The sequence below is a fragment of the Lissotriton vulgaris genome, unplaced genomic scaffold (assembly GCF_964263255.1).
Source record: "Lissotriton vulgaris unplaced genomic scaffold, aLisVul1.2 SCAFFOLD_500, whole genome shotgun sequence".
NCBI lineage: Eukaryota > Metazoa > Chordata > Amphibia > Caudata > Salamandridae > Lissotriton > Lissotriton vulgaris.
The window spans coordinates 873,378-945,466 of record NW_028241798.1 but is presented as its reverse complement, the minus strand read 5'-3'; positions in this window follow the sequence as shown (position 1 = coordinate 945,466).

Genomic DNA, 72,089 nt, shown 5'->3' with positions numbered 1-72,089 from the left:
CACAGACGAAGCCCCAGGAAGGCAGCAATCGATGCCCCAGGGACCCAGGGTAAGACGAATCTGTATGTCACGGTGTCAGAAGGCAGCACCTAGATAGTCCAGAGGATTTTATCGGATTATTGGCTTGGCCGGCAGAGTACACTCCGAGTGCTTCCATCTTGCAGCAGGCTAAGCGACACCCCCAATTAAGCAATTAACTAAAGACCATTCACCCATAATGTCACTGTGTATCTGCTGATGAAAGAAAGAGTTGGCAAAGATAAAGAAGCAAGTGGAGTACCAGTCCGTCGGGACATGATGAAAAGCAAGTGGGGAGAAACCCATGGAGATGACAGAGGTGAAGTCACTAACAGTAAATACATACCACAGAAAATTTGAGAAATTCTATTTGTCATCCAAAAATTGAGATTCTAAGTCTGTTCATTATTATCATCAGGAATAGAATACAAATTCCTGAAATAATCGATCTAATGAAAAAAGAAAAAACACAAAACTAGGGGTCGATTACGATGTTGGCCGGAAAGCCCCAGACTGCTGGTCAGAGGCTTTTGCACCACGGTCGAAGGCTTTTCGATCGACACAGTTGGTTTGTGGTCTGACCACCCAATTACGATGTTGATGGTCAGAGTGTGAAATGGCCGGTCATTCCCATGTGGTTCTGACCATCTCTAGGAGTCTTCTGACTGGTCCGAACTGCACTGTAATCCCATATGGTCAGCGTTTCTGCCGTTGGGGTTATGATGTTGGTTTCCCACAGCCTTTCCATGCCGGCCTTCCTGACATGGAAAGGCTGACGGAAAGCGACTTGCCCACGCAGCGTACGGTTGGTGGCAAAAGGGGTACCCCAGGATGTCCCCCTTCAAACCCAGGTGCTGTGTGGCAGGCACCATGGGGTGCATTCCACAGGGTGCAGAATGTTGCACACATCCCCATTTCTTAATGGGAGCCTGTATTATGGCCAGTTACTGGCAGTAACACAAGCTCCCATAGGGAAATGTGAGAATCTGACTGAACAGTGTTTGGTCGCATGGTAATCAGGCTGTCCATACCGCCTACCGGAGGTCAGTCGGTCCCGAGACTGAGAACAAGACGGTGACGTTCGGAGGCAACTCCGACTGACATCGCAAAAAACCCCTACATGTAGTTATAAATCACGAATCCTCTCACTGTACTAAAGTCGAGGTTCAGGAGTAGATATATGGTAAAGAGTGGAGGTATACACCTAAATGAATTCATCCAAATACTTAGCAAATAGGACAAACATGAGTAGATAATCATGAGATGCCCGATGTTGCTCCATAGTGAAATACATCGGACCTTTACATGCTACAGTCCCGACAGATGTATAAGAAAAAAGGGGACAAATCCACCCCTCGTCCAGCACCTGTGGGTATAGAAAGAGAGAATTATCTCTACTGGTCACAGGAAGGCCAAAAGTGACAAGAATAAGATAGTCAATAATAATGCATACAAATAACTGTAGTTGAAATCTCAATAGCGTGTCGCAAGCAGAGAAAATCTAGCAACGGGGAATGCTGTAATCTCTGTTACTCCGTGCTTATGTGGGGGTGACAGCCAGTATGTGCCGAGATATGGTACATGTACCAAATTCCCCCTATGGTACTGACATCATTACTCTCCAGACAGAAACGTCACATAAAAAGCTGAAGACACAAAGCCAATCAGCAGTGATTAACAGACAAGGAGTGATATTTAAAATGGCTTTGAACGGTCAGGTTCATATTAAAGTGGAAATCACTAAGAGAAGGTACCCTGTAAGCAGGTATGCATGAGAGGGTATCACCCTAGAGATTGGAACAAAATCCACTCTTTGAATGTCTGTAGTGGGAACAGCAGACAGGGAATGATATTTAAAAATGTCTTAAAATGGTATGTTTGTGTTAAAGTATGAATCAAACGTAGATATTGCCCTGTTCCCCTATACGGTTGTGCGCAAGTGGAGAAAATACTTTGTGATAGAACTAAATTACATTCATCTTATTTGAGGCGATAAACTATCCCAAATTGTTTCCGGGTACTTTTAAACTCCCAAGATATTTACTATGACGTAAAGGTCAAATGTAATAGGGATGAACCAAAGCCCAAGACAGGACTCGGCCATGGAGATAGTGTTTGCTGTCTTTAAGCAGTGCAGAAATGCACTATAATTCTGTCAATGAGATTGATCAGAGTAAAAAGGATAACTAGAAAGTGCAAAATAAATGCTAAGATTGCATCCGCGAATCCGGCTACCTTGAGTTAGGATCAATAAATATTCATCATAACACGAAGTTACAGTGGTAGCATCTATGATAGGTGAGACACATGCTGAGGTGAGATGGAAGCAATCATACAATCTGGTCCCCATATACACAAAATCGAAGTCTTGCTGGTATGGGTGATGATATAAGTGACAAAAGTCCCCTGAGGTAAAAGGAAAAGAAAGCAAGGCAAGATGAGAGAGAGAAAACAAGTGTAGTGTAACTCATCATCAGTGTTGTGTCCACTATCTATGCAGCATAAGCGACATATCCATGCGTCTTAAAACCAGTTCCTGATTCCCTCTTCTCTAGTCTGGTTGGATGTGGTCAATACTAACCCTGGGCGTAGTACTTCGCTACGCCCACGGAGTGGTCGTAGTGTTGCCTACTTCGCCATTTGCGAAGTAGGTGTAGCAGGCAACACTACGCCCACCCCGTGGGCGTAGAGAAGTTGCCCGCCACCCGCCTCCCTCCCGCCCTTCCTAAATACTTAAATTACATTTTAGAAATGATTACAAACCACTTACCTTGTCCGCCGCGTCCCCAGGGCTCCCGCTCGTCATTGCGCGATTCGCGCCGCCGTCTTGGATAGTAATGCGCATGCGCGGCCGCCCGCGCATGCGCATTTCTTGGGGCGATCCTCCCGCCATCCTTGCTGCAAATACCCTCCGCCATATTAACATGGCTGGGGGGTCCGCGACGGTCAGAAAGACCGTCCGCCGCTTTTCCGCCCCGGTCGCCTCTCAACTGGGGCGGAAAAGGGTTTATATGGTGGCGGTGTCTATCAGACACCGCCAGCCATATTACAATGGGCATATAAAAATTCCTTTCCGTGGCGGCATTGGGCATGCAGAGTCTGCTTTGGGGGCCCGTGGGGTAGGAGGTGCACATGGGGGGTACCTATGGTACCCCCTTGCATTTCAAGGTACAACGTGGCAGGCTCCGCGCGGTGCTTGTCACGTTGTGCATTGAAATGCACTACATGTATTTTTAGCATTGTGGCGCCGCCACTGTGGCGGGCGCATCCTAATATCAACTACGGGACCCTCACCCTTATGGCAGGGGGGTCCCTTTCATCGGTAGGATGACGGGCGGACAAATTCCGCCCGTCATCCTAATGGGGGCCTTCGTTTTTCATATGATGTGGTGTTTAATGCCGTATTCCTGGCTCTATTATGACTGAACCGTTTGGTTTCTTCTTTCTCAGTGGGCATATATTATATTTTTGACAGTTATAGAACCAGTGTGCTGCAGGTGGTAGCCATGTTTTCTTTTTTGTAGTCATTGTGTGGCCAGGGCAAAGCCAATTTCTTATGATTTTACCTATTCGATGGGCCACTTTGGGGGATTTGGTTTTGTTTTGGTTATGTTTTCCTTGAGTCCAGGGGCCTCAGTCAACAAGCCCCAGTGGTTCCTTGAGATTTTATGCAATTTGTCACTGTGTGATGTATACTGTGTGACAAAGTAAACAAGTGTACTTGCATCTATTCTCCTTTTCCCATTAGGTGTATTTGGCTCATGTATCTTGTCTGGTAATCCATCCAATTCTTGTTTTACCTTGGTTAAGGTACCCTCATCGTACCCTCTATTATTACACCTCTGTTATATGTTGGAGATGTTGGCTGAAATGGTGTCATGTAAAACTGGTCCAGTCTTTGCCCTAAGTAGAGCAGAGATCAACATGAATCAGGGCAGCATAGCAAAGCAGAGAAGCAGTTTTTCACAGCAGCAGTTAGGCAGCCCGGGCTACAGACTATCAGTAGGGGAAAATCAGCCCTTTGTGTGGTAACCAGGACACTGCTTATTCAGGTTTAAATGTCAGCTTCCCCTTTGTCTTTATGCCCCGGAAGAGCTATCAGCATGCCGATGAATGCAGATGAGTTTTTCTTTTTCTCTTTTTCTCTGTCACATCCACCTTTGCTGTGTTTGTGACTTGTTAGAGGGAGGCAAAGAGGGGTGGGTAACCCAATAGACCCTTGTGGGCTTGGGCAGATAATGTATCACAAAAAAAATTGCCAGCAAGGGATTTGTTTCACAATATTATTTGCAGCAAAAAGGATTTCTAGTAAACAGAGTTGTAGATCCTAACTATGTACATCAGTGGCTGTAATATATTCTGTGGTCAAACCATTTTAGACCATGCAGAAGTCAACTCTGTAAAGCTACCACACTAGCTAAACAGCAGAAAGAAAGAAAGAAATGCACCACAAAAATGCTTAAATATCCAAATTATTATTATTTATAGAAAATTGTCAGGGTTGGTTCATCAGTTTACAGATTAAAACATAGAATATTCCAATGTACAAAGAAAATATCAATTGATCCAATAGTACAAAAGAATAACGTCCTAGCTATTACATATAGTACAGTGACTACTGCTGAATTTGCAGTGAGAAACTGGATGCAGCATGTCAATAAAAGCAGAAGTGGACGTGAAGGTCGACGTTTTGGTCTTGTTTGGGTTAATTAAAAGACCATCATCAGGACAGATTAATAGATATGAGCCGATGACCCTTGTCCAGGTTTGGAGTCTGCTGATAAAGACAGTCTCATAAATTTGATTTGTTGCAAGTTATATCTGCATAATTTCACTTGAGGATTAGACCTCTTCTCCTTCGGATAGTTCTTGTGTTCGCAAAGATACACAGAAAAGACTTTGTTTGTTCCCTTGTTCGAGTCAAAGACTGGACGTGCTTAAGCCGAGTTCGGGGATTGCGATTGCCTCCCCGAAAATTTATGAGACTGTCTTTATCAGCAGACTCCAAACCTGGACAAGGGTCATCGGCTCATATCTATTAATCTGTCCTGATGATGGTCTTTTAATTAATCCAAACAAGACCAAAACGTCGACCTTCACGTCCACTCCTGCTATCATTGACACGCTGCATCCAGTTTCTCACTGCAAATATAGCAGTAGTAACTGTACTATATGTAATAGCTGGGACGTTATTCTTCTGTTTAGCTAGTGTGGTAGCTTTACAGAGTTGACTTCTGCATGGTCTAAAATGGTTTGACCACATAACTCTATTTACTAGAGATCCTTTTTGCTGTAAATAATATCGTGAAACAAATCCCTTGCTGGTAATTTTTTTTGTGGTTAGAGGGAGTACAACCCCAGACATGCATTGGCGACAGGGTGCAAGGCGCACAGAGCAGTAATAGCAGACAAATATCCACTTTTTAAAAGTGGCATTTCTAAAACAGTAAATCAAACTTTACCAGTAAACAGGATTTATAATTGGGATGTGGTCTGCTGCGCAGCAGAATGTCTGCTCTTTGAGTGCGCTCCGATGGCCGGGATTTATTCCTACATAAATCCTGCATCATGGATGGTTGCTGAACTGCCCTGCCCTTCCTACCTGTGGCTGAACACCTGCAGACCCTGGTGTTGGTCATCCAGTGGTCCGTTTGTGCCCCGGAGCCGAGATACACGCGCTGAGGCAAAGACGCCGGCAGATTGTGAGCTTCTGGATGGGCTGCCGATGGGTAGCCCCGATAATTTAGTCAGCGGCTGCTGGCGGGCCGCAGGCCGGTAACTAACGGAGGTGTGGCTGCACACGCCTTGGCGACAGAGCTTGGGCTTGTGGCACAGTAATCCGGTGACGAGCTGCGGAGGGCTGCCGAGTGCCTGGGTTTACATGACTGTGCGAGGGGGCCGCACATGAGGTGGGAGAGTGTGGTGCCCTACACACAGGATCCCATCGGCCATTTGAGGTCGAATCAGAGTACTGTTGGAGGCTGCTGGTGACACTGGTGAGGTTGGCAATCCTGCTGTTGGACCGCTCTGGGCGCTGAATTAACGGCTGCGCTGGCTGTGTATCAGCCGCGAGTGCTGGGCATTGGACAAAGTGCTGTGTAGACTGTGAGCTGCCCCTTACTGAGTGGCCGCCATGTTGTGTTCGCACGTGGCGGCGCAACACTGCCTTTTGGTGCCGTCGCCTGTTTTTGTGGTGCTCGTGAGAGGAACTTTGCCTGCTGAAGAAGCCAGGGGGAGTTTTCTGCCGTGCTGGCCATGCTTAGATGCTCTGCTGCTGTGCTTTGGGGGTGTGGAGGGTCGCCCGCAGTGCCTTGGATGAGACCCCTTAAGTTTGGGAGAGCACCACATGGCATATGTGCCTACCTACATTGCCACGCTGCCACTGTGGGGGTCACTGCCAATATTGGAGATCGTGAGTGGGGGTCTGTTCTACTTTGTGTGTGACACCTGAGGGACGCTGAGAACATTATAATTGACTATCTGCCTCTACTGCTGCATTGCCGCATGCTGAAATGTGCTGTTAGTTCCACTCACTACTTAGTGTCTAAAGAGTGGTAGGGAACATCAGTGAGCGGCTCTGATTCGGTCCGTTTGTGAACTGCGAGATCACAAACACGGGGCTGCTGAGGGGTGCAAGGCGTAGCAGCCTCTATATCGCAGAGGAGCGGTATATTGGTGGCGCAGAAGGACACAGTGTCACATTCACACGCAGTTTGGATGGTGCAACACCAGACAGAGCCACCTTCTTGCACTTCCAGCGCCTCTGTAACCATGCAATTTCTCCGTGGCTTACCTGCCTGAAACCCAACCCTGCCAGAAACGTAATCACCGTTTAAGCTGCCCGTTTAAACTGGGACTATCCGGTTCCTCCGCGGGTGAGTTATTTAGCCAGCGCCCAATTTTTGATTCCTGTTTTCAGAACTAATTGATTACTTATAGACCCTCCTGTCCCTTTGCAGATAACGACTGTTCCCTACCCCCTGCCACCGGCCGGCACCAACTGTGTGCGCCTCGCCCAATGCGGTAAGCTTGTAGATTGCTTGGTAGGCGATCGCGACTCCTCACTTCTCACTGATAACCTAGTTACTTCTTTAGTACCGAGTACGTGCCGGTCTTTCTTCGCCGAAGTAGATGTCCCTGTGCGTCACATGCATGTTATGCACGCCTTAGGACACGCACCCATCACTACTGCCGGATCTCGCTAAAACTCTGGTGTTTAGCACACGGCCTGGGCACCAACTAGGCACACGGCAGTATGAAGGTCATTATTCTCTGTCAGGCACAATAAAAAACACGGACGTTGAATGAATGCATTCGATTTAAAGCAAAGTTTTTAAATTCTTTTACTTCACTTCTCGTGCACAAAGCCTTGTTATAGGCCCTTAAGGCAACACTGAATGTCACTTATGTTTAAATTACAAATGTAAGTGTGTAGCGATAACTAAAATGTGTCCTCTCTTGGACAAACTTCCTTATTTTTCTCCCCCCTTTCCTTTAGGCTATCATGGCTAGGAATGATTAGGCTTTACTCAGTCCTGATGATGATCCCTGTAACTATGTAATGGGATCGAAACGCCGTTGACAACTTCTACACCATATACTCTGTTGTTACTATATTTTAAGTAATGGTGTAAATGTGAATTCTGTTATTGCTATATGCACAGAAAACAATAGCTTTTGCCTAAAAACCTTTCTCTACCTTCTAACCACTCCGCTAACCATGACAATTTGTAAACGTCTGGGCACAGGCTTGTGCCCATCTCCAAGAAATTGTTGAAGGTATCTCCTAATATTGTGGTTCTAAATTAAATATTAGACCTCTGCTCAGCTGGGCAAGTCAATTTACAATATAGTTTCCATTGTGTCTATATTTACCTATTGACTATATCCCTCCTTGCATAGGACCGCTGTTCTCTTTACTCATACGTCATACGGAGTCAGAGCCTGAGGCACAGATGGACAGCCAGCTTGAAACACATATTGGAAGATCAAGGTGAGGATCTGAGGACCCTTATGTTAGAAATGCGTCCTAACCTACGCAACATAGACATGAAACTAGATGCCCTGACTTTGCAGCTGGACTCAGTTAAATCATAGATGACGGTACATGAGACACGCCTAGATGCACTGGAGAACCGCCATACCGAATTTCACAAACTTCAGTTGGAGACGAAGGAGCAGCTGCTACATATGGATAAACTGTTTGAGATTATCCAAGCTAAGAATGATGATTTGGAGGCAAGGTCACGCCGCAACAATCTTTGCATTACTGGGATTCCGGAGACGACCACCATTTCTAAAATGGAGACCTTCATCACGGATTTGCTCCACAAACTTTATGATCCCCACTTATTCTCAGTATTTGTGGTAAAGAGAGCCCATCGTTCATTGGGACAGAAGCCCCCTGTTGGTGCGTCACCCAGGCCCATCATAGCAAAGTTCTTGAATAAACAGGATAGGGACCTTGTCCTTCGGTTAGCCAGGGAGCCAGGGAGAAAGGTCAACTCTTACACAAGGGTAACACTATCTGGTTTTATCCTGACTTCACCCCGGCTGTGCAGGCGGCGCGGTGGGAACTCCTGCCGGCCAAACGCATCCTTTGCCAGGCACAGATGCTATATTCCCTGCTGTACCCAGCCGAGTTGAAAGTATCCTTTGACGGAACTGCCCAATTTTATACAGATTGCATTGAAATTTGCTAAACATGATGGGGGCAAGAAAAACAAAGGCCTCTGTGAGGCCGAGAAGTCTACAGGAGGCCACCTCAGTGAGTGCCTGATATGGGTATCGTATTGATTTATAGCCTGCTAATCTGAGAAGATGGGGCGGGGCTCAAAGTAGTGTTGTTTAAGCTGTTACTGTGGGTCCTGGTGTTCTCGAATGCGAACTTCTTCTTTAGAGTGGTATGCCGGGGTCTTAGGCATATAGCACTGTCCGTAGTACTCCTGGCCACCTTGTGTGAACGAGGTAGTTTGCCGGTGCCACTGGGCCCCTATGGGAAGAGTCCCTGTTTTGCTGTGTATACCTTTGTGGTTTTCTTTCTTTAAGGTGGGTATTCTGCAACCTGATTGGGGGGTTGGAGTGGGAGGTGGGTGGCGGGTAGGGTTGGTTTTATTGTTCATTGACAGTATTGATGTGACTTGGTGGCTTGACTGTGCAGGCAATGATTGGAAGAAGCCCCATTGTTGCTGCCAGCGTGGGCTCTGTTGGTGCACATTACACACACTCACGCTAGTACACTAAATTGCCTCACTTGGAACATTTGAGGGCTCAATGACAGTAGAAAATCCAGACTAGTACATGCTTGCTTATGCCAACATGATATAGATGTCTGCCTATTGCAGGAGACGCACCTAAATATTATGCCATCGCATAAGCTCCGACATGGCAGGTGGGGAAATGTTTACTCTTCTACCTATTCCAATTATGCACGTAGGGTAGCTGTGCTGGTCAAGCGAGGGTTGGACAGGAGAGAGTGCTCGGTGCATGTGGATCCTGAGGGAAGATACGTCCTTATACAAGGGATTTTGTGTGGCATCTCCATGGTTATTGTGGCTGTTTATGGCCCTAATGTAGATTCCCCAGAGTTTTTTAGAGATGTTTGGATGAAGGTCAGGTCGGCAGGCTGCAGTACCATACTGTGGGGAGGCGATTTTAATGCTATACTTGATGATGACTTGGACAGGCGGGGAGCTGCCCGAGCCTTGCACCCTGCAGCTAGCGCTGCCCTGAGGGCTATAATTTCTGATGGAGACTTGCTAGATATATGGCGTAGTAGACACCCCTTGGTCAGGTGGGTACCTGCATCTCTGATCATCACAGTGCCTGGTCCCGCTTGGATGTTTGGCTAGTGTCCCTACATGTAGTGTACTTGCCGCGCTCCCTGTCGGATCACCCTCCATGCTTGTTGAAGTTGTTGATTCCTGGCGCCTCCCACCGCAAGCCCTACTTGATGAAGCCTTTAAAGAGGAGATACGGACGGATATCACTGAGTATTTCACTTTGAACACAGGTTCAGTTGCCACTGAGGCTTCACTCTAGGAGGCATTTAAGGATGTCATTAGAGGTCAGTGCATCGCCAGAAAGGCGGAGTGTTGAAGGCTATTAGGGGCACAATCGCTTCCCTGGAGTCTCACATAAGGGATCTTGAGGAGCGGTTTTATTCAACTGGTGACCCTGACACTGTCGCCCTCCTGAAAGCCAAGCTGCTGGAAGTTTCTGAAGAGGCACAGCGGAAGGTTAAGTTCCTTGGGAAGTATGCAGAGGCAAGGTGGTACAGGGATGGGGATAGGCCAAGCCGCACATTGGCTGGTATGATTAGATTGCCCAAGTCCACCACGTTCATTCATGAAATACACACTGCACCAGATACCACTGTCAGGGGTCAGGTAGAAATTCGAAATGCGTTCTTCTCATTTCATTCCCACCTCTACACTGCAACCCAGGAAACATTCCCCAAGGGGCTACATTCCTTTCTTGACTCGATTGCATTGGTTTGGTTCAATAACACCCATAGAAAGTATATGGATCTCCCATTCACTGCCGAAGATGTCGTCCAGGTTATAAAAGGCTTGCTGCTTGATAAGTCCCCCGGCCTTTACGGATTGACCACATATTTTTTCAAAACATATGCTGAGGAATTGGCGCCTAGGCTACTGGTGGTATATGAGGAGGCTCTGGAGGAAGGGGTACTGCCTAAGTCCATTAGGGAAGCTATAATTAATACGTTGTTAAAGCCCATGAAGCCAGAAATGGAGGTGTAGTCATATAGACAATTATCAATGATAAATGTGGATGTTAAAATCCTGGCTAAGATGACTGCAAATTGGTTACAGCCACTGCTCCCTATGGTTGCACTCAGGGGTTAACCCCGGGGAGGTTGACTTGTCATAATTTACGTACCATCGTCTCAGCTCTGCATTATCTGCACCCAGAGGTACATGCAACAGTGTTTTTTTTAGATGCCAACAAGGCATTCGACACACTCGAATGGCCTTACTTGTTTTCCATATTGGGCCGTATGGGGTTTGGCCCGCTCTTCATCGCATATGACTATTATATGCCTCGCCCAGCACTCGGATCAGAGTGAACGGATTACTGTCTGATCCCTTCCCTGTATCGCACGGTACAAGGCAGGGCTGTCCCCTTTCCCCGCTACTTTTCGCGGTAGTGATGGAGCCCCTGGCTGCCTGTATCAGGCAACACCACATGGCACGTGATATAGAGTACAGCTCCAGGAGCCTACTCATATAATTGTATGCAGACTATGTTACTCTTTATCTTGTTAACCCGGAGGAGAACCTAGACCCACTTTTGAGGGAGTTTATTCATTTTGGCGGTCTGGCTGGAATTTTTGTAAATTGGGCAAAGTCAGTGATTTTTCCCCTGACATATGGCACACCGCGCGTAACTTCTGAATTTCCTCTGAAGTTGGAGACGGAGGTGGTCAAGTACTTGGGCATATGGATCAGTCGGGATACACAGGAGGTTTGGAATCTGAATTATGGGCGAGCTGTCAGGTGGTTGGGGGAGAAGGTTAAGATATGGTCTAGGCTGCCGTTGTCGCTGGCTAGGAGGATAGCATTGGCTAAAATGGTTGTTCTGTATTTATTTGGAAATGTTCCGATCCCACTCACGCTGCACTTTATTAACACTCTCAGGTCGCATCTCATCTCCCTGGCATGGGCGGGTGGGCAGGCTAGGGCATCCTGGGACATGTTGACGTTCCTGTTGCGTCAGGAAGGATTAGGTGCTCTGAACATGCACCTTTATACGTTTTGCGCCCAGGCCCAATTCTTGCACTTTGGGTCCACCTGACGCCCTTCCAACCCCATGTGACGGTAGAGCTCGATGCAGTTGCGTCTGACCCACTTAAAGTGGCTATTTATAAACCATCACGGAGCCCTCGTGGTGACATTGACACCGCCGGAACGTTGCGATGGGCATGGGATGAGCTGCGCAAACCAGCGGGTATCCCGGTGTTGTATGCCCCCTCAATCCCGCTGGCACAGAACCCAATGATTCCCTGTATCGGGGACGGGGTCGGTAAGACACTAGAACAGAAGATGCACCTTCAAACCTTTGCTGATTTATTTCCAGAAAACAGATTTAGACCCGCTCCAGAAGCGGATCAGGGACAGGCGGTACCCTTCTCCGAGCTATTCCTGTATCATAGGCTGCGTGTGGCATGCCGGGCACTTTACGAGGACTTCCCGGCGGCCCCCATTGGAAAACCTGTTGAGATCTCCATCTCCCCGTAAACTTGTCACACGTCTCTACATGCACATGCAAAACACTGCTCCATTGGTAAAGCCTAAATCCCTTCAGTACTGGAACGAAGTTCCTTACACCCCAATAACCGAAGCACAGTGGGACTTCTGCTGTGGACAACTTAAAGAGCTCTCTCCCAATTACAGGCTTCGATTGATTCACTTTAAATATCTGCACAGATTTTATAGAACACCTATAGGCCTGTATCGTATGGGACATAGAGAAGACTATAGTTGTTGCCGTTGCAAATATTCTCCTACTTCGTTTCTACACGTGGCATGGGATTGTCCAATAATTGCGGAATATTGGACCAGGATTTTTACCTCAGTTAGCCAAATTGTTGGAGTGTCGGATGCCCCATCTCCCATCCTAGGTCTGTTAAGACATGTTAAAGATACCCCGCCTAAGCTGCACAAGTTACACACACTGTTTCTATTATTTGCTAAGCGCCAAATTGCCGTACATTGGGGTATGAGGAGGGCACCATCGCCTAAGGGGTGGATTGCTGATGTCACCTATGGCCACACACAGTTAAATACATTCTGGGAGCTTATGCTCCCACTTACCAGCTGAAACATTTGGGAATCGTTCCTGACCTGGGTTCAGAGGCAGAGCGACTTTGCTGGGGCAGAGCAAACAGACGACATGCAGATTGCCGAATAGATATGAAGTGTTACTGGGTCTAGCATGTTCTGTGGCGGATCCCCGCTTCTTAATTCCTTGGAAACTGTGGTGGTAATTGCATGTGACTGATAAGATCTGGACAAACCCTGGACAAACCCCGTCAGAGAGCATTTGGGTTTATGTGGTTAATGTTCTCATGAGCCGTAGGTGCAAGTGCGACTTGACCAGCTATTGAACTATGAATCAATGCATGGACTGTGACCGGACTACATACCGTATTGATGTATCAAAAAACTGGCCTGTTGTGTTGTTGAAGTGTTTTGTATCTATAACAAAATGTCAATAAAAATACATTTTAAAAAACGGATTTATAATTACCATCCCAAAGATATGAAACATGATGCAGCATCTTCTTTATAATTAGGAATTACACTTTAATAGTGTATTAAGTAATGTATCCAGCATTGGTCTTAATGAAAATAATCAAGTAAGAGGAAACATGGCGGCCAGCTAGCTAGCCGGTCGCGGGTCGCTCGTCCTCCGGCCTCCATTATGAGACTATTATGAGACTTTGGTATTAACAATTTTTGTTGCTAAAATCCCCGGAAGCTTCTTAGAAACTCCGGTGCTTACTTATAGTACATTTGTTACCGCTTTTTTTGCCCTCTCTGTTTCAGGCGGTCGGCGGGACGGCTTGACGGCTTGTGAACTTCGAGCTCGCCGGAGCCCTGAGCTAGCGTGGCGGGCCGAGTCTCCCCAGTCTCTCTAGCTGTTTATCAGAGCGTTCCACTATGGGGAAGAGCCACCACAGCATTGCACCAGCTGGTGGACCTCACGGCTTGCCATGACCTCTTGCAGGGGAGTCTGGAGGAAGCAAGGCGGTGGAGAGGTGACGTTGGAGCCGGGACCTGCTCCTCAAGTAAGAGGTGGGTGGGGAACCACTGTTCATGACTATGTGTCAGCCTTTAGATGTACAATGACTTACACTTTCCACTTTTTAGGGCGGTGGGGGCACTCACTGAGCATCATAGTGCTCGGCACCGTCGCAATCAACTGTTTAGCCCCTGCTCAGTCCTTGTATCGAGTCGTAGAAGGGTAGCTTTAATGGTGTACTTTGCTCAGAAATAAAGTCCCTCGATACCGCCAGACATCACCCACAGTTGGATATTGACAATGAGTTCAGAGATATTCTAGGGAAAAGTTATTTGGCACTGTGCCCTGTCACATGCTCTGATAAATTAATTAAGATAAATAAGATAAGGAATGAGAGCGCCCATTTATTTATTTATTTTATTTTACAGATTTGTAAAGCGCATGGCTGCCCGTAAGCGTCCCAGCCCTATGGAGCTAGTGATACAGCAATCTGGACAGCTTGAAAATAGAGGGGGTCAGCCCACCGAGGGGGGCTTGTCCAAGGCAAACAGACCAGAGGTGTCTCAAGGCAAGAGATATAAATTAAGATCACATACCCTTTTAGAAGGGGAGTCCTTTACAGAACAACACAAACAAGCTTGTCAAGTCGTAGACACTTCAGTAACAACAGTAACAAACCATAAGCTAAGGAAGCTGCTCAATAAACCTGGGAAATCTACTCCAGTGAAGAGTAGGAAGAAAAATAATGATCAGGACTCAGCCAAAGTGATTCCTTCACTTTGGTCATACTTCATGGTTAATACTTAGGGTACTGGGAAATCTGTAAATCAGGCTGTGCCAGTGCCAGGTGAGACCCAGGAGTTAAATACTGAAATTCCTCTCTCTAATCGATTTTCCCCATTAGGTGAGACTACCATGACTTCTATGGCAGAGGGTGGCAACCAAATCAAACTAGATGAGCCAGGTGATACGCCCCCGGTCCTAGCAGCGCAAAGCCCAGACTCACTATATGGGATGTTAAGGCAGCTATCGGTGGAGATTGGGGTTTGTTTCTGAACTTCTGCAACTAATCAGAAGAAGATTCAAGATACCTGTACTAGTTTAGAGGAAAACTTGTTGGCACTGACGCATCAGATAGAGGCCCTTGAGTGGGAGAACTGGGTCTAGAGGTTAAAGACAATTCCCAAGAAGTGTGTAGGCTGAAAGAAAAAGAGCGGGACCTAACAGAGAGGTTGGAGAGGCTTGAAAATATCTCAAGGAGGAACAGCATTAAGATATTAGACCGGAAAGAAGGTATGGAAGGGGATAAATTAAAGGTTTGTGTTATGGATATCTTGATTAAAGCCTTTCCCCAGATCGCAACCGCTCATATCTGGGAAACTGGAATCCAGATAATTCACAGGGACCCCTTTAAGTTGAATTCTGCCCGAAAAAAGCCTAGAAAATGTTTGGTTCACATTCAATCCTATCTTCTAAAGTAGCAACTACTGGGGGGGGGCCTTAAAATTAAATCTATCCAGGTCCAAGAAGTCTCCTTCAGAATATGGTGTGATATTTTCCGGGCCACAGAAGATAGAAGGTGGGAACTGGGTAAGAGAATGGATGCATTAAGGGACCAGGGAGCTCTAAATGCAGCTGCGATTTTCCCCTTTCTAAAGGTTGTCTGAGCCCATAAGATGTACAATTTCAGGTTTCCAGAGGAAGTAGATAGTTTCCTGGCACAAACTAAATTTAGCATACAGTTTTAAGTTTAAAGAGGGATTTGGCACTTATTACTACTGGTCTTTTTTTTTGGAGTCTGGAGGGCTTTGGCTCGAAAGGCAATAGCTTATTGACAATGGATAGTCAAGAAGGGTTGACGCGGGTGGGTTGGGGGTGAGGTTGTGAGAGGTTGTAGTGGTTTTCACGTTTGTTAGTGGGGAGGACTGGTATTTTTTTTAAAAAGGCGTAACAACAATCCCATGTGACATAATAACCTCTAGTAGTTACAGCAGTGGGTGGAGTCAGGACAATGATGAGGGATAGACTTGTACGGGGAGGGAAGCAATGTATTGTATTCCTAAGTTGGAATGTAAATGGGTTAAGGGTTAAAGGAAGACAGTGTTTGATTCTTCAGTACATAAAAAATAGCTCAGCTAGGATCTTTATGCTTCAGGAGACCTATCTTTTACAATCAGAATGTAAGGCACTATTTGGAAAACAAAGATGGGTGGAAAAGGTTATATAAGACCAAAGAGGGGGACTGAGGTCTAGTTTAAAGAGGTCCAGCGCACAGGCCCAGAAGACTGTAATAACAAAACAAAAGAACAAAGTTCCTCTGATTGAGTGCGATAAAGGGGGTACTGAACACTGTCTGGTAGTGAAATCCAGAAAGGATCACCAATGTGTGTGTGAAGGAGAAGGAGTTCTCCTTGTTGGAACTAGGGCTCTCACACACCTAGCAAGCTAGGTGTCATGCTTCATCATTTGAGCCTGCCCCTCGTCAAGTCGGCGCTGCAATACCTGACGGGCACCCGAAACCGGGGCTCTTTATCGGGGATCTTTTGTCTCATCTTTTGTGCTGGGTGCAGTGGGGGTGAGAGGCCAAGAGAGTGTAGAAGGGGTAATGGAGTTAAAATAGGTCAGTAAGTCCTAAACAAACATTATTATAGAGGTAAACTGCCTAATTAAAATAGTGACGAGAGGACCCAAACCTAGTCATTAGGTGTCTAATGGTAGGGGTTCTACTCTCCTGTGATCGACATCTTTCGGGTCTCAGAAGTCAATAATGATCAGGACACTTCTTCAGGATCGAATAGTATGCTATCTACACAAAAGTGAGGGGTAAGTGTGTGGCTACCTACCCTGTCTTCTTGTCGTAGTAGACCTGTGAATGGGAATAAAAACAAGTGGTACAAAAGGTATAATTAAGTAACACATTGGTGATACCCATCTAACTGTTTGGTGGATAACAGATCTCTAATTCATGGATATTACATCTTTAGTGTTCAGTTATTTATCAAGGCAATAAGGTATAACACCAGTTTTAGTGAAGTAGCCCTATGCAAAATTATCACTTATTTAACCATTGTTTGTGAAATCCCTATGTATTAGAGGTGATTCACTAGAAAATGTATTCATTGTGACAAAACAAATGATTAAATCAAAATGAAAGTTTGAGAAAAAAAAGGTACCCAATGTAATGGGTATAGTGGGACTCACCTAAACTATCCTCACAAAACGTGTGCTATAGCGGACGGCGATTAGAAGGACACCGATTGGGTCCTATTAAAGTAAGATGGAAAATTGTGGAAAACAACATAGTCAAGTAATGAGTTATGTTAAGGTGGCAAAGAGGCTCGAATGATCGGCAATAGCAGAATGCAACCATCCTGATACTGATGAGGCAAAGTGTAGGAAGAGCGGTGCCATGGCTGCGAGCACGGTGAAGCACAACACCCCAGCACGCATTCCCAGGACACCTCCAAGTGGTTAGAGGGTCCACGGGATGTAGTGCACTGGAGCTGCGCGTTCAGCCTGCGCACGAACCATCTAACCCGGGCCATGCCAGTCAGCAAAGCCACAATAACGGAGGCCAACAGTATGCACTTACCTGAAATCGGAAGGTGCCTTCAAGTAAACTCTCCAGCGTGCATTGCACGGACTTCAGATACACCTACCCCGCCGACGACCCCAGGATGGTAACGGGAGGAATGGTGGTTGGGGTATTAGTAGGACGTGATTCGCGGGCTGGGTGTCACTTGTGTGGGTCTGTCCAAGAAGTCGAGGAAGGCCCAACCAAGGGGTGTATGCCTTGTAATGCGGCGGCCATATTTTACTGTGTAAGTTTGTTAAAAGACGTGAAGAGTCCTGTATGTCAGGGAGGATATCCTGTTAATTTAAAGTGCTGATGGTAACTACATGTTAAGCTAAGTTATTTCTTACTGTTTATAACGTATCGAATCGATCACCACCATAGGGACGTCCAGTAGTCATGTATGATTAAAGTGGAAATCCAGTTAATTCAAAACGTGGATGATGACTACACGCAAAACTAAGTAAATTCCATGATAGTGTCTAAAATGGTTAGAATCGATCACCATCAACTGGACACCCACAGTAATAGAAATAGTCATGATTAGTCGAACAAGTCAAATACGTGGTGCCTGTATAGTCATCTATTGTAATGTAGTATTTTCCAGAAGGGATGTTGTGTGGTATTGGGTTCTCCAGGCCTACCTACTCCGCAGAATACCCTCTGGACCATAAGAACTGTTGGCACGGAAACTAGAAAATGCAAAAGACAAGTTTATTAAGACCCCATGGGGTGGTGGTACATTCCTACAGCACCCTTCGGTAATGCAAGAAGTATCACCCCAAACATCGGTGCAAGTCCTTCTTTTATACAGTTTTACAGTAATAAAAATATAGGCGGTACACAGTTACAGAGTTTTAGGTACATATATGGTCATTTTTGGAACACAGCCAACTCGTGGGAGGAGCTATAACACCACTGGTCAGTTTGGCGGAACATTCCTAAGTGATGACTGGTCAATCTAAACTGCGCATGTGTGAGCTAAAAATAGCCTGTTGCTGAGCAAACTCGAGTGGTCAGTTGTACTGAAGAAGGACAAAGAGCATGCTGACCACGAGGCAACGCATTCTCTAAAATGGCCGCCGATATAGACAAAATGGCGTCCAATAACTATAGTCAAGATAAGAGGAAATACGTGTAGCAAAGCTTAACGCTAACCCGATCACCGTCAAATTACGACAGACGACCCTTTTAGCGTTTAGCTGAAGCTACCTCATAATGGACGTAATCGGAGCACTCATCTTCAATATCAATAGACATGATTTGTGCTACTTCTTTATGAATCATTTGATCATGTTTAGCAAATGCTCGTTTGGATGGAATACAAGCAGAAAGGCACATGGAACATAATACAGGGCCACACTGGATACAGAGGCATAAAAAGAATAATATCCCAATTATTACACATAGAATCGTCAGCAACTTCCAACCCCAGGTACTAAGTATTGACCAAAACAACCCCAAAAATGTCCATGTACCATTATCAGGATGTATCTCAGCAGCAATTTTATGTAATTTGGATATTGCATCGTACACAGAAGGAGAATTATCTGGCACATATACACAACAACTACTTCCGATAATGCGGCATGCTCCTCCACGATCAGCTAATACTACATCTAATACCATTCTGTTCTGGAGCGTTACAATTCTAGTTATCTGAAGCTCCTCAGTTAAGTTTCCTAAAGCAAAAGCGGTGTCATTAGCAACAGCTTCTACAACACGAGTTAATCGTCTTATTTTTCGACTATTTAGAGCAGCCCCAACGAAAGAAAACAGGCCCAAATTAAAATCGACATATTGTTGCAACGCAGTGTCCGTTTGGTCTATGTCCTCAAGGACTAACGCTCTCTTTACCCTATTCAATATGAAATCGTGATAAAGGATGTAATTGTTATGATACATAGGTGGGGCAATAAACACAGGGGGTAATACAAAAGATATATAACATGTTCCTAACTATCCTATAGGAAGACGATGATAGCCTTTATTTCCACATATAAAATACGTATTTCGGGAGGCCACAAATGAAATGCCATTTGGAGTATCAAAGGTAAGAGTAGTCTTACATTCACTTCTGTCAACTGGGATAATACCTTTATTACGAACACAGAGATCAGCTTTGGTATCAATAACAGTAATCACATGTGAACTAGACATATTGACACTCCGTTGATTATTATAAACTCGTGGTGCTGACACGTTGTCAGGGCGGTACTCCTCCCATTCAAACTTAGTTCCTTCAGCTTGCGGATAACCATCTCGATCATGGTAGCATATCTTGTTGAGTCGAAAGAGCAGCCCCCCTTTCGTTGGCCATCGCAAAGTGAATAGAAGTGTGTGTACCAGGCATTACAGGAACCATTATGGGAAAACAGGAGTGGGATAAGCGGTGTGCCTCCTTTCTTTTGATGTCCTGGCAACATCCCACATACCCAGCAGTTCGAAGTGTTAGTCATATTATGGGTGTGATGCAGAATCTGAATAAAACTATTGTTCAAATAAGTCTGTCGGTGCCGTTCTTCATGATAGGGCAGAGTAAAATGGAAATGTTCAGATGGAATCGGGGTAGTTGTTAGTAAATGTTCTCGTACTTGCACCACAAGTTCTACTACCCAAGCTATCTCAGCTATCACAACAATTGTCAGAACAAATAGTACTGCACCAAGAATTCTCTTATCTCGTACTGCAGAAGATGCCATTGTTCAAAGTTCAAAATGTCTCAAAAACACAACTAAAAAATAAAAATATGAGTGCTGAGCTCCGAGGTAGCCGTTGGTTTCTTCTCCGGGATTCAAGACGGGTTTCGCTACACTTGGCAAAACATATCCCCCCCCTTGATACTCCCGGCTTCCGTTTCACAAACCCCAGAGCGGTAACTTAACCAGTCTCGCACAAAAAAAAACTTCTTATCGTGGTCGTAGGTTGTATCTTTCTTTTCCAGAAACAGTGTGGTCTGGGAAGGCTCCCTCCGATTCGGCCGACGTTACAGCTGGGCTCTTCTCCTCGTCCTAGATGTCTTGATAATCAGACAGCACAGTTGGGCTCACCAGATCCGGAGAGACACGGCGGCAGTGAGTGGAGTGCACCCACCACTTCCTGTTAGTGACTCGCACAGCCGTACGAGTTGCAAGCAATACCTGTTCAGGACCACGCCACCTCGGTTCCAGGCTGCTTGTTCTCTCGAAAGAGTGGATAATCACATGGTCGCCAGGACGAAGATTGTGAGCCTCTCCAATGGAATTGTCGGGGAGCGCTTCTCGAACCTGTTGATGAATGGAAAGTAAATCATTTGTTAATCGTGCCAAATAATCGTTCATCATTATACAAGGCACATCATGTAACAATCGAGGCTTAGGAACTCCCCATATATTCATAGGCCTTCCAAACACCACTTCATAAGGTGTGAGGCCAGTTCGGGAATGGCGTACTGATCTGATAGATAGCAATGCCAGAGGCAGAGCGTCCGGCCATTTCAAAGACGTAGATGCCACAATCTTTGCTAGCTTTAATTTCAGAGTAGCGTTATATCGTTCAACAAGACCTGCTGACTGAGGATGGAACACAGCATGAAATTTCTGCTGAATTCTCAATCCCTTCATCACATATTCCACAATTTTCTCAACAAAATGAGGACCATTGTCGCTCCACAAAAATTTACAAACGCCGTATCGAGGGAAGTACTCTTCGAGCAAAACCTTAGCTGTTGTCAACGCTGTATTATCCTTCGTGGGGAAGGCCTCAATCCATTTACTGAAAGCACATACCACCACTAAGACATACTTAAGGTTATCACAACGCTCAAGCTGGATATAATCCATTTGCAGTACTTCAAACGGTGCAGTAGGTGGAACAAACCCTCCTTTCGGAGTATGAGTCCCTTTTGCAGGATTGTGCTGTAAACATATCAGACAGGCCTTATTGGCAATTTCAGGATGCTCCCAAACTCGTGTTAGCAATCGAGTAATTGCAAGAGCTCCAACATGTGCCAATCCATGTGTCATTTGGACCATCGCTTGCAAGTAAGCTGCAGGCAATTTCCATCTTTCCATATCTTTACTTCGCCAACAACCCTCATCATCCAGCACTCCCTCTGCTGCCCAAGTTGCAAGTTCTGCTTCAGACGCTGATTTCTGAATGTCTAGTATCTCTTCTCTAGCATCATGCCATCGCTCAGCCTGTGATTTCACCACATACATTGGCGTGTCATTTCGTAACATAGCCGTTTGCCTTGCTATACTGTCTGCAAAAGCGTTACCTTGTCCCACTTTGTCAGTGACTTTTTTGTGTGCACTGCATTTGATTATTGCCACTTTCTTTGGACAAAGTAACGCATTCAAGAGATCACGCACTAGTTCTCCATGCATGATGTGTACTCCATGCGAAGTCAAAAACCCGCGTTCTCTCCAAAGTAGGCCAAAGTCCTGCGCTACTCCGAAGGCGTACCGGCTGTCTGTGTAGATGTTCACACATAGGCCAGCACTCAATTCGCAGGCTCTTGTCAAAGCTATTAACTCCGCTGCTTGAGCCGATTTCTGTGGTATTCGTGCTGTTTTTACCACTGTCTTAAGTGTCGTGATCGCATATGCTGCAGAAGTTGTACCATCTGGCAGCCTTAAACACGATCCATCAACCCACAGTTCCCCATCCACATCTGGAAGTGGCGTATCCTGTAAGTCGACACGACCCTTTGTTTGTTCTTCGGTCAGGAAAACACAATCATGGTGTTCTTCCTCCTGGCCCTCAGCAACCGGATATGGCAATAAAGTGGCAGGATTCAGGGTAGCACATCTCTTTAATGTGATGTGGGGTGCCAACAGTGTAAGCTCATATCCTGTTAAACGTGCACTCGTGAGATACTGGGTCTTCGTTTGATTTAGCCAAGCATCTACCGCATGGGGAACTAACACCAACAGTTTGTGCGACAAAACTATTCCCTCACTCTGCCGTATAGCTACTTCTGTTGCTGCAACTGCTCGGAAACACCCAGGTAAACCTCGTGCCACAGGATCAAGTATCGCCGAAAAGTATGCACAGGGCCTCTGCTTATCCCCGTGTGTCTGCACTAACACCGACAATGCACAGCCATCTTTCTCGTGCACATACAACGTGAACATCTTTGTGTAATCTGGCGTACCTAACACTGGTGCAGAACAAAGGGCTTGTCTCAATTGTTCAAAAGCATTCTGACATTCATCTGTCCATTCAAGAGGCATTGGTGTAGTTTTGGACAATTATGCTAACAAGGGTTTTATAATGTGTGAAAACCCCATTATTCACTGTCTACAAAAGGATGTTAAACCTATAAAGGCATGCACATCTCTCTGAGTACGGGGGACTGGTGTATCTAAAATTGCTTGAATTCGATCAGATGTTAATGCACGCCCCTCCTTAGACAAAAGATGACCGAGGTAGGTCACCTTTGGTCTACAATATTGTAGTTTTTTCCTAGAAACTTTGATTATTCTGAGCAAGAAAGGAGAGCAAAGCAAGAGTACTCTCCTCACACTGCGCATATGTGCCTGCAGCCAGTAAAAGATCATCCACGTACTGGATAAGAGCTACTCCAGATTGCAGATCAAAAGAATCAAGCTGTCTCTTTAAAGCCTGGCTATAAATGCTAGGACTTTCTGTATAGCCTTGAGGAACACAACAAAATCTATACGATTTATTATTTAACGTGAAGCCAAATAGATATCTGCTGTCGGGATGGATGGGAATGGAAAAGAAGGCATTTTTAAGGTCAATTACAGGAAACGTGGTAGCAGTGGGGGGGACCAAAGTAAGCAAGGTGGTGATATCAGACACCACCGGGTACTGGGGCACTACAATTATTTCTCTCAAGTCAATAATAAATCGATAGACTTTATCATCAGTGTCTTTCTTTAGAATCGGAAGAATCGGGCTGTTACAAACATTGTAGGGAACTTCCTCCACAACTCCTGCAATAATTAAATCCTGAACAATGTGCGTCAGGGCAATTTCACCTTCTCTAGATATCTTATACTGGGGCACACGTGGCAAAGACACTCCCTCCTTAACAGTTATTCGAATAGGCGGAATGAGCATCTGTCCCACATCTGTGTCTGATGTAGCCCATAACGTGTGTGGGAGAGAGGCTAATGCTTCAATTTCCTGCATAGTACATAGTCTTCCTACATCCGGGTAATTGTCATTCAAAATAACCCGCACTCCTTCAGGAGCGCAGCGTATTGTTGCTCGAAATTATTTAAGCAAATCTATGCCCATAATATTGTCTGGGGTATGTGGCGACAATAAGAATGGACATAGACCAAAGAATCTGTCAATGCAAAATGTAAGAGGTTGTGATAGTGGGCTTGGAGAGGGTGTGCCATCAAACCCTATGCATGTAATAGTTTCGCCAGACAGGGGAGCCCTTGGAACCAAGTTTTTAGACCGAGCACTGCGAGTAGCTCCTGTATCAACCAAAAACTGATCAGTAGAACCCAAAACGCCCGCTGATACATATGGACCTCTTTGATCTACTGGCACTTCAACCGATTCCACACCCCATCCTACGCAATCCTACGCGTGCACATAATCCTGAGACTCCACATTCTCACCCTCCGATATCTGGAACTGATTCCGTCGATCGAAAGTATTACGATCATCCTGACCACGACCCCTCGCCTCAAACCTACCACGATCACTTCCTCCACCTCTCGCCCCTGAATAACTATTCCGTGTCCTTCCACCTCCTTGACCGCGCTGATTACGTTGCTCACAAAGCACCGGAAATCTTCTGCCCAATGCCCAAACTCTTTACAGTATGCACATTGATCCTCAGCAATGTCAGTACGACCATAAGACGCACCATACCTCCTCGCCTGCCTCTATCATTCCCCCTTGGCTGCGTAGCACGAACCTGAGCCAACATAACCTTCGTCTTTAACTCCTTCGCTTTCTTATCGGTACTTTCTTTGGCCTCTAATATCTGCCACTCATAATACTGAGCCATAGTTAACAAGGACGCAGGGGTCGCCGTGGTCCAGGAACTTTCACTAGTCTTCAATCGTTTTGCAATCTCCGGGAGGAGATTAGCCACATACTTATCAACAAACAAATGCCTACCCGTATCATCCGTTAATAATTGCCCACTGTAATCATGAAACGCTTCTTCGAAACGTGAAAAGAAGTCAGATACTGACTCATCCTGTTTCTGTTTGCAAGAGGCTAACATAGTCCAATCAATCTTTTTAGGGGGAACAAGCGTTTTCAATTTATTCAAAATAGCTGTTGGGAGGTCTAGAATTAACTGGCAAGGCTCAAATACATTTACAAGCAGGCTCCCTATCTAAATCAGCTTGAGCTATAGCTTTCCAATCCGCTCCTAAAATCGCTTGGTCATCAAACTTACGAATCGCTCTCCACATATCAGGTGGCAATATTAACCCAAAAAAAAGATCGATATCAACTAGTGTCATAACACATGAAGAAATAGCCCCCTCCACTCCTTCATAGAAAGCTGACGGATTTTTGCGGGGATCAGGTAAAACATTTTTCAATGCCATAACATCTGCCCTGTTCCAAGGCGTATACACCCAATTATATATAAAATACCATTTTGCATCCCCGGACGATTTATCATCACTGGTACCTAGCCCTTTGGGGGGGACATACAAGGGTGCGGCTTCACGCATAGGCATAACATGAACTTTAGAACTCTTATCTGCTCCAAAGATAGAACACTCTTTGGATTGCTCCGTCGAACCCGGCGCAGACACGTCTGATGCTTTTTGTGCTTCCCGCAATCTGACGCCTCATCCCGTAGCTGGACCAACCGCTGGAAAAACCCATCCGCATCTATAATAACAAACAAACCTTTACGCATATTCTCACGATGAACTGATATATCCTTAGGCTCTAGATCAATCGAATGTTTCCTAAATCGTTCTACAACTTCATCTCCGAAAGCACTTAAAAAATACAACTGTTCTCGCTCTGACCACTTATTGCTTTCAATGTTAAGCTCTGACATCGTTATTTTATTCAAATTAAGTTTGCGAGCAAAACTGCGCAACTCCGTAGCTTCACTAGCAGTTAACCTCTTACTCTTACTCCCTCGACCATCGTCGTCAGAATCCTCGTCCGGGGCCGTAGGGGAAAACGTACGGAGGCGGGCACCGATCTAGTAATGAAAAATCATCAACTTCATTAGTAAGGACAGGGTAAAGCGGACGCCGAATAGGAAATTGACCGCTCGTTTGCAAATTACGTTCCCGTGCCTCCCTCTCTTTCTTTTCCTGCAACTCCTTCTCCTCCAGCTGTAAAGCCTTATCTCGAGCAGCCTTGCGCTGCTCTTTTTCCGCCAAGGCTATTTCACGTTTCATTCGTTCACGCACTGCTTTCTCCCACATTCGTACACAATCAAACATATTTTGTCTAGATCTGCGCTGAAACAAACATTGCTCCACAAACTAAACCTTTGGTAAATCAAACGACCCATGCAGTGGCCATTGCAACTCGGGATCAGATTTGGTGTATTTATTCCATAATTTGCTGTACAATATAGGGGGAAGGCCAAATTTTATATACATCTCTCGATTGGGAGTCCCCTCTGGGGGAGCCGGCTGAGATTCATTTAATCGATAAGTGGTACCATTTCCAAGACAGCACATTCCTCGAAATGTGCTTAAAACAGGCATGTTCAAAAAGTAGCACGGAAACGTGATACCACAAAAATGGCACTTACTATACTTCACACAAATGTGCCGTTCAAACACAAACAAATTTAGAGAAATATCTCCACATGCCTGCCGATGTGAAGTGCACTGCACATATAGTTCAAATCATAGAATCAAATGTTAGCTAACTCAAAACATATTCATAGAACCATAGTAAGCGTCCGTAGACTATCTTACCAATCACAAGCTTACCAAAATCTCAGATATCCAGGTTCCAACTGCCAAGGTCTGTAATCAAATCAGCCAAATCGGCACTGTACGACAACTCGAACAAGCAGGATCTCAGTCAAAGACCGGCGCCACCTGGAAGATCAGATCGGAAGGAAAGGAAGAAAACACCGTGGGTGCCAAGACTCGGGTCACTCAGAGGCAGCGTACACATCCATGGCGAGTTTCCAATCCTTCGTCACAACCTCTCCTTCGGGCATCCGAGTCGCCGATGAGTCCCTTCGTGGTCGCCAATTTGTGGTATTGGGTTCTCCAGGCCTACATACTCCGCAGAATACCCTCTGCACCATAAGAACTGTTGGCACGGAAACTAGAAAATGCAAAAGACAAGTTTATTAAGACCCCATGGGGTGGTGGTACATTCCTACAGCACCCTTCGGTAATGCAAGAAGTATCACCCCGAACATCGGTGCAAGTCCTTCTTTTATACAGTTTTACAGTAATAAAAATATAGGCGGTACACAGTTACAGAGTTTTAGGTACATATATGGTCATTTTTGGAACACAGCCAACTCGTGGGAGGAGCTATAACACCACTGGTCAGTTTGGCGGAACATTCCTAAGTGATGACTGGTCAATCTAAACTGCGCATGTGTGAGCTAAAAATAGCCTGTTGCTGAGCAAACTCGAGTGGTCAGTTGTACAGAAGAAGGACAAAGAGCATGCTGACCACGAGGCAACGCATTCTCTAAAATGGCCGCCGATACAGACAAAACGGCGTCCAATAACTATAGTCAAGATAAGAGGAAATACGTGTAGCAAAGCTTAACGCTAACCCGATCACCGTCAAATTACGACAGTTGGGTATAGATTGTCACAATGATGTTATCCAGGTGTAGAGGTGGCAGTTAATTGGTGAAGCAATATCCAGTTTGACTCTGGAACACAGTTTATTCATAGGTTAGTGGACCTACAATTGGTGTAGTGAAGTTTGTTGTTGGAACTAAATTACCACCCTGGGTCTTATTAGGTCTAGAGGCACAACAATACCATGTTCATTATTTTGGACTCAACTTCATATGCTGGTGGGTTGATCTATAACTAGTGTAGTGAACCCCATGGGATGTCATCATTCAAGTTAGTCAAATGAGTGGACAATCTGTGTATCCATCTCTGTTAAATCCTCAACAATGCAGTATGGGAGATTGTTTGGAAGGATTTCAGTATTGTCCAGCTCAGGTCATCCGAGTTATGTGCATTCTCTTTGTAATGGGTGTACATCCTAGTGATTGCTCTCTGACAACGTATAGGAATGCTCACTGATGCTAGCCTTTATTGGTCGCATAGTCATGCCTATGTATTTCATTGCACATGGGCATACAAGCATGTAGATGCATTGTTTAGTGTTGCAGTTGGTGTCTGTCTTCTTTTTCCACTTAAAGTTAGGTTGCAGTATTATTTCTTTGGTGGCAGTCGTTAGAGGGCATATTACACAGGACCCGCAGGGGTAATGTTCCGTCACTGGTGGGAGACTCCCTAGGGTCTTCTGGGTGTCAGGGTTAACTTTTTTAGGTCTAGTGTGCACCAGGGCATTTTCTAAATTGCGAGTTCACTTGTATGCAAACCTAGGCCTAGGTAGTTGTAAGTCCCCTGTGTTTAGAATAGGCCAATGTTTCAGACTTATCTTTTTAGCCCGTGCCAAGTGTGGGGTGAAGGATGTTATGCTTGTGAGGTTGTCAGTGGGTGGTTTAGGGTGGGTTATGAGCAGAGATTCCCTAGGGTTATTCCTGGCCCTCTTCATGGAGTCCCTGATTTGTCTGTCTGGGTATCCTCTGGCTCTGAGGTTGGAAGCCAAAGTGTCTGCTACTATTTTGTAATTGTCAATTCTTGTACAATTACGCCTTATTTGTAATAATTGGCCCATTGGTAAGTTGTTTCTTAAAGTCTAAGGGTGATAGCTAGTGTATAGAAGAAGACTGTTTCGGTCAGTGGGTTTTTTGTATAGAGAGGTGTGATTATGCCCTGTCCTCAATGTTATGTTTATGTCCAAGAAAGGGGTGGATGTATCAGAAATCGTGTGGGAAAATTTAAGGAATTCATTCAGTCCATTAATCCAGCCCACAAATGCATCACAGTCAGTTCGTGTCCCATGCCAAAAAATCAAAATATCATCGATAAAGCGTTTCCACAGCAATACGTTACTGTGGTATGGGTTATTAATGTCAAATATAAGGTGCTGTTCAAAATAAGCCATGTAAATACAGGCTAGGCTCGGAGCAAAGGTGCTCCCCATAGATGTACCCTGAATGATGGAGAGACTGTTGTTTGTATTTAAAAAAAGCTCTCTGTCAGAGCCAGGGTCGCACATTCCATTATAAATGAACCTGGAGTTGAGGATGACCAATCAAGGGAGCTCAGAGCTGATTCAACAACTTCTAATGTGGCCCTCTGTGGAATATTAGTATAGTGGGCCTCCACGTCAAGTGTGATGAGGAGGTCAATTTCTTGTATGTTGGTAATCCCATCTATGATCTGTAAGATGTTGGTGGTGTCTCTCACAAATGATGGAGTATCTCTGACCACCGGTTGTAGGAAGTGGTCACATAAGATCGAAAGGGGTTCCAAAACAGAACCTATTCTTGACACGATAGGGCGACCCGGGACTGGTGTCACTCCCTTGTGTATTTTCGGCAGGGTGTAGAAGTAAGGGACCCTTGGTTCTTTAGCAATCAGGAAATCTGCCTCTTTACGACTGATCCAGCCATCAGATTCAGCCTGCTAGACTAATGAGGAAATCTTGGCGGCCAACCGGGATGTGGGATCAGTAGAGATTGTATCTTCCATTGGTGAGTTGGCGAGTGTGTTTAGAATCATAATTAGTGGTCAATTGAATAACTGTTGCACCACCCTTATCAGCCTGTTTTATAGTGATGGTTGGGTCATCCGCTAAGGTACTGATTGTGTCTTTCCCTGAATTAGATAGGTTGTGGAAGTATTTCACAGTGTGTTTTGAACCGGTCAATTTTAGGCGTAGGTACAAAGCCAAGACCCTTCTGCAGGACTGATTTCTCAGATTCAGAGTGGGTGCAGTGTGAAAGGTTGACCACTAGGTTTTCCTGCCTTGGGTCTTGCTCCTGGTGTACATTCCGGTTGTCAGATCCTGTCATTGGACCTGTTTTTTTGTATTTCTTCTGCTGCGCCCTCTTCCTCTGCCCCAACCTCTGCCTGAAAAGGGTGGGTTGCCACTGTTGTTGAAATACTGAGGCGGGCCGTGTTGGTATTGAAGAGATTGCCAGAAGGATGGGGGGGGGCATTGTACTGTGGTGTGTCAGAACGCTCATACCCCGAATGTCCACAGTCACGCATAACAGGTCACAGAAGAGAAGCCCTCGACAAGGAAGAGATTCTTGGTCTGCTTTAACGCGATTTCGGCTCTCTAACATGGCCGCCGAAGTCGCGCGGAGTTTAGCGGTCTAGTCTTTCCCTTTCTTGGCCACAGCAACTCAGGTGAGACGCTCGCTCTATTCGAGCTGCGCACTTCACCGAGGAATTTGGCAAAAGCGGAGCGTGAAGGAGTGTGAGAAGTGAATTCGAAGGCAAACGATTTTTGAACTCAAAGGTTTTCTCTGAATACTTACCATAGATAAATGATTCTGGAGGTTCAGTCGCAAGGCACTTAAGACCGCATTAGAATTCTTGAAGTTGAAGAGTGAGGTGACAGCTCATATAGACACCGCTACTCGGAGAAGTGACGAACGGTGTACATTCGGTCACGAGCACCAGTGAAAGAAGAAGACTTCGAGAAAATAAGATAAGTGTTGTTAAAAGACGTGTAAAATTCAAATGAGAGACAATATATGTCAATAAGGACACTGAGAAATATATACTTACCAAGGTTTAAGCAGTAATAGCTCTAGTTCAAAAGGAAGAAAGAAGACTTAATTAGTTCCAAGACTTCAGAAAAGATTTAGGAGAGAAAGATAACACAAGGTTAATCATTACAACGACTTCATTGAGAAAACATAAGTAAGTAGCTAGTATAAATACTCTAATTAGTTAAGGATAAGAGTAGGCGAAGACATTAACTCAATTTTGTTTAATTATACAGGAATAGGTTAGAAACGAGTGAGAGAAGGTGTAGAATTACATTAAAGTCTTAACCAGCTACGCAGAAGAGAAGCTAGTTCCTGAAAAGCAATAGGTAGGTTAGTAATAATAATAATTAGAGTAAATAGGGAGTAGGGAACGGTGATGAGGACGGGTGCCTGAATTCATTACCGCTGCCACCCCGAGACGAAATAACGGCGAGCAAAGGTCCTGCACACAAAAGAAACAGGAACAAGCGGCAGAATCCGGCGTGCGAAGGCACAGAGCACAAGTTGGCAGACACGAACCAAGGCAAAAGAAGCAGGAAAAGGGAGTAACCAGCAGCAGACGGAGTGAGGGCAGGAGCAGAGCAGAGGAGCCGAAGATGGCCGCACTCTACTGAGGAGACGAGAGCTCAACTACACCGCTGCAAGAGTAAGGAGAGGGGCAGCGGGGAGAAAACAGAACGCAGAGCAGGACGGGAAGAGCACCCATACAAGAACCGGTGCAGGATAAAAAGCCGATCAAAGGTCAGGAAGATCAATCGATCGATCCGATCTAAACCGAAACTGTGAATTCGGAAAAACAAGCAGCCATTTTTCACACTGCCGGCTCCCGTTCCCCCCCCCCCTCCGCAAAACGGATGCGCCTGTGAGAGCTACAGGTAGCGCGAAACACGATCAGAGGAAACAAAAGAGCGAAGGTGAAGTGATAAAGGAGATCAGAGGGAACCGGCAGCGGAGAGCCCAGGAGGGCGGCACATGACTGGTGCGACGAGGGGCTCTCAACAACGCCACGGCTAAAAGTAAGGAGGGGGCAGCGGGAAAGCAAACTGCGCTACTAACACAGAGCAGCAGGGGCGGAATGAAAAGGCTGACTAAAAGCCAATAACACCAGCGATCAAGAAAAACAGACAGAAGCAGCCTCCCTGCACATTGCCCCTCCTCCCACCCCACCAACTAACGGAGTATACAGAACAGAAGCGGCCATTTGCGCTCAGCTGCACCACTCCTCCGCGTCACAAGCTCCGCAGATCACTGCCAGCAACACAATCAGTGTCGACAGGAGGCGAAAGAGGTAAACACGTCCAAAAGAAACGCGCCAGGCAGCAAGCAAGAGCAGCGTAAGGGGAGAGCCGAAACCAAAACCAAAACAAGCAGGAGCGGCCATCTTGCACCTCGCCTCACCCCACCCCGTCTCATAACAGCAAGTATTGCAGCGACGAAGGAACACAAAGCAAAGCGCACAAAGCCAAACAGAGTAAAGCCGGAGCCACATAGCAGGGTGACTGGCTACGGAGAGAGACAACAGAGGGTAACGCCAGCCACCATAACAAATAAGCCCAGACACAGGCTAAACACCGTGAGAACATAAGACCCTCAATATAACGTGCAGGTGCGCTACAAGCGTGGACTGTGCCCAGGAATGAGGGCACCTCAATTTGGGCAAACTAAGCAAGCGGGAAGGTGAAAGGGGTCAACCAAGCACGCAAGTCTGCCCACAAAAGCGATCAAAAAGACCTACAACTAGAGAGGAGGCCATCACAGCCAAAACCACAGCAGCCCACACAAACGCTCACCCATAAGCAGCACTGGCGGGAGCCAAGACCAGAACAAGGACAATTAGAGAGCCCTGCAGGTTCCGACTGGAAGGACTAGGCTCAACACAACAAATAGTCGACAGGCTCCATACATATCTAGCCAGAAGAGGGGTCGCAACGATGGCAGAGCACAACGGCAAATACACCAACGACAGTGAACAATGTATATCCTTTTGAAATTGCTGAGTAACCACCACGAATGCTCATAGTACCTGAGTAGATAAGGAGGAGGAGCTTTCAATATGTGATCCCGAGGGTCTAGCGGGACCAAGCCAGAGACTACTCTCGGGGGAGGGGGACATCACTGTTGCACGCCTATAGTACACAGCACGGGGGAGGGGAGAGGTAGAGAGGGGGGGCAGGGGAGAGGTCCTTCAAGAAGGGTGGCCGCTACTACTGCTATAGCCTTCTGTGTCTATCTTCTTTTTTCTTCCTTCTTTTCTATCCCTGATTTTCTGTCCTCGCACTACATCCGTCTCGGAGACAGAGCCAACAGCCCATTGACCTGGCCAAAGCATGGCGGTCAGAGATCTAGATCGCAAACACCAGTGGTAAACCAGCAAGGGAGATTCACATACAGCCGACAGATGGGACACACCATACAAACAGGCGATAGATACGCAACCTCATGACAACACCAACACCTGCACCTAGTCAGCTGAACTCGGACATCAAGGTGGTGTAGCTAAATGTCAAAGGCCTCAATCACCCTGTCAAGCGCTGAAAGACACTAGACTACCTAGCAAAACTAAAGGCCAATGTCTATGTCCTCCAGGAGACTAAACTCTCAGAGGAGGACCCAACGCACCTCAGAGCAAGCTGGATAAGCAGCACCTTCTGCTCCCCAGCAAAAAAAAAAAAAAAGAGGAGTCGTCACACTGATACACAAGAAAAGTAACCTAGTCCTACACGAAACTGATGATGAGGGGACGAGACCATACACATAGCCAACGTCTATGGTCCTAACGCAGAAAATAAGGAATTCTGGAACAGTATAGAGAGCAGACTAGACAAACTCGCCGACGATGACCTGGTACTGCTGGCTGGAGACAGGAATGAGGTGCTAGACCAGGCCACCGACAGACACCCGGCTAGGCAGAGTCATAGAGCCCAAGAGCAGAGCACCCTATCAAACCTATGCACAAAGCCCAACCTTAAAGATCTCTGGTGACTACAACACCCGGATGCAAGAGAATACACATTCTACTCGCACCCCCACAATTCATACAGTAGAATAGACTACATATTCATGTCAGCCTCACACACACACCTCATCGACTACACAGAGATAGCGCCTATAACAATCTCAGACCACACACACATCAGTCTCTCCCTCAGCAGCAGACACAATGAGCAACCTAGCCGCAGCTGGAGGCCAAACAATGACAATCTGCAGCACCCCGCACATGTCACAGAGATTGAGGAGGCGATTAAGGAGTACCTGACCTTCAATGATAATGCAGAAATAGATAAAGGCGTCCTGTGGGACGCCCTCAAAGCCACCATTAGAGGGAAACTCCTAAACATCAAGGCCAAGATGAATAGGGAAAGAAACAAAAAAATTAAAGACCTCGAGATTGAGATCGCGGACCTGGAGAAAGGCCACTGTGCCAATCTGGCGGACGCCAACACACTGAATGCCCTGACTAAGATGAAATACGAGCTAAACAGAATCCTAAGTGAAAGGGCAGGCACGTGGATAAATAAATACAAAGCAATCAACCTGTGCACGGCCAACAAGGCAGGGAGGGCACTAGCGTCCTACCTAAAAGCAAAACAAAGGCAGCACTCCATATCCGCAATCACTGACTCCGCAAAAAAGACCCACACAGCCAACAAAGAAATATTGAAAACTTTCAAAGATTTCTACGGCGAACTGTACAAAGCAGACAAAAACCTACTAGAGGACGGGGGGGCTGACATGCTAAACAAGCTAGAACTACCCACTCTGACAGAACACCAAAGATCACTGCTAGATTCAAATATAACAGGGGCGGAGATTGAAAGAGCAGTTGAATCGCTTAAGGTAAACAAAGCACCCGGGCCAGACGGGTATACAGGGAACTTCTACAAGCTCTACCTACAACTGCTGAAGCCCACCTGGGTAGAGGTGTTCACGCACTGTGTACAAAAGGGGCGAATGACAGAAACTATGGCGGAGGCGAAAATCATAGTGATAGCGAAAGAAGGGAAAGATCCACAATTCTCACAAAACTACAGACCAATCTCGCTGATCAATGTCGACTGCAAAATCTATGCAAAAATATTAGCAAACAGACTGAACAGCTATCTCCCTCACCTTATCCACAACTCACAAGTAGGCTACATCAAGAACAGACTCTACCAAGTTAACACAAGACTTATCTGCCACCTGATCAACCACACATCTACCAGTGCAGACCCAGCGGTCATGATAGCATTAGACACCGAGAAGGCCTTTGACAGAGTGTCCTGGTCGTACTTGGAACAGTGCATGCAGAAGTTTGGGCTAGGAGCGATCTATAGGGGCATGGTGATGGCCCTATACAACAAACCCAAAGCGAGAGTGGTAGTCAATGGGGGATCATCAGAGCCAATAACACTGGAAAGGGAAACGAGACAAGGTTGCCCCCTATCTCCAGCCCTCTTCCTACTGGCAATAGAGCCACTCCTCAGCATGATCAGGAGCAACCCCGACATCGCAGGGGTAGACACACATGGAAAGATGGTGAAACTGGCAGCATATGCTGACGACGTCTTGATCATAACCAAAAAAAACACAGAATCGATAGCGGCACTAATGAAAACCATTGAGGAGTATGCAAAAGTCTCGGGTTACAGACTCAACAGAGACAAGTCGGAATGCAAACCTATGAACGTCCGCACAACAAGTGCGGTCCTGGGCCATTCGAGGCTGACCTGGCAAAAGAAGCTCCTTAAATACCTCGGACTCCATTTCGGCAAAGACCTCAGGGACACCCTAGAACACAACAAGACAATCACCCTAAAAAAGATTAAGGATAAACTGACCGTCTGGTCACCTAAATACATAAGCTGGTGGGGTAGGGTAGAAACTATCAAGATGATGATAACGCCACTAATCAACTACTTGCTAGGAATGCTACCACTAACACTCACAACAGACTTCCACAAACAACTAGACGCCATGTTTAACAAATTCATATGGAAGGATAAAAAACCCAGGATAAGCCTGCACAAACTTAGACTGAGCAAAAACTTAGGAGGACTCAATATAACTGACTTCAAGACATTCCAAACAGCATGCTTGGCCAGACAGGGGGCCCACTGGCTGGCCTCTGAGAAGGAATACACACCAGTGTGGGTATAGCTAGAAAGAGCCATGCTAGGAGGTCTGGACCCCATAGCAATGCTCACGGCAAAAAAACACCCAGAGGCCAACAACACTATCCTCAAAAACACTAGAACAGCCCTACTCAAAGTAGATAAAAAATGGAACACAGCATCAGGAACACCAAATGGGAATCCATATGGTACAACCCCAAAATTCAGAACAAAGGGAAGCACCTAGCAAACAACACCTGGCTTGAGAAGGGCATATCCACTCCCCAACAACTGGAAAAAAACATTGCACCACTAACTTTCGAAGCCCTACAAAACCTCCACAACCTAACCGCGGTTGAATTTTATGGGTTCCTCAAAATCAAAGCTGCCGTCTCGAAAGCCAATCTGGACAAAAACACACCCTCCATCTTACAATACATGGGGAACCTAAACAAACTAGGCCACCACACCTCCTATCTATACAAATTACTAAGTCCGACAACGTCAAAACTCAACAAAAAGACAATGGGGTTCTGGGAAAAGCTTCTAGGCAGACAACTGAATGAGAAAGAAAAAAGAGGCCTGTGGCTGTCCACCTTCCAAAACAAAATCTCACCCCAGGTTAAAGAGACAATACACTGTCTACTACACAAAGCCTACTGGACGCCAGCCAGACTGGCGAAGGTAGGGGTCAGAGAGAGCGACACCTGCTGGAACTGCACAAAGAGAGAGGAGACCTTGCACACCTAATTTACTGTACCCGAGTCAGGGCCTTTTGGGCCAAAATCACAGATTTCATCACAAAGGCAGTGGGGAGGGATATACAGCCAGGCTTTGTAGGACTAGTGACGGACTTCATGGCCCCAGACCTCCACTCAAAAGAGGACGGGACCTGATAGACCTCTCCTCACAGCAGCAGTCAAAACAATTCTAGCAAACTGGAAAAACACAAGGAAGGCCACCTTCATGGGCTGGGTCAACCGGATCACCTTTCTAAGGGGGGCCGACAACATAGCGGCAACACACGATCCCAACCATACAGCAAGAGGCGAAATGTGGACATCCCTAGACATACACCTGGGTACGCACAAACCCCCATGAGATGGTCCTATAGGAGTCTCCACTTCACCACTGACCACCTATGCTTGGCACAGCACAACCACGCGATAACTCATCTCTATCTTCACTTCATTTCCTTTTCACCCTCTTCTCTTCATCTCTTACTCACTTTCTTTCTCAACAAGGGTGCAACAAGATTTAACAATGTGCCTACACTACCGATCTTGTGATATACGCTCCACCATGAAGCTCGCCAAGCCCGTTGTAACCATTACGGAGTCCGCAAAGCAATGCTATCACTGTACTGTATGTATATATAAAACTTGATAATAAAAGATTGTTGAATTAAATTTTTTTTTTTTTTAAAGTAAATAGGCAGTAGAGCAGGAGAAGGCAGACATTGATAATCTTTTTCCTCTTCAGGTTCCAATTACTAAATAGTCTGCAGGTCGTACACGAGGAGAGGAACCAACCGGAACAGTCTCTTCTCTTCTCTCTCTGTTTATCATTTTATCCAATATCCCCCTTCCCCCTCAGGACAATAATTGGGAGTCTCGTGTTAATAGAGCTCCGGGTTGTTGTTCAGGGTGGATTTGGGAATCGGCATCTCTGTTCCTGTGCAGTCAACGCTACAGAGTTTTCTCAAGATCTGACAGTGGCCCATTGTATTGTGGTGGTTCTTGATAATGGTGGGGCCCTGGATACATTTGTCGCTCGTAATGGTTAGGGCGTTGATTTCTTGCCACGCTGTTACCACTGCCCCATCTCACTGTACTAGAGTTGTCACTAGATTCACTCCTTTCAGAGTTTTCATCAGAGGAATAGCCCATTCTAGTAGAAAAATCCTTGAGGTAGGGATAAACTTTCTACTGAAAATTTCTTGATATCTTTCTCAAGTTTGCTAATCTCTGTTTCATTAGGTAGTCTTTGTTATCTGTGTTTTCCATATTGATTTCCGCAAGTCTACTTTTGTAAGAGGTTAGTTGAACCACAGTTTTCAGTGCTCCCTCCGCAATCTGGATTTGGACTAGAAGAGCGTCTGCTAGCCTTTTTGCAGTGTTGACAATTAAAACCAACCAGTCCCTAGTGCATTTCCATGCAACTCGGGACCATTCCTTTTTGAATGTGGGGTCACCCAGAAATAGCCTAGGGAAAGTATTTACAATAAGACCATGACCATGAGATACTCTGTCATGAGGGCACCATGAAGGGTGATCTTGACCCATTCTCTTTTTAAGGTGATAAGCGAGGTCCAGTCATCTGAAATGGAACCAAAGGCTACACTGCCATCTGTCCCCAAAAGTGGGAGAGTCCTATCTAGTATATCAGTGACAGCATTGTCGTCAAAGCTCAAACCATGGTGGAAGTCCATGGCAGGTGCCTGTGTCTAAAATGTGGGCCAAGAAAGATCCTGAAAGTGATCCCCTGGTAACCTAGTAGAAACGTCCCATGGGGCAAACCCTGTGCTGGATATGTAAGACCAAAGAGGGGGACTGAGGGCTAGTTTAAAGATATCCAGTGCACAGGCCCGGATGACGTAATAACAAAACAAAAGTACAAAGTTCCTCTGATTGAGTGAGATGTGTGTGTGAAGGAGAAGGAGTTCTCCTTGTTGGAACTAGGGCTCTCCGCAGCTAGTAAGTTAGGTGTCATGCTTCATCATTTGAGCCTGCCCCTCGTCAGGTCGGCGCTGCAATACCTGATGGACACCTGAAACCAGGGCTCTTTATCTCGGATCTTTTGTTCCTGCCGGTGGGTGCAGTGGGGGTGAGAGGCCAAGAGAGTGTAGTAGGGGTAATGGAGTTAAAATAGGTCAGAGTCCTAAACAAACTTTATTATAGAGGTAAACTGTCTAATTAAAATAGTGACGAGAGAGGGGGCGTGGTTTGGACGCCAGGAGAAATGGCGGCGTGAAGCTTCTCTCCACCCGTGGCAGCCAGTCTTACATGATTTTAAAGAACACTTTCTGCACCTGAAAAACGGCTCTGAGGACAGGGCTACGAGTCGGAAGTGGAGGTCTAACCTGGGGGTGACTCCTGGGCGACTGGGAGACCTGTGTGCGGCGATAATGTGAAGAGCCGATTTCCGCCCTCTCCCGACAACGACGGAAATGCGAAGACCCGGCGGCTCCTGTCGGGCTTAAAATAAATGGAGGCTTCTGTGTGTGCTTCGCTCCAAATTCCCTCTACAGAGCGGTGCTCCATGGACTCCCGAGTGAGTACACAATGATAACGCTGCCTCTCGCCTCATAAGGATGTTTGTCAGTCTCCCGAGTCGCGCATACAAAAAGGTGGGCGCACCCGGTCTAATTTGAAAAGCGGCCAGAACGGAGCTTGTTTCATACACGGGGGCCCCTCTCAGTCCCACACAGATCTTAGATTTTGAATAGACTACCTAAGCTAGCTAGCACTGCCAATCTCGCACAAGCTAGATATCACTGGTACCTCAGTGCCATTGCACACATCAACCTGCCTCATTAATGGCGGACGGCGGTGCGATTCCCACTCGCGCTTAAAATACACTGATGTTCCACTCTCTACAGCTTGAGCACCATCACAAGCCGAGTTACCAATTACCAGTCACCAATACCCAGGGCATGTAATTACAGAAAGAGGAGCGCTGCAACAGACTAGTGAGAGAGCGGCACACGCTGCTAGTAATCTCTGCATGTCATGAATGGGAATGTCATGAATGGGAAGGGAGACGCACAAGGTCAGCACAGCGTTCTCTGAAAAGCCTCTAGTAACTAAGGTCTGTATGGATGGCGCCAGCTATCACACATTAACATGGGATAACCAGCACTTGCTGTGAAACCCTTTTGTGGCTGCGAGGAATACATTGGGCACCTTCATTGCGAAGCATGGCGAAATAAACAGCACTGAAGACGGTACCGGCACACGGCAGTGCGACGCAGATCAAGAGACACAGTTGGGACAGCTGGCACTCAAGACAATGAAAGGCGAACAAGCAGTAAATTTTTGATCCAAGTAAGGGATATTATTTACAATGACCCGTAGTAGTAGATACCACATATCAGATATTTGCAGTATATAGTGGCACAACGCGCTCTCTGGGACGCACTTCATTCTGAACTGGCGAAAAGATCGGATTAAGGTCACTGTTGACTCCCTATTCCGGATATATGAAGGCACTCACCGCCACTACCTAAAGTACCTGGTAATACTGTAGCGAAAGTTCTTGCACCCAATTTACACCTGACTTTCTCAGAAGACTGAGGTGATGGTGTTTGGGGGGAAAGAAAACATCTGGTCAGCCAATTGGTGGCCCGACTCACTTGGAACATGCCCTCCCCCCACATCTTCTGCCAAGAATCTCGGGGTGCTAATAGACCCTGCACTTCACTTAGGCAGCCAGGTGAGCAGAACTGTTTCCACCTGTTGGGGCCTGATTCACACCCTACGTAGGATCAGGAAATATCTCTCCTTCCAGGCAAGAAAACAAATAGCCGTTGCTCTCATCGGCTCGCGCCTGGACTACTGTAATGCGCTGTATGCTGGACTTAACAAAGGACAGCTGCAGCGCTTACAGGTAGTCCAAAACGCCATAGCCAGATTTGTCCTGGATATTCCCAGACGCTCCTCAGCCACTGCAGCCAGGAAAACGCTGCACTGGTTGCCGGTAGAACACCGTATCCGGTTTAAAGTTCTATGTATGACCTACAGAGCCATTGCCAAAAAGAGCAACACTGGAATAGGATCCATCATCTCCCTCTATGTCCCCCGAAGGAACCTGCGTTCCTCTGGGAAACTGCGTCTGGCAGGCCCCCGTGTACGAAGAGCCAGATGGGGTGGCAGAGCCTTCTCCACTCTTGCTCCTAAGTGGTGGAATGAACTTCCTTTGGATCTGAGATCTCTCCCGTCCTTACAGAACTTCCGCACTGCTTTAAAAACCCATCTCTTTCAGCAAGCATATGTGTAGGGTTTCATGTTTTTTTTTTCTGAATCACTCTCTGATCTTTTTGCTAGGCGCCTTGATACCTGCGGGTTATTGTTTTGCGCATTATAAATCTCCTTTCAATTCATTTCTCAAGCTCCATTTCCTAAGACCGAATCTTCATCTGTCACATATTCACAACAAGAGATACCATGGGGGATAAGGAAATGACGAAAAATCTCAAAAGACTCAAAGCTGAGCCTCCAAACCCAGTGTCACCCATCAAAGGTAAAAAAGAAGTTAGCGAAGCTATGGATATTATATAGAGTAGACTTGAAGTGCGTGATCTAGCAAAATCTATAAAGGAAGAAGTCGTGGCAATCAGGCAGGACATACGAGATACTAATTCTCAACTTACTGCGACGGAGTCAAGGATCAGTCGCCTTGAGGATGCAAAGGCTAAGACCTGTAGAGAACTTAACTGACTTACTTTAACATCAGACCAGATGACGAGAAGACTGTCCGAATTGGAAGATAGGAATAGAAGGGGCAATCTTCTAATATTTGGAATTCCAGAAGGATCAGAAGAGTCTCATGATTCATGTGTTTCATTTCTAGAGACATGGTTTACACAAGCGACTAACCTCACCATCACTCAACCACTTGAATCCGACAGGGCACATAGAGTTCCAGGCAGGATAACAAAGAACCAAAAAGGTTCCAGACCCATCGTCTGCAAACCCTTGAGAAACCAACATGTGGAGCAAATACTATCCTTCGTACGTAAGAATAACCATGTCCTATGGAAAGCAAATAAAGTGTATATCTCACAGGACTAAGTAAAGAAACTGTTGACGTGAGGAAGGCCTTCCTTGCCCTGCGACCACAGCTGCGATCACTGGGACACCAATTCGGCTTTGTAGGGCCGGCTAAGTTCTGGGTGACTTTCCAAGGAGTCTCACAAGTTTTCACGGACCCTCAAACTCAAACGGCTCCTAAATGGCCCAGAAGAACTAACTATGGACACATCGACGTCTGAAGCAGCGGGGGCGTCTGCCTCTGGATATAAAGGAGTATCCTTTGCCTGTAGAGCTCAGTACTCTTTTGTAGTTGTGTGTCTCACTAAACTCACTTTGCATTACATGCTACTACATGCTATCATTTGCATTCCTTCCTGCATAGCTAGCAGGATGCTTTACCCGACACCATGTGATATTAATGTTCTATTGTATACGGTAACATGCTATTTTTGCACTCCTTTTTGCATAGAAATCAAGGCGCTTTACTCGACACCATGTGATATTGATGTTCTATTACACAACCCGTTTGGATAATCGACCGGCTCTAAAACTGATGTTATTGCATTCCAAAACTGATGTTATTGCGTTGTACTGGTTTTTTGTCTATCTTCACATGTAGGATAAGACCTACACAGAGATGTTGATATTCTTTCCACAACTTATGCCCACTTTGTGTGCAAATGGTTGGTCCAATATGCTACCCGTACATTCTGTAAATTACGTAGACCCATGAAACCGAATGGATCCCGATTGTAAGGTACTTGAAACTTGTCTTCAGATGGTTGACTTCACCTCGTTGGTATTACTGTCAGACGCTCAAATGTTGATCTAGTTCCCAAGTTCAGGGGTGAACTGTATGGGTGCCATGGGATGAATAACGTTGTTGGTTTTCCTAGTCACCATGCCTACCCTCTACTTTTTGGGAGGGGTGGGTGGGTTGAGGGAGAGGGAAGGGGAGGGTGGGGGAAGGTGTGGGGTCGGGATGGGGTAGGGGTTTGTTCTTTCTCTTATTTAGTTTTGTTCGCATCTATGCTTATGAATCTTTTAGTTGTTGCATGTCATTGCCAGGGCCCCAAACTTTCACTACTTGAGTGCTGTCACCGATTATTCTGCAGTCAGCGCTGTCCTCATTCAGACTGCTGTTCAGTTCGGGCTGCTACGACTGGTGCTTCACACATCCTCACTATACTCATACAGAAGTCTCCCAGTTTGGAAGTTATGCGAAGTAGACAGGCGTTTGACTTCTTTCCTGAGTATTGATCTTCCACTAATTTCATAGGACGTCGTTGGGGTAACGAAAGTAGGAAACATGAAAATTCTATCCCTTAATGTTAAAGGGCTTAACCAGCCTGTAGGCAGAAAGGAGATATTGTTCTGTTGCAGGAGTCCAAATTGGATGCTAAGCAATTTCACATGCTTATGAACAAATTCTACACTGAAGTGGCAGGTTCGGAAGCGATTGGGAAAAAGAATGGCGTTCTAACTCTAATAGCCAGGAACTCAAATGTTGATTTACTTTCTTCCAAGGTTGACACTAAGGGGAGGTGGGTTACAACCAAATTACTCAAAGACAACACCGAATTCTACCTTACAAATGTCTATGCCCCAAACACTTGTGACTTAACATTTTGGTCAGATCTAACGAGACAATTAGACACAATCCCTGACTAAGCCATTCATATCCTTGCTGGAGACTTTAACCTCCCTTTCGAGCCGACCCTTGACAGGGACTCCAGGTGCGCCTTCCGTAGTAACAAATCACATAAAGCTTTCACTACTCTTTGCAGCAGGTTTTACCTCGTAGACTCGTGGCGAATGCAAAATCCTGATAGGAGGGAATACACATTCTACTCTTCTCCACACGACTCAATCTCCCGAATTGACTATTTATTTATTACAAAGAATGCCACCCCCAGAATAGAAGAAACGACTATAGAATCGAGGGTCTTATCAGACCACTCTTGCATAACACTCACCGTCTCCAATATGAAACCGTCACACCGCCAATCTCTGTGGCGCCTTAATGAGGAAGTACTTGAGAAGGAGCAATATCGAGCCACCATTGAAGTGGCCATCAAAGAATACTTGGAAAAGAATAAGAGGGTAGATACCACTGACTTGACCCGCTGGGAAGCACTAAAAAGCACTATCAGGGGGGTTATCATCAAACTTAAATCAGCCATGAACAAGAACTACAACACAGCCTTTAAAAGCTCTAGAACAAGAAATATCCACTCTAGAGGCAAGACACCTGAGGGACAGGAAAGAGGAGACGCTAAACAAGCTAGCTAATAAAAAGTAAGAATACAATAAAATAGTAAGCAAAAGGGCAGGGGTGTGGTTGAATAGGAGGAAACGATTTAAAATATACAAATCTAATAAGGCTGGGAAAAGCTTGGCAGCTTATCTCAAATTTAAAATTCAGAAAAACACGATTAATTCCATCTCAGATCAATCTGGGGTGGCCTGCTCAGACCCCCTCAAAATTGCGGAGATATTTAAAGATTTTTACAAACAACTGTATGCCAAGAATGTAAATGTAAAAAGGGACCAGATCAAAGATTATTTGGAGGACTGTGCTGTAGATCAAGAAGATCTCAATTGCCCAATTTCGTTTACTGAGGTTGAAAAAGCCATAAAGTCTCTGAAATGCGGTAAGGCCCCTGGACCCGATGGGTTCACTGCTAGATTCTATAAATACTTCTCCTCCATACTATCTTCCCCACTCCTCCACCTTTTCCGGGAAATCAATGTAACGGGTGAAGTAAAGGGCACACTAGTGGAGGCTATCATAGCTGTTCTACCCAAAGATGGGAAAGACCCAACTCTCCCCAAAAACTATAGACCCATCTCGCTTATCAATTTGGATTGTAATCTTCTGGCTTCGATCCTAGCCAACCGTCTCCAGAGGGTTTTACCTAAGCTTATACACCACTCCCAGGCATGCTTTTTGAAAACAGGCTATCCAGCGATAATACCAGGACCTTAGCACACGTCCTTGAAAAAGCTAGGCTTCTTACCACCTCTACTGCAGCAATCATGCTCGATGCCGAAAAGCCATTTGATAAAGTGGATTGGACATACTTAGAGGCTGTCTTATATAAATTTGGACTAGGGTCGTCCTTTACGAAATTAGTTATGTCCCTCTATTCCTTCCCCTTAGCCAGAGTCAGAGCGGAAGGGTCATTTTCCTCATCATTTAGACCGCAACAGGGAACCAGACAAGGTTGCCCCCTTTCCCCTTCGCTATTCCTTTTGTCCATCAAACCGTTTTTTCATCACATATGCAATAATAAATGCATCTCCGGAATCCCCTTTAACGAATGCACGATAAAATTACAGCCTATGCAGATGACGTGCTGCTTGTATCAGAAAAGGCGAAGGAGGCTATACCAGCCCTTAGGGCCACTATTGAAGAGTTCTCGAAGGTGTCCGGATACAAGTTAAATAAAGACAAAACGGAAGTTAAATTATTGAATAACCAAGGGAGTAAAGAAATCCTGGGTGATTCTGGCTTAACATGGCAGCCGGGCTGCTTCAAGTACTTGGGGCTAGACTTTGACCTGCTCCTAAAGTAAAAATCTAAACTACTTGAGGGATGGTCGCCTAAGTATCTATCATGGTGGGGGAGGGCTGTGACCCTGAAAATGATGGTGACTCCGCTGGTCAACTATCTAGCAAGTATGCTTCCGATGACCTTCTCGGAGGATTTCTTGCACAAAGTGAATAAGTTCTTTAGTACATTCTTGTGGCAAGGGAAGAAGCCCAGGATATCAATGAAAAAGCTCCAGCTAGCTAAGAATAAAGGCGGCCTGGGTCTCCCCAACTTTAGAAATTACCAGTCTGTATTCCTGTGTAAGCAAGGTGCACAATGGCTGGTCGAAGATCCAGCATACGCCCCGCTGTGGCTAGATATGGAGAGATCCCTCATTGGCAATTTCCCCCTCCCTGCACTACTTACCATGGATTTGACACACCTTCCCCATTCAAAATACATCTTATTGAACACAAGACGTGCCCTTCTAAGACTGGACCCATCCCACAAAAATGGCCTCAAATTTAAAAATGCCACTTCGGTGGCCTTATGGCATAATTATGCCCTTAAAATTAATGGGGAACCTCTCTTCTGGGAATGCTGGTCTGCAAAGGGTATTAATCTGGTGAGTGACCTACATGATGGTCTGCACCCCCTTCCGTTTTCCTCAATCCAGGCAACACACTGTCTCACACCGATGGACTTTTACGATTTCCTCAAACTAAAGACACTCCTGTCCACTCGTTCTCTCAAACCCTCAGAACCATGGCTGAAGACCCAGCTGACCTGTATTAGAACAGCCGGTCATTTTGTATCTGGGGTATATAAACTTCTCCTCGCTATACCAGGGAAAGCTCAAAGACGTAGTGAGACACGATGGGAGGCTGAACCCAACTCTAAGGGGCTAACTTTTGACTGGGATAAAATTCATGCTACAGCCCTTGTAAACAAAATCTCCCCCATATTGTCACAAACTAAATAAATGCTACTTAACAAGGTGTGTTGGACGCCTAACAGACTCTTTAAGCTTCAACTAAGAGACAGCCCCAAGTGTTGGAATTGTAACTCAGATGTAGGAGAACTAACCCACATGCATTTTGTCTGCCCCTCGCTAGGAAACTATTGGGGAAGAATTTTTGATCGTATAGAGCATATATTTAAAATTAAACCTGCAAGGGAGTTTGCTTATGTCCTACTGGGTGTCCTGGACCCAAAGCTTGCAAATGACAACAACCCCCAATTATTAGACTTGCTGCTCACCTTGGCGTGTAAGGTAATCTTGTGTAAGTGGAAGAACGCTTCCGAAGTTTCTTTCAAGATGTGGCAGTAATGAGCATCCTGCATCAGAGGAGCGGACAATCCAGCTCTGCAGTTATCCCCTTGGCGTGCCTCACATAAGAAGCTTTGGAAATCCCTTGATGCTTCTTCCCTTTCATTTGACCCCCCCTAAAAGCCACTCTACAGTAACTGTACCACCGGTAAATGTGGTGCAGTCTAGCTGTCACTGTATATGTAATGGTACTTGTTACAAATCTCGGTTGGGGGGCTATGGCACTCACCCGATTAGATGATTAATTGGTTGGAGCTGTGTGAGAATGTAACCCTGGTTCTAGACGATCTTGTTGTATGTATACCAATCTGTATCCATGTGACATTTGTAAATTGGACATCACCCTTGGATTTTGATATGCATACTTATTTTGTATTTTATTATTATTATTAATATTATTTATTATTAGTTACTATTATTACTTAGTACTTACTTTTTTGTATTATGCTTTCCTCATGTTCCATTGTATGTAACCTTTAATGTTATTTGGTGTTCATTTCATTCATTCTTTGATCTATTTGTTTACTAATAAAAACGATTTGAAATAAAAAAAGTAGTGACGAGAGGACCCAAACCTAGTCATTAGATGTCTAATGGCAGGGGTTCTACTCTCCTGTGATTGACATGTTTCATGTCTCAGAAGTCAATAATGATCAGGACATTTCTTCAGGACCTAATGGTATTCTATCTACACTAAAGTGAGGGGTAAGTGTGCGACTACCTACTCTGTCTTGTCATAGTAGACCTGTGAATGAGAATAAAAACAAGTGGTACAAAAGGTATCATTAAGCAACACATTGGTGACACCCATCTCACTCTTTGGTGGATAACAGATCTCTAAATCATGGATATTACATCTTTAGTGTTCAGTTATACATCATGGCAATAAGGTATAACACCAGTTTTAGTGAAGTCGCCTTATGCAAAGTTAACACTCATTTAACCATTGTTTGTGAAATCCCTATGTATTAGAGATGATTCACTAGAAAATGTATTCATTGTGACAAAACAAATGATAAAAACAAAATGAAAGTTTATGAGAAAAAAGGTACCCAATTTAATGGGTATAGTGGGACTCATCTAAACTATCCGCAAAAAGCGTGTGCTACAGAGGTCGGCGGTTAGAAGGACACCGATTGGGTCCTATTAAAGTAATATGTCAGGTCAGGTATTGCAGCGCCGACCTGACGAGGGGCAGTCTCAAATGATGAAGAATGACACCTAGCTTGCTAGGTGTGTGAGAGCCCTAGTTCCAACGAGGAGAACTCCTTCTCCTTCACACACACATTGGTGATCCTTTCTGGATTTCACTACCAGACTGTGTTCAGTACCCCCTTGATCTCACTCAATCAAAGAAATGAGGTAATTTGAATTTTTGGTCAATTGTGTCCCCTAACGTAGACCCCAACGGCTCCATGTACGTGCTTCAAGTACATGTAATTTCCCTCCATAACCAGCTATGAAGACGCAAATACATTTGCGTCCAACGTTAACATGCCCTCTTTCAGATGCACCATGAATGGATCGATAATTCAGTTCCTAAGTATGCCTTGCCACCGTCTTTACATGGTGCACTTTCACGTTTTCCTGGCTCTGTTGAGTTAGGCCCTGATTTCTGCCATCGAGCCCTTTCTGCCTTCTGCCTCCTGTGAGCTGCAGCCTGGATCCGCATCCCTGACCTTTACCTTACTCCCTGCGCGGTGAGCGGTGCCCGGCTCGGCCTGCTTGCCTGCCAAAGACAGTGTTTTGCTTTCAAGTTATCTGCTCCGCTCCTCGAAAATACATTCCTGTCTAGTGATTTAGGTAAACATCCCCCCAGCTGCAGAGCAAAGGGCCCGGCCTTCCTGTCTCCATGCAAGTAATTCATTGCTCCTGTTACCATGGTAGGCCCATGGCCCCTCGCATTACACGCAGACACGTAGACGCATATGCACGCACTAGCAGTCAGTATAGAATAGCCTTTACCCGAGAGACCTTTCCTTCTAGATAATACAGTTCCTCAAACACAAGATATCAGATATGATTGGGTTTAGATTGTCCTGACACGCCAGACTTCTGTCTCCTCTTTTGGAGCTAAATGTCAAGCCCCCTTCACCCTCCAGTTCCACGTCAATCACACGTCATGTTGCCTGCGCGCGCATCCAGCCATATATTTCTGCTGACACTGCAGGATTCCTCTATGAATCCACCCACTTGTGACACTTTCATGTGACGTCTCTAGCACACACCTCCGTGTACGCCCTCGTGCACGCCTTCTGTTACGTACATGTGTTCTTATCTCGTTTCTTTCGGCTGTTACGCCTTTTGTATCCATCACCATTGTATGCATTGACTATATATATTGTACACTGTCAAAGCATTGTCTATCCCTTCCTGAACCTTCGTGGTGATGGAACATGATACCCTGGTTCGAACCATTCCATTACATGGAATAAAACCCTTATAAACTCAGACTCCACGGACCCTGCCTCTCATTTTGATTGAGCTATTTTATTGAACTTTACCGCATAGAAATTCCGCATAGGTAAATCATTATTTACCACATAATTTGGCGCCCGAACAGGGACCCCTCCCCCACCTTACACGCCGGCGGTGCGTTGCAGGCCTAGCCCCCTGCCACAGCCGTGATGGACAACTACGCGTACCCGCAGGATTTCCTGTATCTCCCTCAGGCCAACGGAGGTGACTGAGACTGCGATCGACACCCAGACGAGGCGGTGAGGAGTGCGGAGGATCCCGACTAGAGCCCAGCCGAGAGAGCAAGGTCCGAGGTGTCTAGAGGCCCACCAGTTCCGAAGTACCTACGTCACGTGTTGAGTCGAGTCCAGTCCGGTCCAGTCCAGTGTCGAGTTTCCGAGGCCTTCCGTTCCGTGCTTCCCGGTGAGTACCGTTGCTGGGGATGCATCAAGACGGGTACATTAATTTGTGTCCGGTCAAGACGGGTTTGGGTACACAGACCCGGTCTGCACTGTTTTAGCAGTGTATCTGTACTGTTTAGCAGTATATCCAGTATCCAGTTATCTAGTTATTCTAGTTATTGTTGTTCGTTTTCGAAATGTTTAAATGTGTTTTAATGTCGTGGAATGAGTGATTGTGTGATCTTCATTACTGTGTTTATTGTATTAGTTATGTTCAAGTCCGAGTAAGTATCAAGTATCAAGGTTCAGAATGCCTCTATTCTCTAAACTGAGACAGATAGGAACTAGAAAAGGGATACTTGAGGAAGCTGTTCCCATCCCACCCAGGGACACTCCCGGATATTTTATGTACCACAAGCATGGCTTAGACGCCGTATTATACCTCGACTTGTGGGTGGATTATACTAAGGACTTAGAAGAGAATCAGAAATGGCCCGCTACAGGGACATGGGATGCCGAGTGCATCATGAGAGTAGAGGAAGCATTATGGAAAAAGAAAGCCAGACAGTCACAGAAAGATGCCATTGAATTATGGCGTAAAGAATCACATAGACGGACAGAGAAAGCACTCAGAAAAGCAGAGAAAAGTAGAAAGGATTCTGAAAAAGCTAAAGAAAAAGAACTACTAGAAGAAGGAGAACGAGTGAGAATGGAACAACACGATAGACGGAGTAATGCCATTATGACAGGACTGTATCCAGTCCTGGCCGAGGGCCTGCCCAAGGCGACCCCGGAAACACCGAAAAATCTGCCCCCTCCATTGGTTCCGACTAAATTACGTCACAAGACCGCAGCAGATATTTTCCTTTCTTCCTATTTAGACGACGTAGCTCCCGAATATACCAATGTTCCACCTGCACCTGTACCACCCGCTGATCGTCTGCCCCCAGGTCCGCAACAGAAGACCCCTCCTGCACCACTTCCTGCACCCCCTATTAATCCGCTTAATCCTTTTGGGACTGGCACAGTTCAGGTCCCAATTCCGTTACAGCAGGCACCGACCCTACAGACAGATTATGCTCAAGCCTCCGCCTCAGGAGGTGCATCAGGAGGTTACCGTACCCCGCCACCAGTACAGCGATTAACTGTTAGAGAACTAGCAATGCAACGTACTCCGAAACCAGTCACAATTGAAAAGCTTAAAGAGTATCTTACAGACTGTAGATATGACTCAGTACCAGGCAAAGACGGTTGCATGATATTAGCCTCAATACGTATAAGACGTTCTGCAAACTTTTTAGTTCTATTTCCAGGAATGCCAGATTATCTAGACAGGATATATCGTTTTGTTCAGACTGGTAAGGGTCAGGAATGTATTCACGAGGCCATGGCACATCAGAAAGTAGACACTCAAGGTTTAATATTAAGATTCCTCATAAACTGTTTCATAAGAGAACGAGACCGGCCTGGTGTAAATAAAGAAGAGATGGAGGTACTAACTACATGGGGTCAGAATATTGCAGACGGAAAACATGATAAACAAAAATGTATAGAGGCCATGTACAGAAAAATCCGTAAAGAAATAACAGTATTTCATGAAAGAGAGAAAGCTGAAAGGGAAGCAGAAACAGACGTGAATAAATCCTCAGAGGAGGATGAGCCAGAAGATACAGGAACGATAGCAGATGTAGGAAAGGGTAGACCCTTTAATAAAACGTTACGCCCAGAAAGCAAGAGACTTTTTCACTCTGCCATGTCAAACCCGAGGACTCCTGAACATCTATTTCAGGCTACCGATAAAGTACTTCAAGAACGAATGGGGTACCATGTACTCAATTCCATGGATGAACAAGAATTAGCCAGGTCAGCAGTACAATGGGCTGACAATTCCGATAAATATAATGATGACGCAGTAGCGCAAACCTTTTTGAATCTTTCCCCAGACGAACAGCGACTAGCTGGTATGTACATGATACAGCACCTCCTTACGTTGTATAAGAGCCAACATTCTGATCCAGGTCCCCTACCTGATGTACTAGTAGAGTTACTCATGAATAAATGGAGAGGCCTAGGTACCGATTTAATTAAAGTTATTTTAGAACATCGACACAGATATAGTGCTTTCCTGAATCCACAGTTTGTTTCAGCTCCACCCCCAGAAAGGAAAATGTTTTACATAGACAGACCGAATCCCTTACGAGAAGTGCACCCAGTCAGGAATGATGATAATACCCTTACACGTGTGTTTGTGTACACGCCCATAACTAAAATGGAATTATTGGAAATGAAGAAAATAGAGCCTAGTCATGATAAAGACCCAGCAGGTTTCCACCGTGAAATAAAAGACATGTTACTCATGGGAGATTATACCTATCCCGACATTATGAAAATACTGAAAGTGTTATTGCCTGCCGGTATTTACGAGAAACTCAAAGAAAAAGAATGGGAGGTGGGAGACCAAAAGATAGATTGGGCTGCATTAGAAAATGAAGAAACGACTCGAACCCCAGGGTTGGGTCTTGGGGATAAAACTAAAGCATTACCAGGATTGTTAGTACAGGTTTTGCCACGTTTGTTAGCAACTAAAAAGGAAGACTGGGATGCAATCTCAGCCTGCAAACAGAAACCCGATGAAGACACTAGTGATTTTTATTCCCGATATGAGAAATGTTTTATCATTAATAGTGGCCTGAAACCAAGTAGCGAGTCATACCTGCATCTTTTTGTATCCAAATTAGTCGAGAATTCCTTGCCCCAGGTTAAGAACCGTGTACTGAAAGTCGAGAGCACATGGCAAGCTAATACACCTTCTCAAATGTTACAAATGTTACAGTGCCACCAGAATAGGATCAGGGAAGAACATGACCACGAACAGAGACGTATGAAAGACACGAAAATGAAAATGCTAGTTGCTCAGTCAGTTCCAACAGACGGTCATAAAAAGGGTACAGCACAATCACAGTCCAATACTTCAGCAGCTCCCGTTAAAGGGACATGCAACTATTGTAAACAGCCAGGTCACTATGTAAACGATTGTCCAGTTTTGAAACATAATATATCCACAGGTAAAACTAAAGAGAGACCACGTCAACCTAGACAGGACCAGGCCCAACAATCCGTTCCACAGAATGTACAGCCTATGCATGCTCCACAACAGACAGTACAGACCGTAGCGGTATCACAGCCACAACCGATTGCCGCAACACAACATGCAACACAGCAGATGTACCAATATGCACAAACTGACTACCCCGATTACCAGCGATACACATGAAATAGCCTAGAGAGGGAGGTTGGCTTGCCTCTTATTGAGGTTCCTGTAGATCAAGAGGGTCCTTATGTACATAGTCAGGTATTAGGGAAAGATAGAAAGTTTTTGATTGATACAGGGGCAAGCAGGACAACAATCAGTCACGACGAGGTTCCAGGGGCACCCCTCTCAGGCTCACAGAATGTTTCCCTTGGATTTTCAGGAAAGCCTATTGTTAATGAAGTATCAAAACCTGTTCCCCTTGCAGTTGGTCCATTGTCACGTACTACAGATTTATTGCTCACGAAATCATGTCCAGAAAACTTGTTAGGTATTAAGACTCTGAAAGCTCTAGGAGCTGTAATTTGTTGTTCTCCGGAAGGAGTAAGATTGTTTCTGCGTGACTTTAAGGGTCACTATGTATTGAGAGATATTGATTCCAGATTACAAAATGTTCCTGCACATTTATGGGCACAAGGCCCCACTGATGTAGGTTGTATGCACATTACACCATACCGTGTCACACTCAAGCCAGGAGTAGTACTACCATGCATTCGACAATACAAGTTACCACCAGATGCTGTAGTGGCTTTACTGAAAATCATTGACGAGCTCATTGCACAAGGAGTGGTTGTAGAAACCGACTCAAATCTCTGTAATTCCCCTATCATTCCAATTCTTAAACGTACTGACCCAAATGCACCCCCAGTTTATCGATTAGTTATCGATTTACGAGAATTGAATAAATGCATTGTACCACAATATCCCGTGGTCCCAGACATTTCGTCCCTATTGACTGCTATTGATTCAGAGGCAACGTTCTTTACTGTAATTGATCTGAAGAACGCCTTCTTTAGTGTCCCCATTGATCCGGAAAGCCAATATCTTTTCGGATTCTGTCTAAATGGCCGAAGCTTCAAATTTGCACGCACACCTCAAGGATTCACAGAAAGCCCCAGCATCTATAGCCAAGCATTGAAAAGACAACTTGACAGTATTCACATGCCACCCAACACTGCCCTACTCCAGTACGTCGATGATCTATTGATCACCGCCCGTAGCGAACCTGAATGTGAACAAGCATCACTGACGGTTTTGCATTTCTTGGCTGACAAGGGACACAAAGTGTCTCCTTCGAAGCTACAATTCTGTGTTCAGCAAGTGGTGTACCTTGGGCACTTGCTGTCCAAAGGGGGGAGACAGCTAACACCTGACCGTATCCAGTTAATTGTAAACATGTCACAACCCAAGACACAAAAGGAGGTACGGGCCTTTATAGGCCTCACTTCTTACTGTAGACAATGGATCCCTCAGTACGCATTTCTAGCCAAACCACTTATACAGTTGACAACCCAGGAGGCAGCAACACCGACTGTCCTCCCTTGGACTCAGGAACATACACAAGCTTTTGATGACTTAAAGAAAGCCTTATGTCAAGCACCTGTTCTAGCGACACCATGTTACAGCAAGCCTTTTACACTGTTTGTTACAGAACGTGAAGGTACTGCATTGTCAGTACTCACCCAGGATCAAGCAGGTTCACACAAACCGTGTGCTTATTTTTCTAGTACATTAGATCCAGTAGCCCAGGCTCTGCCTGCGTGCTTGAAATCTGTAGCAGCAACAGCTCTAGCAATCAGACAAAGTGATTCCATAGTATTAGGACACCAATTGACAGTACAAGTTCCACATTCCGTGGAAGTTCTTTTAAACAGAACACAGACTCAGCATTTGACTATAGCACGACTGACAGGTTATGAATTGACATTGTTTCAGCCACACATAGAAATCAGACGCTGCAATACATTGAATCCTGCTACACTTTTGCCATTAAGTGAGACAGACCCTTTGGCACATGATTGTGTTGAAGTCATTACCATTACGACGAAACCCAGACAAGACTTGACAGATATCGCATTACCAGATCCAGACCTGACACTTTATGTGGATGGTTCATGTATGAGAACAAGTACAGGAGAGTTAGTGGCCGCATATGCAGTCACGACAGAAACTGAAGTCATAGAAACACACCACATTGACACCCTGTCAGCTCAAGCAGCAGAGCTCATCGCTCTGACCCAAGCTTGCATTCGAGCCAAGAATAAGAAAGTTAACATATACACAGATTCCCGTTATGCCTTCGGAGTTGTACACGACTTCGGAGTCCTCTGGCAAGTGAGAGGTTTCTTAACTTCTCACGGTGCCAAAATCCAGCACGGACCCCTCATTCAAGCTCTGTTAGAAGCAATACATTTGCCTACAGCCATAGCCATCATGAAGTGTAAAGCACATACGAAAGTCACAGATACCATTTCCCAGGGTAATGACCTGGCAGATCGAACAGCCAAGCATACAGCTCAGACTCATACTCACACAACTGACATGACAAAGACAGTAGTCCCGACACCGACACATTGCATGACAGTTAGGGATCCCGCCCTAGATGTAATTGACATACAGACACATGCGACACCAGACGAAATCAAGAAATGGACTGAACTAGGAGGGATCCGGACAGAACAGGGATGGATGACGAAGGGAAAAGCCACATGGTTTCTCCCCGACTCTATGGTTCAAGTTATCATTAATACAGCACATAGTCCTGCACATTTAGGAGAAAAAGCCATGCTAGACAGTATTCAAAACCTTTGGTTCAATAAGCATTTACGAGCAGCAGCAAAACAGAAAGTGCGTACTTGCATGATCTGTTGTCAGTTCAACCCAGGTAAAGGCATTCCCGTAGAGCAAGGTGGATTTCACCCTCCCGATTACCCTTTTGAAGTCCTCCATATGGATTATATCCAGATGGAACGTTGTCGAGGATTCAAGTATGTCCTCGTAGTTGTATGTGCACTTTCCCGATGGACAGAAGCATATCCAGTCCCAGATTACACTGCTCCGACCACTGCCAAGCAGCTGGTACATGAATTCTTCCCACGGTATGGTTTGACCCGAGTCGTGTACTCAGATAATGGTCAGCCATTCTCTTCCGAGCTTATGAAGCAGGTATCACTCCTGCTAGGGTATCAGTGGAAGTTCCATTGTGTCCGACATCCCGAAGCAGCAGGTCTCGTAGAGAGACATAACCAGACCCTGAAAACACGCCTTGCTAAGATTTGTGCCGAGAAAGGTGTAGACTGGATAGTTGCATTGCCAGTTACACTCTTTTACATGAGAATGGTAGCTCATTCAAGAACAGGGCTATCCCCGTACGAGGTGGTCTTTGGCAGGCCACCGAATATGTGGGGGACGCCTCTGCCTCGTAAGATCACTGATGTTGACTGTAATATGCTGACAGATTACCTTGCCTCCTTGATGTCTGCACTACAATCATGTCGTTCACAGGTAGCTGCAGCCTTTCCCGACAACACCGAGGTGAAGCCACACGAGATCGTTCCTGGAGATCTTGTCTTTATCCGGAATTTCGACAGGAGGAGTCCGCTGGAGCCCCACTGGCAGGAGCCGAAGCTTGTTTTATTGACCACGAGGACCGCAGTGAAGGTGGAGGGCCGCAAAGGTTGGCTCCACTCCAGCCACATCAAGAAATTTCATGGACTGCCGCCAAATATAGACTCCCAGCCCTGCCCCATTCCAGTGACTGATACTAAACTCCCCCTGGCAGAGAAAACTCCTCAGCAGGAGTATAAATTAAAGTTGAGATCTAGCAAGTCAGACAGTTTAATTGTTTAAGTCCTCCCCTAGGTGAAGCGGTTAGACAGGTTCCTGACATGTATAAGTTAGATCCCAATAGAGAGAGAGATAGACAGAAACAGATCAAGAAAAAGAAATATTGTAAATCCCTCCGCAGCTATTGCATTGTTGCATTATTGATTATGTTTTTTCTGAGTCTTATGATTATTGCTGCAGGTTTATTGTTACACATGTACTTTCCTATTTTCACACGTGCACATTCTTCCTCGAATGACACTGTCGAGCATACTTTCAGTAAATTACCCCCTCACGAGTTATCATACCGACTTGCGCTGCGCAACAATACTTTTATCAGTATGTTACATCATTCTCATCAGACCAGCAACGCTACAAATTGTTGGATATGTGGCCGACTCCCCCCCCTATCAGAAATACAAGGGAGTTCTGCCCCTCTTTCCGTACCCGTACAACGGTTCCTGTGGTGCATGGTTTAGTTTAATAAATTCTTTAGATTCTGATTCCATAATTTATCAGGGAGATTGGGTGTGGGAAAATCTGAACATAGTTATGCATAGAGCATGTTACCCTAACAAGGAGGGTCTTCCACAAAGGACAGGGACCGATCTAGAAAATGAAGTATATGGATTAGGTAATTATACACTTAACCTCATGATTCTGAATGTCCAAGCCGATACCAGACCAGACCTCTATGTCAGTGTTACCAGTTAAAGGTGAATTATGTGTCAGAAAGAATGGTTCAGTACACCTAGGTCATAGTGAATGTAATACTGTGATCGAATTCAGTGATAAAGGCAAGTCTACATTCAAAGCTACTCGCCATTCCTATTTCATTTGTGGTCTGACAGCCTATATACGTTTGCCACTAGATTGGGATGGGACATGTTACATTGCATTCCTTCTGCCACCTGTTTTTCTAGCTCCACCTGATTATCATAAGAACTCCCGTCTAGTACCTAATAGACCCAAGAGAGAACTCCCGATTGTCGACTATACTGAAACGGCATGGGAACGATACACAGATTTCAATAAAGGTTTCTTTCCCTATTTAGGAGCTGTCTTCAATAGCAAATCAATACGTCACTTGACCAGAACCCTCGAAGCAGTAGTGAATGAAACTACTTCCGCCCTAGGCAACTTAACAGAGGAACAGTCTGCTATGAGACTTGTTGTCCTTCAAAATCGTCTTGTTCTTGACGTCATCCTGGCTGATAGAGGCGGAGCTTGTAGAGTCATCGGATCGAGTTGCTGTGTTTTCATTCCAGAAAATGCACCGTCAGTATATAGAGCCATAACCCGTCTCCATAAGATTGCAAGTCAGATACACCAGAATCCAGGCACCTGGACATGGTCCGGTTGGTTCTGGAGCGTGTTATCAGCCTGGGGATGGAAAGTCCTATCCTTCCTCGGAATTGCCCTTCTCATAGTATTCAGTTGTTGCCTATGTTTACAGTGTGGACCAGCGATTTGCGGCTTTTGCGCCACATCATGTATTCCTCATCCAAGTCCACGTTCTAAATCCCGCCTGAAAAAGGAAGAGCAAATGGTGTTACATGAACAAATAGATAGACTAATGAAGATCGATATATCATGAAGGGTCCGTAGGGGACAAGGAGGGAATGAGGTAATTTGAATTTTTGGTCAATTGTGTCCCCTAACGTAGACCCCAACGGCTCCATGTACGTGCTTCAAGTACATGTAATTTCCCTCCATGACCAGCTATGAAGACGCAAATACATTTGCGTCCAACGTTAACATGCCCTCTTTCAGATGCACCATGAATGGATCGATAATTCAGTTCCTAAGTATGCCTTGCCACCGTCTTTACATGGTGCACTTTCACGTTTTCCTGGCTCTGTTGAGTTAGGCCCTGATTTCTGCCATCGAGCCCTTTCTGCCTTCTGCCTCCTGTGAGCTGCAGCCTGGATCCGCATCCCTGACCTTTACCTTACTCCCTGCGCGGTGAGCGGTGCCCAGCTCGGCCTGCTTGCCTGCCAAAGACAGTGTTTTGCTTTCAAGTTATCTGCTCCGCTCCTCGAAAATACATTCCTGTCTAGTGATTTAGGTAAACATCCCCCCAGCTGCAGAGCAAAGGGCCCGGCCTTCCTGTCTCCGTGCAAGTAATTCATTGCTCCTGTTACCATGGTAGGCCCATGGCCCCTCGCATTACACGCAGACACGTAGACGCATATGCACGCACTAGCAGTCAGTATAGAATAGCCTTTACCCGAGAGACCTTTCCTTCTAGATAATACAGTTCCTCAAACACAAGATATCAGATATGATTGGGTTTAGATTGTCCTGACACGCCAGACTTCTGTCTCCTCTTTTGGAGCTAAATGTCAAGCCCCCTTCACCCTCCAGTTCCTCGTCAATCACACGTCATGTTGCCTGCGCGCGCATCCAGCCATATATTTCTGCTGACACTGCAGGATTCCTCTATGAATCCACCCACTTGTGACACTTTCATGTGACGTCTCTAGCACACACCTCCGTGTACGCCCTCGTGCACGCCTTCTGTTACGTTTCTCATCTCGTTTCTTTCAGCTGTTACGCCTTTTGTATCCATCACCATTGTATGCATTGACTATATATATTGTACACTGTCAATAAAGCATTGTCTATCCCTTCCTGAACCTTCGTGGTGATGGAACATGATACCCTGGTTCGAACCATTCCATTACATGGAATAAAACCCTTATAAACTCAGACTCCACGGACCCTGCCTCTCATTTTGATTGAGCTATTTTATTGAACTTTACCGCATAGAAATTCCGCATAGGTAAATCTTTATTTACCACAGGAACTTTGTACTTTTGTTTTGTGATTATGGATAAGGTTATACCACAGATCAGCAATGTTGCTCGAAGGGGGTTGCAGTTATATTTAAAACAAACTCAGGAGCTGAGCTTATTAAGTCTCAGGTAGATGATTGCGGGTGCTCCGTTATTATAGAAATCAAGTGTTGGGAGTCAAAATATACACTTGTTAGCTACTATGGACCCAATGAGGACGACATTACTCCCCTGAATAATCTTTGACTCACATTAGCCAACTATGAATCATCTTTGATTTTGAGATTTTAATGTACTTTTAAATAATAAATTTGATAGGTCCTCTCCTAGAACGCAGGTAGCAGTTCCGCCTGTTAAAGCTCACCTCTTAATCATATTAAAAATGTTTAACCTCTGTGATGAATGGCGGAAAACAATGGGAGAGAGAAGGGAATACTCTTTTTATTGCAATAAGAATTCTCATTGTTCCAGAATGGATTATATATTTATGGAGCATTCTGATCTTGATAAAGTTAGCTCAATAGAATATCTGCCCATACAAATACCTGACCATGGTGCCATAGTTATCTCTGAGGAGCTGGACTTTAAATAGGAGATTTCTCTTGCAATCTTCAACTCCTGGCTTTCTGAAGTCAGAAACAGCCAGCTTCTTTCGGGATAATTTGGGGTCTGCCCCTTTGCATGTTCTCTGGGACACCTTTAAGGCCTGGTTGAGAGGGATACTAAAAGGAGCGGTTGTGGGCTGAGCTAGGGCCGAGAGAAAAGAACTAGCTGACCTAGAAGCACAAATAGCAGGGGCAGAAACAGATTTAAAGGCGTGCGGTCTTCTTGGGACAGATAACAAAAACCTAATAAAGAGAGTTGAAGAGCTGCAGTCGAAGTTCAGAATTAAGTCTGAGGAGATCTTACTCCAAAAATTGGAGGCAAGTAAAATGAGGGACTTTGAGCGGGGGAGACTCCTTGCTATGAAGAGTAGGGTTGAGAGATCTAATAACTATTGGCCAGATGTAGGTAATTCCTATTTACCGACTCTTAAATACCAAATTTTACCAATTCGGTATTTAAGAGTCGGTAAATAGGAAGTTGGGAGATGTAGGTAATTCAAATTTAAGAATTACTGAATCGGTAGGAGCCCATAGGAATCAATGAGCAATACCGATTCGGTATTTACCGAATCGGTAAATACCGAATCCTACAAGGGTGCAGGGGGTGTCACTTTGACACCCTCTACCACCCCAATTCCGGGCTTGTGTGCCATGTGGCACACAGACATGCCCTAAGGGCATGTCTGTGTGTCACATTGCACAGGTGTGCATGCACAGATGTGCATGAACACCTGAATTCGGTATTTTACCACCCAATAGAATTGGGTGGTAAAATACCGACTCTTAAGGGCCTGTGGCACTCTTAGGAGTGCCACCTACATATGGATTTACCGAATCGGTAAATATCCCGATTCGGTATTTTACCGATTCTGTAAATTTACCGATTTGGTAAATTTACAGAATCGGTAAAATGTAGGCCCCCTACATATGGAAACCCTAATACCGGTCAGTAACGGCCGAATTCGGCCGTTTCTGACCGGTATTCGGGCTCCTACATCTGGCCCCTAATCACTAAGATCAAAGTCGGTACACAAACGATAGAAGATAAAGGGAATATAGAAAAAGCCTTTGCACAATTCTTTCAGGAATTATACCGAGAAGACCTTCGGGTAGTAGAGGAACATATTGATGGGTGGCTTAAAGAGTAACAACTTCCGAAATTATCTGAGGTCAGCCAGGGAATCCTCACATTGGAAATAACGGGGACTGAGATATTAACTGTTTTAGATACAGCAAAGAAAGGGAAAGCAGCAGGTCCCGATGTGATCCTGATTGAGATCTATGCTATCTTGAGGGAGGGAAGTTATCCAGGTCTGGCTGAAACTGTATAACGAGATCTTGGATGATGCATCCCCTTTGCCTGATTATTGGAGTGATGAAGTTATTGCAGTGATCTTGAAGCCCGGGAAGGATCCAACCTAGTGCCAGTCATACCGGCCAATTTCGTTTCTAAATGCTGCCTATAAGATTTTTGCTGGAATTTTGAATAATCGACTTAGTAAGATTGCAGGGTCAATAATTCACGAGGACCAAAAAGGCTTTTTACCTGGGCAGCATATGTCGGATCTGGTATATACCTTAATTGGGGCGGTCGATTTTGCTTCATCACAAGATCTCTCTCTTTCAATTATTAATGTTGATGCAGCCAAAGCCTATGACCGGGTGAATTTGCCCTTTTTGGAAAGGGTCCTGAGGATCTTTGGCTTTGCCGAAGGTTTTAGGGAAGTCCTTAAAAAGATACATAAGTCCCCCTGGGCTCAAATTTTGGTTAACGGCAATGTCTCCCCTGTAGTTAAGATAGGGCGTGGTACTAGGCAGGGCTGCCCGCTCTCCCCCATCTTGTTTGATTTGTATATAGAACCTTTAACGCAGAGTATAAGATCAAATACTGAAGATTGCTTCTTTTCAAACAAATGGGTTTGTGAGGAAGTTAGCATTGTACGTGGATTATTTGTTTTTATTATCATCAAATGTCAACACCACACTCTCAGAGCTTCTAGCTGAAGCTCAGATTTTCGAGAATTTATCGGGTTATGAAATAAACAATGATAAAACTGAGATCATGGCTTGGAATATTACTGATCAGGAGGGGATTTTTGCTGGGGAACTCAGATACCTTGGAGTTATAATAACTCAGGACCCCGCTCAAATACCTAAAACTAACTTAGAGTCTCAAACGAGGTTGATGTTTTATTAAAAAGATGGCAGAACATCCCACTTTCCCACTATGACTGGGTTAACCTAATCAAGATGTGTGTCCTCCCGAAATACACTTATCTTTTTAATAATTTCTCTCTAGAGTTTGCAAAAGCCGAAATTCTTAAAATCCAGGACAAGATATCCTCCTTTATTTGAGCAGGCAAAGCGATCAAATTGTCCTGGGAAAAACGTAGGTGCAAATTACAGCAAGGGGGCATGGGCTTACCAGATCTCCAGTTGTCCTGTTGGGCCTACCAATTCAATATTGCAGGATGCTATTGCTTACCCCAGATGACTCACTGATAGGCTGTATGTTTTAAGCTATGCTAGTAGGTGTAGGGGAGCTAGGATTCATGTACAAATTTGGCTCTCCTAAATTCTTTTTAAAAGTTCGCCTGAAGACGATGCGTATGGCGGCCAAGTTGTGGTCGGATTGCCGAGGCTGCTTGGGACTTGCTTATTATAGTGACTCGGCCCCAGTCTGGGATACTCCTGGTACACCGGAGTGTCTTTTGGATGCTCTTGCCTATCCACTAAAAAAGGCAGGTTTCGCACTCTGGAGGGATCTCGTACTGGGTAATAAATGTCATTCATGGGACTTTTGGAGTCATATTACTAGCGGAACACTGTCAAGGTTCAAGTTTTATCAGCTTTATTCTTGGTGTAAGACTCAACGCTGGTCCCTCTTAGAAGACAAAAGCATGGAAAATGAACTACAAGACTTGGCCACAAAGAAGAAAAAAGTGGTGCAATGGGTCAACCACCTCCTGGCAGCAATAGATAGAAAGATGGAACAGCCATACCGGGTCTGGGAGAATTACTTGCCGAGGGAGGAGCTGAAAGATTTATGGCAAGTATCTGTAGACATTCTTTATCCCTTGATTAAATCTGCTTCACCCAGAAGAAACAACTTTTCACACTTCACAGGATCTACTGGTCCCCCCTCAAGATATCCAGGATAAAGGGCAGTGGTGAAGCTAGCTGTCTGAGATGAGGCTGTCAGAATGCAGATGATGTTCATCTATTTGCTTCTTGCTCCAAGATACACACATTTTGGAGAAGTGTGGGTAAGACTATCTCCAGGGTCTGGGGTTTCGTTGTGGAGGTAAGCCCATCTCTTATATTATTTGGTATTGTTCCGGTATCGGAGGAGTGCTGGGCCCAACAGGGTTGCAACATAAATTGGTGTATTATTTGATACTGCTGGCTAGGAGGGAGATTTGCAAATTGTGGCGTCAGACGACAACTCCAACTTGGAATGCTTGGTGGAACTCTGTAAGGTATTTTAGACCCTTAGATCAGAGAGTAGATGCTTTTAGAGAAAGGCCAGATATGGGCTTGTTTTGGAATCTATGGGATGACTCTTCTGTTGGATGAGATATACTAGTTTAGGAATAGGATAAGTTCCAATGATTAAAATCTCTGGTCAGCTCAGGTTGTGTGACACGGGTACTTCCTGTAAAGAACATCAGCTGAGAGTGGAACCACCAAGTTATATGCACCAGAGGTGGAACAGGTTGAGTGGTTGTGATAGCTATGGAGGTAATATGAGGGAAAAAAGAAAAATAATTAAGCAAATCATAACTCATTGATAGTTAAATGATGTAAAATGAGAACTGAAGTATTTAAAAATGTGTTGTATTTTTTACTATTGAATGCCTTTAAGATTTCTTTTTCTTTTCTTTTCCTCTATTTATTTTTGCTTAAGCCTTGACGATGCACACTATGGGCCTTATTATGATAGCAGGTGGCCAGACCGCTGTTCGATATCATGGTGGTCAGGAGGCCGTCCAACAAGAAGGCGGAGGTCCAACTGCCCGAGTACATTGCGACTTGAGGGCTGGTGGTCGCAAAGTGCTAATTTTTATGGCAGATTGTCCTGCTGCCCAGGAAAAGGGACTGCAGTATAAGCTGCCATGAACAGGTACACATCCTGCACATCCATGGACTGTGTGCCATGCACCATGTGGTATATGACACACGGTGCATGGCTGTGAGTCGGAGCAGTACATGTGCACCCAGGGCCACTTTGCAGTGGCCCAAGAGCGACAGGTCCCAGTTTGGGGCCCATAAAGTCTGTTTTCAACAGCCTCTACATGGCAGTGTTCTTGCCATAAACAGGCTGTCTGAAAGGGATATTGTAATCCCGGCGGCGGTGCCTGGCTCAGCACTGCCTCCATATGGGACTATGATGCTGACTGCTACCTCATAGGGATCTGAGATCCTGTCGGAGGGGGCTGTCTGTGACCTGACAGAATAGGCTCCCAGTGCCATCGTAATGAGGCCCTTCATGCTTTGTCAGGGCATGCTGTGCTTACTGCCTTGAACCCTCTGGAGCTGGAGAGAGAGGTGGTGAACGTTGACATATAAAGCTGGCCTCGAATGGCTCCAGCCTCCCGGGGATATGCAATTTGGGTTAAATATCTGCCACTTTATTTATAGGTAGTTATTTTTTATGTGGTGGTGGTTTCTTTGACATAAACCCTATTGGGGATGACTGTGAAAGGGATTGGATTGTGGTCTATTTTTTAGTGTGGAATGAGGTTCACACTGTTAATCAAGCTTTTCAGTTAAATGATTACATCAAGTGTGAGCCTATTGTTGTGCGTGGTTTTGTCAGACATTCTGGCCTGTATTTACATGGATTTGGCATAGGGCTCTTCCCTATGCCAAAGTGAAAAGGCGGGGATGTACCGTATTTATGCAATGCAGTGCATTCCGGTCCTATATCCCTGTACTGGCACCATTTCGACTGCCCAGTGCCAGCTCAGGCACCGTTGCGAGGGTGCCTGTGTTGTTGGCAGGATTATTTTTGTGCAGGAAGGTGCACCTTCATGCACAGAAACTATTCTAAGAGACGTGTTCCTCTTTCTATGTGTGCTGCAGAATGCAGCACATATAGAATAAATAACATAGAGAAAAAAAAGAGATTTCGCCTCAGTAAGCCTCACCTCAGGAGGAGTAAGTATTTTGCACTTCCCCAGATGTACGTACTCTTGTAAAACTCTTCTCAACGCCCACGGAACGCCTCCCGGGGGCGGAGTAAAGCAATACAGCGATTTGCAGTGCATTTCCTTAACTATGAGGACACTTAAAGCCACATTTTGTGGCTTTGCATGACCTCATAAATATGATTTTGTAATTTGCACCGCTGGGACGTCACATAAAGTGACACTCCAGTGCCACTCGGGGCTTGTAAATAAGCCCTTTAGTGCAGTCACAGAGATTTCCCACGTTTAAAGCAGGACGCGCTTGCCTCTACCTTTGTGCAGAGGGTGTTTATTTTGCAATCACGCAGCCGTGAGGGAAACGGCCCTCGGCATTTCACAGACGCCGTGAGGGGAACGGCCATCGGTGTCCAGTAAACCACATCCCCCAGAAGTCCTAACCCAGGCGCCTGGTACCAACGACAGCAGGCGGCGCCTGGGCTTTAAAGCACCCGACGGAGCCCCGCAGCGCGGGACGCGCTTGCCTCTACCTTCGTGCAGAGGGTGTTTATTTTGCAATCACGCAGCCGTGAGGGAAACGGCCCTCGGCATTTCACAGACGCCGTGAGGGGAACGGCCATCGGTGTCCAGTAAACCACATCCCCCAGAAGTCCTAACCCAGGCGCCTGGTACCAACGACAGCAGGCGGCGCCTGGGCTTTAAAGCACCCGACGGAGCCCCGCAGCGCGGGACGCGCTTGCCTCTACCTTCGTGCAGAGGGTGTTTATTTTGCAATCACGCAGCCGTGAGGGAAACGGCCCTCGGCATTTCACAGACGCCGTGAGGGGAACGGCCATCGGTGTCCAGTAAACCACATCCCCCAGAAGTCCTAACTCAGGCGCCTGGTACCAACGACAGCAGGCGGCGCCTGGGCTTTAAAGCACCCGACGGAGCCCCGCAGCGCGGGACGCGTGCGGGCGGTCGCCGGGCTAAGCCCGGGCAAAGGGCGGGCCGTCTGTGGCCGTCCGGGGCAGGAGGAGGCAGGGCTGGGCCCTCCCTCTTACGTTGGACCTGAACATTGCCTACAGGTATTTATTCACAGCCCCGGTAATCGAGTACTGACTGCTTAGCCACACAGGCTGCACACTGGATTAACTTGGTGGACAGGGGTATTAGAAGTCACCTTACTTTAAAACACTCATATAGGAGTGGTACAATGGCTGGTAATTTATTGAACTCATCGCTACCTGCTACCCTAGGAACAAGTATATTGGGCCCTCTTGATAAGTTTTTTGCACGGACAAAAAGGGATATAGATAGAGAGCTAGAGTTGGCTGAGCGGAGAGCAGAGCGACGCCTTTCTATCGAACTACTTAAACAGACACCCTTACAATCCGCTGCAACTGAGGTTACTTCAACGCCAAATAACTCTATAGTGGGTGAGACAGATTTAGACCTATTCAATACAAATGACATCCCTCTAATCTTTAAAGAAGGTCCACCTGAAATAACACAAAAGGAGCATGTCAACACAATTATTATCACCCAAAATTTACAGACTTCAGCCGAGGTTATTGTATCGCATTCAATATTAGATCTGGATGCAGATGCGACATGTCACACCTTGCCTGTAGCCACATCCCCTTCTGAAGATGGGAAGCAAGGGAACAAACACACAGTTAAACCAGCAGCTGGAACTATACAGTGTAAGAGAAGTCGCGAAGTATGTCATTCCCCACCAAGGAAAAAGGCGCGAAAGGCTGGGAACAGAAAAAGGCCTGAATCTATAAAAACGCCACTGCCTCCAAAGAAGACGCCACTGCCTCCAAAGAACTCCAATAATAAAACTCCCAAGGCCACTGTGAAAGAAGTACCAAGTAAGCCACAAACAGGGGAGAGTGCGCCTCCATTTAGTAAGACGCACGGAGGCCTTATAGAGGACATTGAACATCTTCTTAGATCCTTTATGCTCCCTATCTTGGAGAGGGTAAAAATGCTGGGTAAAACCGTGGATCGTATACTGGAGATCCAAACAACCGAAGCAATGGGACAGAAAAAAGGGGGAGAAAATGGTCAAGTAGACACGCACTTAACACAGAACACAGTGACTCACACTAAGGCTCAGCCACAAACAACCTTAACTCAGAATGACAAAAGTGTGACACCGACGGGAACTCTGGTACCTCAGGTGGGAAAAGCTATGACTATGGCAAAAAAGGTCCCCGCAGTGGTAGAGACAAGGGAAACAACTAAACCACCTCAAACTCTATACAAAACAAAACATACCAAAAATGTAGATCTACCCCCTGAGTCACTAAACTATGTCATTATATTGACTGGGGTCCCCAAGTTAACAGAGGGTAGTATAGAGCCTGACACATCCCTAAAAAACAAAGTAAACCACTGGCTGAGGGCTAACAGACCACTCCCACCACATTTAAATGGGGAGATTATATCCGTTAGACGCTGTGACTGGGTGGGCGTGAGACCAAAAGAAATTGAAGGTGACGTAATCATCATAAATTTCAGGGATCACAGGGTAGTTAACCATATCTCTGATTGGTTCTCGGGAAGGCAGGATGGCTCTGTAGCCACCCGGAATTTGAGTTATTTTTATCCTCAAGGTATGATGAAGCCCCGTACCCATCCTCCAAAACGGAGTCACCATAACTCCCGAGCACCAGCTAACTATAGACAACAACCCAGCCTAGATAGGCACAGGTACTATGAGCCGCCACCTGGCTTTTTGCCACATCACCCCAATAGACTTGGACACAGCCTAAGTAGGGACAGGTACTACGATCCGCCACCTACCCCCTTGTCGCAATATCCCAACACGTTTGAGTATGGCCCAGGTAATAACCATTACAGGTACCATGACCTCCCACCCACCCTCTTGCCTTATCATTCCCATGAATTTGAGTATGGTTTAGGTAATAAATATCACCACACAAACCCAAATTATTGGAATATTCCTCTTCATAATCTCTTTGAACCACTTTCGGGCCTAGATTCAAATGATTGACTTTCTAAATCCAAACCTAATACAAAAGGAAATAAGGTGAGGGATAAGGAAACTATACATAAGAGTTCAACATCTGATAAAGGTACAGGAAGTAAAAGAAACACGACCCTAGACATTGAAATAAGGATGATGAATAAAACTAAAAAGGTAAGTTGTACAAAGGATAAGGGCAATGAAATCTCAACAGAGAAGGAAGTTAGGAGGAATGCTGGGGGAGAGGCAAATCTGATAACTAGAACAAAGGACAAGCTAATAAATGTAGTAACGTGGAATGTGTGTGGGATTGCCAACAAAGTGACAGATACTCTTTGGGGTGAGTTTGTAACCAGCATTGACATACTCTGTGTCCAGGAAACCTGGGCTTCAAAGGAGGTGCATATAGAGGGTTTTAAAACTCTCTATGTTCCCGCAGTAATTTCCAACCATGGCAGGAATAAAGGGGGTCTATGTGTCTACGTGTCCAATCGTTTAAACACTAATACTAGTATAGGTAGATCCACGTCACCCTACTTTCAACTTGTCACAATTGATTTAAATGGTAGAAGTGTGCTGATAGTTATTAATTTCTATAACAACATCGAAAATGCACACTTCAGGGAAGTACTAATGGAAATGTACAAAGAAATGAGGGAGATAAAACCCTTGAAAGGGAAGGAATTAATCTGGATTTGGACTGGTGATTTTAACGTAAATATATGTACTAGTGATACATGTGGTTTTGCAGAATATGGGGTGGGGGTACAAGGGGATAGTAGTCATTTTGCTCATCATTCTAAAGGGGAAATCCTAAATGATATTATGGCCAAGCTTGATCTAGGGTTTGCAAATAGGCTATGTTACCCTAAGGTGGACTTCGCTTCAACCTTTATGGCAAGAGGACTACAGTCAACTATTGATTTCATAATTCTACCAAATAGGTTTGGCAGTAGTGTTATGAATGTTGAAACCCTTGCTATGGGTCTGAGCGATCACTTGCCGTTAAAAATGGTACTTAACATACAGGATGTTAAAATAAATACACTAACTGAGACTTTGACATGGACTCAGAACTTAGAGGTAGCACGACGAAATGGTATTGCTTTAAAATGGAGCATGGCAGACCCGGAAAAAATTATGCAAAGAATAGTCCACGAGGCTCTCCCATCGCTACTTGTATGTTTAGAGGATAATCCCACAAGTGGAGAAATACTGGAGGCCTTTTCTAACATAACGGAAACTATAAAGGGTGTTCTGACTAGAAAGTGCCTAAAAAAGCAAAACACTCCAAAGGGGTGGTTTAACACTGAATGCACTAAGGCACACAATGCGCTAAAAAAGGCCCTAAAAGACCCAGTAAGGGATCCTGAGACCATCAGAGTATTAAGGAAAGCATATAAGGTAACAAGAGATCATAGGAAGAAAGCAATCAAGGAGAAGGCTTGGCAAGATTTATTGGAGGCAGCGGAAAGTAGAGACCCTAAGCTATTTTGTCAGGTAGTTAACTCACCATTTTTTAATAACAAGGTGACAGCTAAAATAGATATAGCTATCGATGAAAATGCATGGGTAGAGTTTTTCTCTAAATTGTATAGTGATACCCTAACCGAGCCACAATTACCAAGTAAGCATCACCCGATCCCACTAGAGTTCGAATTAGAGGAGGTCAAGGTTGCGATTGAATCTTCTCAAAACAATAAAGCCCCGGGCCCAGATGGGATCCCAAGTGATCTTTACAAAAAGAACATAGATCTTTGGGCACCTATATGTTTACGTGTAATGGGGGCATGTTGTGATATTGGCTTCATTAAAACCTGGGCAGAATCACTGATTATCCCGATATATAAAAAGGGGGATAGGGAAAGCCCATCAAATTATAGACCAATATCACTACTGGATTCAATAGTAAAAATTGCAGGAAGAGTAATCTTGACTAGGCTCCAGGACTGGGCTGAAGATCAAAATATCTTGACCCCAGTACAATATGGTTTCCGACTAGGGATGGGTACCGTGGAACAAGTGCTAAACTTTGTTCTTTTGCAGGGGAAATATACCTGTGCAAAAGAGGGGTGTTTCTACGCAATCTTCGTCGACCTTTCGTCGGCGTTTGATTGTGTTATACATGATAAACTGTGGTTGACATTAGAAGAGATGAAAGTGGATTCTTCGATAGTCCTCTTCCTAAGACAATTATATTCAAATGCCTCTGCCAGAGTAAGGTATGGGCTGGGGGGGGAATGCACAGGGTCTTTCCGCATACGGAAGGGGGTGAGGCAAGGGTGTGTGCTGGCTCCATTCCTTTTCTCTCTTTACACTAATAGCTTGGAGAGGGAATTGGGTGCCAGCAACATTGACTCTCCTAAGGCCGGGGATACGCAGATCAGCTCCCTCTTGTATGCGGACGACGCTGTGTTGATGGCAAGAACAAAGGTCGGCGCGCAAAAGGTATTGCTTAGATATATAACATATATGGAAGAGAGGGGCCTAAACCTGAATGCAAAAAAGTCCTATGTGATGGCTTCTGGTAAAGGAGGAGCCAGATGTAAACAACTTAAGGCGGCAGGCACCCTATTACAAGCTACAAAAACATTCCCATATCTAGGGGTCAAAATCGAGGCAACAGGGGGATGGGGCCCCGAGGTAAAAAACAGAGCGTTAGCATTTAAACGCTCAGTTGCGGCGATAAAGCATTTCACCAGCAAATTGGGCAGAAAACAACCTGATATAATGCTTAACATATATGTGGCCAAATGTAGAAGCATCGCCCTGTATGGGGCAGGGATATGGGGATATCAGGATGTGACGGTGCTCCAGATTATTGAAAATAATTTTTTTCGCTACCTTTTGTCCCTTCCGGCAAGTATGTCAAATTATAATTGCCATGTAGAACTAGGCATGGACTATTTGACAGATCTGATTAAAATCCAGCCAATCTTACTCTGGAGGAGAATTTGGGCAACGCAAGAACTGGCTCTTAATCGAGAAATTATCCTGGATGTTAAAAAATTAGCCAATGTAAAAAGAATCAAATGGCTTGAGTATGTGAGGAAAGCCCTGACGGACATTGACAAGCCAGAATGGTATGATAAACCCGAATCAATTGGGAAAATTCCTAAAAAAGTCTTAAAAAACCTGTGTATGGAACATTTTAACACCTTAAGGCTTGGGAATGAAGTCAGCAAAAGAACTGTTCTCGAACATCAGCCGCTGCTGATTACCCTCAAAATGCAACCCTACCTAACTCTGATCACTTTGGGTTTTGAGCGTTTTGTCCTGACCAGATTCAGGTTCAACATATTTCATCGCCTGGTTTCATACCCGGAAAAAAATGACTGGAATAGAACTCTTGCCCCATGCCCATGCGACAACATATCTATCCAGTCTACTTTCCATTTGGTACTATTTTGCAAACGGTATAAAAAAGAGCGGGCGAGATGGCTGATATCTTATCTTAGAGATGGGGCGTGGAGGAAATGTAGGCCAGCTTATTTACATCTCCAACAACTAGGAAACCCCCTATGTATTAGTTCTATGTCGATGTTTTTAAAAAGTGTCGTAAAATCACGGAATTTATCATGAATTTATTAATTATCGATTTGCCACCACACTTGGATTTAATGCTGTTTTTATAACGATTTATTGTGTATATTTATAATGTGTAATTTGTTTACTATGTACTGCTTTTATGATTTTTTTACTTGGTGAAAATCGAATAAAGTATTTGAATTGAATTGATCTTCCTGGTCTCATTAGCTGTTCCCCTCTCGAATTGGTGTGTTTGCTGCAGTAGGAAGTGCTGTGTTTGACAAAGAGCACACTGAGAATTTCAAATAGCTGGGCACAGGACAATTGAATGTTTCAATCGTACTCACAAAATGGAATAATGGGTTTTGTTGAAAATATAATAATTGTGGTTCCATAATGCTTTCTTTTGCTTGGCTATGTTCTCTCTTTATTGTTCTCTGTGATTTCAAAAGTAATATGCCACACAGCCGGCTGAAATGATGTTCGACCCTGAGACACTCAGATTGCAGTAAGGAAAGTGTTTTCTTGGGTGCTGGTTAGCTGGCATCTTGTGTTTCATGTTTGTTTTCCATTTCTGTTGTTAAGTTTCATGCCAGGTAAAGGGTCTTTGGAAAGAGGATGGTGCTTGTGTTGAGTAGGTTTGGTTTGGTGTTGCAGTCTAAGAAGAGCAGTTGTAGTTCATTCACGGAGTGCAATATTGACAAAAGGGGCATGTTAGCAGCTGCTATCTGTGGAACAGTAGCCTGCAAATTATATTTATTTTTAAAGCATTTGCAGACTCCTGCAGGTTTGCATGTTTAGAGAATAAGATGAGAAAATTACCCATCAGAAATAGTAGCCTCTCAGAGTTAAAATATTCTACATAATAGTTGTAATTAACTATCATAGGGGTGAATAAAAATGTAAATTAAAATATACAAGGGTTCATAGGAACAAGTGGTTTCAATAAGATAATTATCCGTCCAGTCGAATGGAATCTTGGAAATCAGAGACCACAGAGTAAGTGAAAGGATCAACTAATCCTGAAAGAACCCTTTACAATTTGTTTCAAGAGTGGTAGGAGAGCGGGATAGTACGTGCACCCTGCCCGAGGGGGAGGGCAGAGGAATAGCTAATAAAAGAACGCATTATAAAGGAGAATGCCAGCACAAAATAAATGAACCTAAGCGTGGGGTTTAATTACACGACCTAACACAGGCTGATTGCCTGGAGCTAATGAACTGAATGCTGAGAAAGAAACTCTCGGGAGACATTGTGAACATGAATGTCTGTGACTGAATTATCGGATGAAGAACTGAGATATAGGGAGGGGCAGCAGCAGCCGAGCAACTCCTCTGAAGTTCTCGTAGTGTAAAAATGCCAGAACGGAACTGACACATTAAGTGCCTAACACATCCTTGCATTATTAATTTAAAAGACATTTAGCAAGAGCGGGCCTTTCA